The sequence below is a fragment of the Panicum virgatum genome, chromosome 9N (assembly GCF_016808335.1).
Source record: "Panicum virgatum strain AP13 chromosome 9N, P.virgatum_v5, whole genome shotgun sequence".
NCBI lineage: Eukaryota > Viridiplantae > Streptophyta > Magnoliopsida > Poales > Poaceae > Panicum > Panicum virgatum.
In genome coordinates this window covers 29,486,894-29,556,862 of record NC_053153.1, presented here as the reverse complement: position 1 = coordinate 29,556,862, position 69,969 = coordinate 29,486,894, and the positions used below count along the sequence as shown (strand labels likewise).

Below are 69,969 nucleotides of genomic sequence, written 5' to 3'. Positions count from 1 at the left end.
TAAGTGTCCCATCCACGTGCTGCACAATTCAGATCTCTAACTAAGATGACTAGAACATAATGCGCGCTTTGCGCGCCCTATCAACAGTTTTTTACGGTCTATGCAAACATAAGTATGGTGTAATTGATAAGTTACTAAAAGAATGTTTGGAATGACAAACTTATCATAATGTCTAATGCAAATATCTTAACAACATTTGTACTACTGAATATGGCATGTGCAGCCCGTAGGTTTTGTCAAGCTATATATTATATTTCATGATCAGCATTAGTAGCTACCAAATATTTAAGGAGGTAGCTTAGAATACTAATCCAAATAAGACTTGAGTACCAAGATACTAAAGAGAGGGTAGGAGATAACACTTTTTGCAGCCATGAGGTATCCAAAAGAGAGGTAATTGATGCTGAGCGTCATGTTACAAAATGGCTGAATAAAAAGCATGAAGCAACAAGTCTGCTCAAGTAGGGCGAGGTGTGGCTGCAACTGTGTAAATACAAAATGAGTTGATCTTCTTCCTTTTAAGCATCAGTGTTGGACTGTAAATATAGTTATTGAGAAGAACTGTTAGTTGTTGTAGAACTTATTAATACCAACTGAAGACATCTACAATGTAGATAATATTTGTCAGATGTTAAGCATGTTTGGTTGAGGATGTGTTGTTGACCTAAAAAGGTGCATTAATCGGAATGTATGTCACATGTGGCTACTACTTCAGACGTGTACTTATAATTTGTGAGGCATATAAAAAATAGCAAAAATTATGTATGAAGAAAATGATATGAAAACAAACATAAGCTTCATCAATAAAGATTTTTTGGAGTAGCATAAAACCAGGATAAAAATATTATTTTTTCTGGAATGAATCATCAAAATATGAAAACATGGCTAGAAGGGCAAAAGGCTGAGAGCCCCTCAGGCCTCAGCACAAGCAATCAAGCAAAACCAGCATACATTGCATGACAAGTCATTTGATCATGCGTCATCTTTAGGATTTAGAAATCAATTTCTTATACAATCATAAAATATCAGTTGGTTTAGAAGATCAAGCATGTTACACCAAAACCCACTATAATCATTACCAGATTCAGACACTATTCTAATAGATTTAGAAATAAAGAGATAGCTGGGAATAAATTCTATTTCCAAAACAATTGACCCTGTGCTATCTCAAGAAATTTCTTGCAGACATAAGCTAGAAATTTCTATCTTAAAACCAGTAGATACTGCACATCAAACATCTCAATTCAAGTACATAGTGACAAAGGAGGACCACTACAAACTATAATAGCCTAGATGGATGCAGTTAGCCTACAGGAGAACCACCATGGGAAAAATGTATAAGATCAACAAATCTCAGTTAGTGAATAAGAAAGTTTTTTCTCACGTGTATCTATCGGGAAAAAAAAATGGAAGACAAAACTACGAACTCACTGCAGTCAGCTTTTTCCGTCGATGGAGACTCCTAGCTCTCAGGTCACAGACCCGATGGCTCGCTTGCGGCCCACAAGCATATCCAAGAATCACATGTCATGCAAAAAATGTAGCAGATCAGATGCACTAAAGAGCAAGGAAACCACAATAAAGGGCTGGAGCTCATGAATTACACGTTGTAAACAAAGCAAGGCGACAACCAGAGGGAAGAACGGAGGGACCTAGAGCTGTGGCTAGGGTTTCCTGCAGCAGCAAGACCGACAAGGTGAAGCAGATGGAGCGGGTAGATAAAGGAAGGGGAGGAACATATCTCGGCGATGGTAGCAAAAGTAGGGGCATGGCCAGCAGCACCGCACACTTCTTGCGGCGACGGGGATGGCACGGCCTCGAATATGGCCTCCCCCAACTGCTCCGAGAGACAGCCTCGGTATCTGCGGAGAGAGGGCGAGGGATGCACACGCGTACGGAAAGGATCGCCGCCTACAGAGCAAAGAGGGATCAGGGATAGGATGGGGGCGCACGCGCGCATAGGAGCCGCACGGCGCTGTGTCCCACTCCCAACGTCACGTGCTGTTCCACGGGATGGAACGCTCCGGTGACGAGGCTAATCCACGCATGACGCTTGATTGCTTGCTTTGTTTAGGTCCTGTAAAAATTTGAACGAAATTTACTGTAGCAATTTTCATCCAAAAATTAGAAGGCCTAAACATAATCTAATTATAAAACTTTTTGAACGGATGAGTTATAAATCGCGAGATGAATCTAATGAACCTAATTAATCTATGATTAGCGGATGGTTATTGTAGCATTACTGTTGCAAATCATGGATTAAATAGACTAATTAAATTCGCCTCGCGATTTACAACTCATGTGCGTAAAAGATTTTGTAAAAGAATTTTATTTAATACTCCTAAATAGGAAGATCCTCTTTGATGTGATAGGGTGTAAAAATTTTTAGAGAGAACTAAACAAGGCTGATAGGCTTCTTTTTTTCTCTCGTAGGCACATGTTCGAGGAGAAACTCTATCGCTAACTGTTGGGCCATGCATTTTTGAGACTCACTTTTCAGTGAGGCAGAGGTAGAGGGGCCGAGCCACGGAAACAATAGGGGCCCTGTTTAGATCTCAAAACATAAAATGCAAATTTTTTGTAAATCACTTGCATAGTGTATTAAATATAGTCAAAAATAAATCGCATTACACAAATAGACTGTAAAATCGCGAGACAAATCTAATGAGCCTAATTATGATGTGATTAGACACTAAATTGATACAGTAATGCTACAGTAAGCATGCTCTAATGATGGATTAATTAGGCTCATTAGATTTGTCTCGTAGTTTACAGATGAGATCTGTAATTAGTTGTGTGATTAATCTACATTTAATACATTAAATATTGAAGATCTCTTTCCAAAAACGTAAAATGCAAAATGTAAAGTGATCTAAACACACTCAGAAAGCAGTGGCCACCACCCTTCTTTGGCCCAGCCATCAATCACTCTTGCTCCTCCACCCAACGCGACTGACGGTGGGGCCACTAAATTTATGGTCCACTGGTTAGTGAAGTCACCAGAAATTCTGCTGCTCCCCTAGCTGACCAGCCTAGCCTGACCGCTTTCTGGACGTGGGACGTGAGTTGAGGAGCCAATACTGGAGGCAGAGCAAGCCGTACTGCATCTGGTACTGCTTCTATCACTGTTTGTGGGGCTAGGCTCATACAAGTCCCACCTTTAAGTGATTGCAAGGAGGTAAAGGATCAGCATGCGGACGAAATAGCAGCCATGCCGTGCGGCTACTGCTCCCCATCCCAGCTGACTAAGTGACCAGCACCTCTCCTGCACACATCTCGCTTCTATTTATTGAGCCATTGACAATGGACCAATACCACTGTATGGTCCACCGGCCAGCTGCTTGACTCAGCTCTATCCCAAGTGCACAGCGTAGAAACATGACCTTGATTGTTCCCTATTTTTTTCTTTGAGCGACGACAGCAGCAAAGGAAGATAGCGTGGAACGCTGCAAACGACGCCGTACCCGCAAAACGCTCTGGTGCGCCGAGGAGGCACCTGTCTTTAAGAAACCCGATATGACCACCATAGGAGAATATGCATAGCTCCAATCTATTCAATTTTGTCCAATCTTTCATGGACCCCAACATCACAACTAATACTGATTCATTTACCTAATCCCAAAGACGGATGGCAAATGAACAACAATTTTAGACAGAGCAACGTATAAATAATTTTGAGGATCAACACACAATCTAGAATTCTGATCAATTTATTCCTAATGGCATGCTTGTACAATGCAAAATTCAGTACTTCATTATAACTGCAATATCCACAAGTACAGGTAGTGCAATATCTCACAAACACACTGTGCACATACAAGGAATATTCCCCACAGTTACGATCGATAGTGTCCTTCCCATAGTTATGCTCAACAGTGTCCTAGTGCTTCCAACAGTTACAATGATACAATCAATATCTTGAGTGAATAAGTTTTCACCATTTACTATTTGTCTGGCTTTGATCGCAAAGTAGTCTGGTAATTCCAGCCTGCCACATTTACCTATTTCTTTCCCATTCTGATCTAGCTCAAATCTGAATTCAGAGACAACATTCCCTGCACCAAAGTGCTAAACAGAGAATGACCTGCTCAGCATGAGCAGGCCTTGGAGCCGTTAATCAATAGAAACATTGGGGCCATCACTGAAAATCCATTCACTGCTCACAAACATATCAAAAGCTTGATAACAGTGGCTGCCTAGCCATTTCTTTGAAGCATAATAACAATTGGCATTATTTACAGCTTGGCTCTGCTAAGCCACAACAGAGTGGCACCTCTATTTAAATTTGCCGAACCTTTGATGGACCACTACATCACAACTGGCAATGAACCTTTGATGGACCACTACATCACAACTGGCAATGATTCTGTGATTCCTTTACCTAATCCCAAAGCCAAGTGACAAATGGCCTACAATTTTTATGAGCTTTTGACAAAGCAACACATCTATAAACAAATTTGAGGATTATTCACAGGCATTCCAGAATTTCAATCAACATTCTATCAGTGCAATATCCACGATATACAGCTACATTGGACCAAAGCCTCACGCCCTAACCTATGGAATACTCTCCACAGTTACACTCAATAGTGTCTGAGGTACTCCCTAAACTATGCTTCACTAATAAAGTTGTCAGCAACTCACCATCGCACTTCCCATTTTTGTCATTCCAGACTAGCACAAACTCAAACACAGAGACAAAATTCCCAACACTGTACTAAACTGAGAACAACATCCCTAGCACTAGAAACCCACAGAGCTGCTTGATCAATAAATTAGCCGAACAGATGCTCGAAATCAATTCACTTTCAACAAACATATCAAATGTGTGATACCAGAGGCTTTTATGCCATTTCTTCAAGTGCAATAAGCGATTAGCATGATTTACAGCTCTACTCTGCCCATAAGTCCATAACCAAATGGCTTCCCCTCCCACCCAACATAAACAAAATGCCAGAACAAACCAAACTTGGACACGCGCCAGAGCTCTCGATTCCGGAACCAAGCGCTGCAGCATTACCCCTGGTATCACAGCACACGCAAGCGCCGCCCAGCAGGATCTCACTCACCAAATCTGCGATCTGATGACATCGCCGCCCCCCCAACAGCACCACAGCCTACCGCCTAGCTGCGCGGACACGCCAAACAACCGCATTAGGAAAAAACAAGTACCGGAACGGAACGTCCGCACCGGCCCCGACCGCGGGCGGGGAGCCCCAGGGTCCCGGATCCAAAGCGCCGGGCCGGACGCCTCACGGCGACGGCGAGGATGAGGAAAATGGGAGGCGGACACGGAGTGGTGAAACCCTAACCCCCAGCTCCGCTCCGCCGGGAAACCAGCCATGAGCGCAGTCGCAGCACTGTGGGGAAGAAAGCAGGAAAGCAGGGCGGGATTGAGATCCTCTGCAGTACTTTCAAAGTACTGCAGAGAGAGGTGAAAGGGGTGAGAGTCGTCCGATCTGAAATGAATAGATGGGATCGCATGATACAGTGGTGAACAGTAGATAAACAGTAAAATATGAACAGTAGTTTAAGCACTGTTTGCTACAATACTACGCTGAACACTGTAGCACAAAACTCAATTTGCTGTTCTGATTTGAGTACTGCAGAAGATCCGGTTCCAACAGGGCGGTGCCGTGCGACGCGGCGCGGCGCTACCTTCCGGGTTTCCCGCGCGAAAACCGGGTGCAATTAGGCCTCCCCGCGGGCGGGCGGGCGCGGTTAGGGATGGATTCGGATGTTTAATCGGATGTCAGATTTTTGGTCATTTTTCTTCGATTATGGACAAATAAGATATAAAATTTACTATGTAAATTCATAGCATTGTATTTAACATTGATCTTGTAAAAATTCATAAAAACTAAACCTCAAATTTATCATATATATTCTCAAATAATAGATATAAAAATTCGAATATGGATCGAATACGGATTCGAATCTTTTTTCACCTTTTTAATTGTAGGGAGCAAATAATACATAAAAAAATCTATACAAAATTTTATTCTTATGTGTAATAATATGTTTAATAATATAAAAAAAAGATTAGCATAAATTTTTAAGTATATCTATTTTAAAATATTAAATTTGTTCTAAGAATTCGGATATATAGATCCATCCCTAACCGCGGTGATGGTAGCCGGTAAGAACAACCGCAACAGAAAGCTGAGGTTAAAAAAACCCACTGCAGCAGGTCAATCTGTAGAATAGGGAGGCACCCAGATTTCTTCCCCTAGCCCCATCTCTCGCGGGTCGCTAGGGAGGCCCCTACTCGGCTCCTGCGCGCCGCAGCCGTCGACCGGGCTCGCAGCGCTGTCCCCCCTCCTCCGCGTCGCCGCCGCAGACCAGGCTCGCGGTGCCGCCCCTGCTCCTTGCGCCATGGTGGGGAGCTCGGGCCTGGAGCGAGGACGGATCCGGCGAGGAGCTCCGCGGCGACGAGGACTGCACAGAGGAAGACGACGAGGACCCGCGCATCTATTCGGTGCTGCAGGGGCTGCTGCTCTGCGCCGCCGCCAGGGGACGGGACCGGCGGCGTCCTGCTGCTCTGCGCCGCCGCCAGGGGACGGGACCGGCGGTGCCCCTGCTTCGAGCCGGCCGCCGTGGTGCGGGAGCTCCGCGCCACCGCCGCGCTTCGAGCCGGCCGCACCGCCCTTGCCCTCCGCGCTCCTCTGCCGCCCTGATGTCCATGCCGCAGCCCTGCCAGGCCGCACAAGATACAAGTCCCTTCTCCCGGAGGTCCGCCCTCGGAGGTCCGCCGCCACAGCCTGGAGGTCCGTCGCCGGAGGTCCACTCCCGAGCTCAGATCCGCCTGGCGTTGGCCCAATCTCCACGGCATGCCTCCTACGCGAGCGACGGGCCCCCTCCGCACGCTCAGGTTACTCCCCGACAAGCCGAAGCTGCAGGCCGTCACCAGCAGGGCGGGATTCTTCGTCTGATCCGGCAAGGTGAATTTTTTTTCCTCATTTTCTCAATCGCTAGAGCAAGGAGCTGTCGGTGGTCTCGTGTTTGGAGCTTCTGCTAGGTGCTATCAGGTGCTCACGCTTGGAAATTCTGCTATGGAGGGCCACCTGGATAGCTTCAGGCAAGGAGCATGGCCATGGAGCTCTTGATGGGGACAAAGGGCCTCCACCCGCGAGTCGCACTCTGCAGGTGGCCTCTGCCTGCGAGCGGCCCTGCTGCGGCGGCGCGGTGTGCTCAGCTCTTGGACGCCTGTGCCTGCGAGTGGAGATGGAGCGCTGTGACCGGATCTGGAGCTGGGCGGCGAGAGTAGCGGCGGCGAGAACAGAGCAGCAGTGCGGCGGCTGAAAACATCTAGACCCCTAATTTGTGTTTTTTAAATTAATGATAACGGTTTGTGGATTAATGATTTCATTTGAGATAATGAGCATAGGTTGATCCACGGATGAAAAGGATTTGATTGTGATCGGATGACGTTTTAGAGATGATGTGCAAAGCTCGGGCTCAAGGCAAAAGTATAACATAGGGTTTTTGCATTTTACCAGTCACAAGGTATTTAGTGGATGAAAAGTGACCGGATTTGTTGGATAGATAGCCGTACTATCAAGAGGGGTCGTGTACTCGTGCTTGACTGGTCTTTAGTGCCATTTTGCTCAAAATGTCTAGATGCATGCATGAGGGCTAACGACGTTTTGAAAAAGTTTGAAAAAGATCAAGTTTGAGAGCTGACTGCACAAGTGCGGACAGTCCGCCATTGGACATTCTTTTACAAGTTGAGAAATAAACTTAATATCATTGACTTCTTAAATGTGGCTTGAAAACTAGTACATATGGCATGTGGTTCTTAAATGCATCTGTTGTTGCATTTTTTCTGAATTTTTGAGGATTTTTTGAGCCATTTATGAGTTTTCTTGATTTTACTCGATTTATTTTTTATTTCTTGTTGTAACTCGCTCATATCATATGAGTCTTTAGAAGGTTTTCATGCAAGTTTTGAGATTTTTGGATTTTTATATGAGCAATGAACCCAAATTGAAGTTGAAATTGTGAAAATTGGCAAAATTTTGGACAGTCTGAATTTTGGTAGCGCGGACGGTCCGCGGGTAAGAGGCGGACAGTCCGCCGTTCATGGGATTTGTTCACCAGAGGCTCTGCAGAGAAGTTTCAGCTGCAAAAATTGTGTAGCGGACGATCCGCCAAGGGACTGTGGACGGTCCGCGGGTCACCGGTGCAACTGGTTAGCATCGGATACACCGACAGTTTGTTCTCTGAGCAAGGCGCGGATAGTCCGCCATTGGACCGCGGACAGTCCGCTACTCGACAGTTTCACGGGGTTTTTTGAGTACGCCGGCGGACGGTCCGCCCAAGGACCACGGACGGTCCGCCCGTGCGCAGAGTTGTGGGGTCGGCCAGTCTTGACCTATAATGGGCTATCTCTTTCACCTTCCCCACCAAACCGCACACATATCACCAAAAGCTCTCTCCCTTTCTCTCTCAAGCATTCTCAAGCATGTGGGGGAGACTTCATGGTGAAGGATTTTTGGCGTGGTTCCTGAACGGTCCGAGCACATCCCCGGACTCTTCTCAAAATTTTCCATCATGTCCTCTCGGTATTTCATTGATTCCTCTCATTTCTATAGATTCAAGCGCGGGCAAGCTCTGCGCGCCGAGGAGGGTCGCGTCACCCCAATTTCTTCGGGCCCATCGGTTCTTCCCCCTTGAATCGTACGTGGCCGTCCCCACCGTTGACGACTGTGCGAGTCGTCGCTCGGTTGGCCTCCTTTGCGTGTCGCCGCTCCCGCCGGCCAGCCCTGCAGCTTTCCCACGAAAGTCGCCCATTCCCACCCTGTGTCCTGCAGCTTTCCCGCGTATCTGTTCTCTCCGTGAATGCGCATTTCTATCTCGTTCGTCCTCTTGCCGCCCCACGGACGGCCGGCGCTGAGGCCATGGCCACGAGCCACCCCCCTCCCCGGTCTCTCTCTCCCTGAGCTCCGGCGGCGGCGCCTACCCGGCACGGCAGATCCGGCGGCCTCGAGATCGGCTCATGGCGGCGGCGGCCCGACGGCTGGCGCGGAGGCCATAGCCACGAGCCGCTCAACCCCCCTCCCCGTCTCTCTCTCTCCCTGAGCTCGGCGGCGGCGCTTGCCTAGCGCACCAGATCCGGTGGCCTCGAGCTCGGCCCATGGCGGCGGCGGCCCGATCCGCGTGGGGCTACGGCGGTGGTGGAGGAGACCCGTGGAGCTCGGCGTGGGGAGGCGGTATGCGGCGCTTCGTGTCGCCGTCGGAGTCAGCCTATGCTCGCTCGTCGGCACACCGGCCTTCTCCGCGCGACGGCGGCAGCGTCTCCCTCGAGCTCGGCGGGGGCGGTGGCGTCTCCCCGGCCTCGTCGACCTGCAGAGGGAGGTGATCAAGACCCACGACGCCGTCGTCTCCGACCGACCCCTCTACATCACCGCGAACATCCTCTCCTACGGCGGAGGAGGAGAGCATGGCTGGCCGCAGATGGGAACAAGCGCCGGGGAGACCTTCTTCCTGCTCCACAGACCGGGAGGCCTTCTTCCTGCTCCACAGGCCTTCCTGGCAAACGTTCTTCGTCTTCTGCAACGACGGCAGATCTCGGCCGCACTGGTGTGTTCTTCCGCGTTTCTTTACCTCCTTCTGGGTCTCCTTCACTTTGTCCCTCTTCCCAAGCAGGGAAGTTGCTCTTTCCCACTCCCAGATTCTACATCGACTGCTGGATCTAACAGGCTGCTCATATGGTCCTGTGTATTCTTGTTCATCTGCTTTGTTCTACGCGGTCAGGTATTTTCCCACAAGCAATTTCCTTCCTTTTCGTTGCCTCGTTCCCGGTTAATGCAGATTTGATTTCTTAACTTTTCAGTTTCATTGGAACCTGCGGAAATAGCAGCAAGAAGGATGCCGCTTGGATTATCTACAGCTCTGATTTTGGTATACCCCAGATTCCGTCTCTGAATTTGGCTCCGGGCAGTTAACTGACATATTTTTGAACTGGGCAAAGTTTTTCATACCAGATACCTGTAATTTTGACATACTACCAGGTCCTCCAAACCTCCAGCCCTCCCCCTTCCCCTAAGCCAGCCAATGTGTATTTCTCCCCTATAATTCAATGCATTCATAGGTTGCTCTAGCATAGACAGTACATCCTATCATCACTGAATAAAACCAGATTCTTGCTTCGTGTTTCAGTTAATTAATGCTATTTTTTATCTAACACAATTTGAATGCAAGTGGTGGTATATCCTGCCAGGCTACTATAGCTGGCAAGACAACACACTGGGGATGCTCTGCCGATTGAAATGGACTGGTCGACCAGTCCATTCCAATCGGCAGAGCATCTCCTCTCCTCTGCCTTCTTTCTTTATCCTTAGCCAAAGTTATTACATTTTGCTCGGCAATTTTTTATCTCTTCAGAGGTTCCCCATCTTCCATTTCGCCGACCTTTTATTTTCTCAATGCTTTTATCTCAGATCTGTATTTCCTTTTAGGATAGATGAAGCAGGGTAACAACTGCGTTTTCAGTGAACTAATACTAGCAGGTTTTACCTATTATATGGATAAGAGCAAACATATATGGACGGTGGCTTCCCGTAGGTGAGGTTTGCAAAGCCTGGTTCACCAACGCTCTTTGACTGATTCTACAGGCAGGGTGGATCATCACCAAGCAGGTAAATTCTATTTCGGATTCTTATCTATTGGCAGGGCTCTAGAAAATACAGTAACAATGAGGTCATTTTTCTTGTGCAGAATTTTGGAAAGCTGAACTAAGCAATTGGGAGGCGCAGCAATAATGATAAGCTCGATCAATAGGTAAACTAGACAAAACATTGTTCAGTAGTTCTCAAACATGCTCGAAAAATGAGCTCACAACTATATTTCATACAGTTGCTGCTCTGAATCTATGTTTCGAAAAATGAGCTCACAACATAAGGGTGGAGGTTTTTCTAAAACTATTATGCAAAAAGTAAATATGAATTGTTTGATCGAAGTAAATATGTAATGTTATGCCTGATTTCAATCTGACTTTTGTTCTTAAGGCACTAGAGTAATAAAGTTAATCAGTTGGTTTTTTTGTCAGGTCTGTTGAGGGTTGATTCAACCATAGTTTCTGTCAATAGTTTAGTTGTTTATTGATAAAATCAGTATGCATTGATTCTTGCATCGTCATTAGTATATTCTGTTCTTGTTCAGCATCTCAAATTTTTTATCCCAAATTGATATGCAGTGTATTTATAATGCTCTGTTCCATCATCTACTTTGGATAATTCAGAAAACAATCCCCTATTCTTGCAGATTCATGATAAATCTCTATGTTTAGTGTGATTTGGAGCTACTTTTTTTATGCTACATACCATGTAGTGCCTTGTATCCTATGGATGTGCTATTGTGTTTTGCTATCTGGAGGTGATGCGACTTTGCTTCCTAGATTGGACAATTTTGCTATCCTCTTATGATTTTGTGGTCTCTTTTGGCAGGTGGCGAACATGCTCCAAGCTCATGTGCAGGTTTACATATTTTCTAATTTTGAAATTGGATATTGTAATTTGTAAGTATGTTCTGACGAGCTCATGTGCAGCTTTACCTATTTTATATGCATGGACTGATGAGCTTCTTATTGTTGCTATCTGATGAAATTCTATTGTGCCTTGTTCAGGAAAGTGGCTTCTTCGCCCTGTTGGAGCAGATTTTACTCTTTATTATTCAACCAGAATAGGTAAGCTAGAATGATCGCTAGCTGATGGCAGCTCTTTCCAAAAATGGTTATGCTGCTCCCGCTATTGATTTATGTATTATTGCTCAGTGGGACCTGTTTCCTTGGTGCCACGGGTGATGCTTGTTGGCATGTGATGCAGATTACTTTCATAACGTTTTTTTTTTGGGTTTAGCCAGTGTGCATGTCCGAACAATTCTCTTGTCTTGTGGATCGTATGTATGTCCTGCCATGGAAGCCTTCTTGTCCCCATGATGACCTTGCACATATCTTGCAGTTATGTTTGCCCTGTCGATGATCTGGACTAAATAAATGATATTCCAATGCATGCTGTATTAACTACCGCACCAATCCAGTGAACTAGCTGCTTAGTACTGTTATTTTGTTATCTTTGTGTCCCGCTTTTGCGCGGCCGCAATCCAGATTTCATTGAAGTCGTAAAGAACAGAGAACAGGTGGCTATCACTCTTATCTGATATGCATTCTGGTGTGTGGAGTTTTTAAGTAAAAATATTCAGTTTGTTACCTTTTTATTGCTCTTGATTTCCTCTTACAAGATTCATCCCTTTGTTCATATTTAGGGAAGAGGAGGATCACCAGTTTTGGCCCCCGTGTGTATAAGAACTACGATCCTCGTGCTAAAGTCATCCGGAATTAGGCAGAGGAGGTTTTCCCAATTGTGGGTCGGGATCCACTTATTGAGGTTAGTTTCATCTGTTTTAACCGTAGTTCTTATCTCAATTTTAATTTGTTATTTTTTGGTTTTATCTCAATTTTAATTTGTTATTTTTTGGTTTACTTTCCTTGCAATGTGGACCAATGAAGTCATTTTTCCCTTACCGTAAAAGAGGTGCTAAATGATTGTTATCTTGTTATGTGTGGCTTCTGATATGCTGCAATTTGGGTCTTCCTTTTTTTCATAATATAAAGTTAACCCTGCAAAGCTGAGCACGATGGAGTGAAATTTGCTTGCATCTGGATCTCAGTGGTCTAATATCTTGAGATTTTGTTACCTGTACCCCTCTAAGTTCCTTCATTTGGTGGTGGTGTTGCTAGCCCATATGGTGATGGTTTCAAATTGAATAGCCAATTCAAAACAGTTTGTTGTTCGCAAATGATATTTGGTGCGCTCTCTTATGCAGTCGTCTGTCATGCCTTGCACTCCCATGCATACCCGCTATGGTGGCTATGTGCTACACTCATCAAGAACACGAAGCTCTGCCTGACAACGGGCACGCTGATCTGGACCATTACGTTCATATGCACTCTGCCCAACAATGCAAATTCCATCAGAAGACTAGCCACAAACTACGTCCTGTACCAGCTCCTTCCTCCGGCTATGCTCACCCTTGCCGGCGCAATCAAACTCACCCTCGACTTCGCTAAGCGCCATGTGGTGGCTGCCTGCTCCTACATCAGACGTTGTGCCCTCAAGAACTTGACCAGCGGTAATAGGCCCGCATGGTCGTCCTTGTCATCACAGGTTCGTTCTCTTTGCCTTCTTTTACTTTTGATCGCTGAAAGTGGCTAACACATTCTGCTCATTTCAATTTTGGTGCCTGTTTCCTAATCGATGCAGATTCCGATTCATGCGCGGCAAAGAGGCCTCCTCCGCAGGCTTCGGCAACAAGAAGGCTGCAGCTTTTGAAGCCATGCCCTGCAACACAATGCAGGCTAAATAGCTTATCGTTTCTGCAGCGGTGTGCGCTCGCCTGTGAGCCGTTTCCATTGACTATTTCCTGTGTATTTCGGCAGTTCTTAGCGTTGTTTCCAAAATTTATGTAACGGACAAGTCTATCCCGTCCAATTAAAACCACTGCCGAATTCGCCGCATCCCTTTCTTTTGCAAGATTTCAATCCAGCGTTATTCGCCGCGCGCCAATGGCGCACCTCATACACTAGTTATATTTATGGATTTCATCATGAAAGAGACTAAGGTTTGGGGTGCTCCGATCTATTTTTGAGTTATGGATTTGTGAAACCAATTGGGGGAACTTGTTCCTAGTGATGAGGAGATGCTATGTTTAAAATTTGGTTGGTTGATTTGAATCAAAACTCAAATTGTGGGTGAATCAAGTTTTAGGACGATTTTGTGCTTTCTGCCCATGAACAGATCCATCGCGGACAGTCCGCGCTAGGTTGGCGGACGGTTCGTGGTTTTACAGATTCAACACAAAGGATGCGGACAGTCTGCGGTATTTTCGCGGACGGTCCGCCAGTACATAGGGTTGCTGAATTTTGTTATTTTGTGATGATTTGATGTGTTACTATTCTTATACTTGAACAATTATGTCTTATGGTTAATTCTTGATATCATACCACTTCGGAAGATACAGAAGGCCACTGCTTCTAAAATCAAGAAGACCTGTCATCCAAAAGGCAAAGAGAGTGATGATTCTGATGATGTGGACTACGCTCCAAATCTCAGTGACTTAAATGCAGTATCTACAGTGGGTGGTGTTGGTGATGAATCTTTAGAGAAAGATGCTGAGGGAGTTGAGGATGATGTTACAGATCTGATGGGGCTAGATCTTTCTAGCAGATAGTGGACAGCTGAGAGTTATGCAAATGCAAGATCAGTGAATCAGCTCAATATGTCTCGGGACATCAATATTCTCCACTTCAAAACTGAGGTACAAAAAGATGCTTATTTTAGTCATCTAGTTAAGAAAATTGTGTTCAAATATCAGACCATTAATCTAGGCTATATGAGATCACAACAAGTCATATCTGATCTAGTGGATAGATTTGAGCAAATGGGGTTAGCAAATTTTCTGCAGTATAGGTGTGATTGGAATGAAACAGTTATCCGTCAGTTCTATACCACCCTTGAAATAAACATGGTAGAATTTAGTGGACAACTGGCAAGAGAACTTATTATGCTACCTTTACTCAGTTTGCCGCTGCAAATCAATTGGACTATGATTTTATTACAAATGATCAAAGTGTGAATGTTGTATTGGAAAACACACTTGATGAGAATGACTACCCCATATACTATGAGTCTGCAAATGTTGGTATTGCTAGGAGTTTGGGGGGCATTCAGGGTCTTAAGCATCATTCTTCTATCATAAACTGGATTGCTAGAGTCACATTCATACCAAAGAGTGGCAACAATGACAAGATTAGAGGCCTTTATTGGAATGTGATTTCTCATGTGATGAATGGCAACAGAATCAATGTCATTGCTCTTATTATGGATCAGCTGGCAGATCTGAGGCTCAACCTTGAGATGAACTTATACTTTGCACCTTATATTATGTCTATCATCAAGACCAAGACTAGTTTCAGAGGGATATGTGACACTCCTTTCAGGCCGTTCAAGAATGACACTGCTTTTCTCTTGAGGCCCTTGACTCCCTTTCCAGGAGGTGATATGGATAAGGAAGCACATGTGCAAGATGATGCTGGTGACAGTGATGATGCTCATATGGGTGCAGCTGCAGCACAGCATGCCATGCCACCTACACAGCCTCCAGTGCAGCAGCAGCAGTGGGCTCCTCCAGCTGGCTATTTTGATCTATATTTTGCATCCATGCAGCAGAGCATGTCTTTTCAGATTGCCGGGTTGGCCAGCCAGATGCAGAGTCGGATGCACCTTAGCTTCCAGAACATGCAGCATCAGATGTTCCAGCCCATGATGGCTCAGATGCAGAGGGTTCAGGAGAGTCTTCACTCTGACATAGCAGCCCTGGACTCACGCTTTGAAGATATGCCTTCTTCTGAGCAGTTTGAGCAGCTTGAGCAGAGGCAGCAGCAGCTAGAGCAGATATTTGACACTTTCAGTGCTACCTTCACTGGGTTCTCTGACCACTTCTACTCAGTCTTCCCGGCTCCAGTGCCACCTCCAGAGTTTTACCCGCACCAGCCGTTCTACCCACCACCACCTCCTCCGCCGCCGATGGATTGATCTTCTTGACAATTGATGCCAAAGGGGGGAGATGGATCTTGGAGTGATGCTTGGATCTAGGGGGAGCTCATGGATTTCACTTAGAGATTCTATTTGATTTGGCTTCCGCTTGCTACTCGTGTGTATTTGTGTTGAACTCTATTGGCTTGTGATTTGTGATTTGAACTTGAATTTGATTTGTAATGTGATGAACTATGTTGGCTTGTGATGCTTTTATTATTTATGTTCATCTTGTGTCTTATTGAGGTTGCGCTAATCTTGTCAAGTTCATATTATGTATATATCTTGTATATTGTATGTCGCGATTTTCACTTGTAGGGGGAACTCCGTCAAAAATTTTAAAATTCATATATATGTACTCTTGGTATTCATTCAAATTTATAAGCGCATATCAAGGGGGAGTTCTCTCTACTTATCGAACCTTGGTGAATTTATTCATATCATATTCTGAAATTTTCAAAAAAAAATGAGTAAGTTCTTCCAAAGTTTAATTCCAAATCTACCTTATGGCTTGTGTATAAAGTTGACTTGAATCCTTTCATCACTCCATAATTTAGTGTTGTCATCCATTACCAAAAAGGAGGAGATTGAAAGCATCTAGGCCCTAATTCGAGTTTTAGTAATTAATGATAACGGTTTGTGGATTAATGATTTCATTTGAGATAATGAGCATAGATTGATCTATGGATAAAAAGGATTTGATTGTGATCGGATGACGTTTTGGAATGATGTGCAAAGTTTGAGCTCAAGGCAAATGTATAACATAGGGCTTTTGCATTTTACCGGTCACAAGGTGTTTAGTGGATGAAAAGTGACCGAATTTGTTGGATAGATAGCCGTACTATCAAGAGGGGTCGTGTACTCGTGCTTGACGGGTCTTTAGTGCCATTTTGCTCAAAATGTCTAGATGCATGCATGAGGGCTAACGACATTTTGAAAAAGTTTGATTGATCAAGTTTGAGAGCTGACTGCACAAGTGCGGACAGTCCGCTCCTGGGGTGCGGACAGTCCGCCCCTGTACCAGAGAGCATGTTTGGCTCTGGTGGAAATTAAAATTGGATGGCGGACAGTCCGGTCCAGGTGGGCGGACGGTCCGCCACTAAAATCAAATTTGTACCATAGACTTGTGGCGTCTCTGGTGGGAAAGTGAGTTGAACGGGGGACGGTCCGCCCCTGTGGTGCGGACGGTCCGCCGCTCATTTCAAGTTTTGTACCAGAGAGGTTGTTTCTCTGGTTGGGCTAAAGGTTTGAACGGCGGACGGTCCGCCCCTGGGGCGCGGACGGTCCGCCGGTCATTTTCAAAGTTATACCAGAGACGATGTTTGTCTCTGGTGGGTCAGTTCTTTTAACCGCGGACGGTCCGCCCCTAGGGAGCGGACGGTCCGCCAGGGCTGTAACTGTTAGTTCTGACACACAATAATTGTACTCTGACTCACTGGTTTATAACGGCGGACAGTCCGGTTTTTGAACCGCGGACGGTCTGCGATTCCACAGAAAAGAGTGTAACGGCTAGTTTTTGAGGGGATGTCTATATATACCCAATGCCCGGCCATTGGGAGGTTCTCTTGACCATTTGGATCACTTTCTTGACACATTAGAGCTGAGCCACCCTTCTCTCACACACTATTGCTTAGAGATTGCATATTTGAGAGTGTGAGAGAATCCTAGTGCATTGCATCAAGAGTTTGAGCTTTGTGGCACTAGGGAAACTTCAAACAACCGTCATCGACTTGTTACTCTTGGGAGTTGCCACTCCCTAGATGGCTTGGAGAAGAGGATTTCATGGAGCTCCTTCAAGGAGATTGTTGTGGAGCCCCGATTCCGGTTGTGAGAGGTCTTGTGCTCACCTCACCGGAGTGGTGAAGAGCAACTCTAGTGGAATCGAGGTGTGGAGCTGTTCTTTGATTCAAGCCGGCTCAAGATCAAGAGATTCTTGATAGATGAGCGATTGATTCTTGGAATCCACCTCAACGTGGATTAGGGGTGACCGGCAAGTCATCGATAACACGAGATAAATTCTTGTGTCAAGCTCGGTTACTTCTCTTGCTCACTTTAATTCTTGCATTTACTTTGAGCAATTTACTTTATTAAAGCTTGTGTTGTGCCTTGTCACCCTAGGTTGCAAACCCAAACTAGAGATAGTGTAGTATGACATAGGGCTTTACTTTGTTACTAATTAAATTTCTCTAGTGTTTGTGGTTTTAGTTTTTAAACTGTCTATTCACCCCCCCTCTAGTCGGTGTTCTTGATCCTACAGCGGCGCGGCGAGCAGAGGAAGAGAGAAGTCGTGAGATAGAAGCAGATGAGGGGTGCGGGGAATAAAATGATCTGACAATGACATGTGGGCCCTATATAATCATTGACAAGTAGGAGTTGGGAAGTAGGGGCTACTGCTGGAGTTGAGTGTAAAATTGAAAGTCCCTAAAAGTAGGAGTCCCTACTTGACAAATTAAAGATCTTGAGTAGGAACCATTGCTGGAGTTGCTTTAAGCATGGCAACACGCTTGGATCAGGTGGAGTGTTGTACCCAAAACTAAAGTCTGAATTTAAAATTCGAACCCGTCTCAAACACCGATTTTTGTGAAAATCTATTTTAAAATCGAAACCTGCGGATATCCAAAATCCAATTAAATACTCGACACCCGTTTCATATGGCAACATTGTAAGAGTAATAAGTATTTTCTATAAACATATACATAATATATATAACATTCATATGTATAAAGAAGAGGTAATTAATAGTAAATAATTTTCTAATCAACTTAGAATAAATTTAATAATCTAAGTAAACAAAGTTATTATTAAGTATAATATAAAATATGAGTTTTTATTCCAAACGATTATCTGTTTGGTATCCGCGGGTGTAAAATCGAACCTGAAACCGATCCCGAATAGTTTCAGGCCCTGAACTCGAATCCCGTGGGTAAGAAATTATTCTAAGAAATTATCCCCGAACTCAATACCGCTAGAGCCGAAACCTGCGAATATCCAATCCAAAACCGAACCATTACCATCCTTAGTAGCCGAACACCTCATGCAAAAAGCGGTGGGTGGGATAGTATTTTAGGCCCTAATTAGATTCAACTATTAAGATGTAATGTTTCTGTAAACCATCTATATAGGTGATGAGATTGCATAAAATATTAACATAACGAACAAATCATAATGTACAACGAATAAAATATTACACATCGCCAACATTCGATTGTATAGGATAAATAATAAAAATAAATATCATGAATAAATAAATTAACATCACGGAATAATTTAATCTACACAGCGAACAAATAATTTGGCGTTGCGAATAAATTAGTTATATGCAGACAAATAATTTTACATGAAGAAAATACATCTATATCGTAAAAAAAAGTGTGGTCTTCTGCGAAACATGGAAGGAAAAAGAAAAAAAATCTATTTTACTAGGAATAGAAAGGAATCTATGAAGAGTAAATATATATTGGAAAGGAGAACGAGAAAGAGAGGAAATAGAAAAGGAAAGAAAAGAAAATAGAAAGGGAAAAGATCCCACGGCGTGGAAAAAAGTTAAAAATGAAAAATATTAGAATACGCTCACTCGAAAGAAGAACAAAAACGTCAGGACTATGATTGAAGAAGAAAATAATTTAATAGTGTGGGTATGTGCTAACATTGTAGAGAAAATCAAGTGCAGCCTATGTTGGAATATGTTGGGCTGTAAGCATAAATCATCCTAGTAGGCCGGCTAACTCCATTTGGGCCGTAATCAGAATAGAGGAGCAGCGCATGGGCAACAATGTAACGCGCGCGATGAATAGCTGTTCCGCCCCCGGCCGGGACAGCGGGGACACCTCATCACGCTCGTACCCTGCGAGCGGAGGGTAACCGCGTTGAGCGGCCGCAACGGAGGGGATGTAACTACCTAGCCCTAAGCATTCTGTTCTAACCGAATTGATTGGTTCGGTTCTTCGATTTTTGTGCAACTTCGGTTCTCAAGAATCAGAAACCAATTAGTTCTTTTTAAGAATGGGAACTAAGGAAATTTGGTTTTAGTTAATTCGGTGTGGTTCCGGTTATAACTGAACTAACCGAGTTTGTAGCCGGCACAGTTGATCCGTAGCTGATGCGCCCTCCGTCGCTTAGTCCTGCTGGCCACCGTCGTCGATCCACCACCGCTGTGTCCTCCCGCAGCCGCACGCTACTGCCGCCACCATGGGACCATCCCGCGGTCCTCGATTCGTCGCTGCCGCACCTTCCTGCGGTCATCGATCCTCCGCCACTGCTCCTTCTCACGGTCGTCAGCTCATCCCATCGGGAGGAATAGAGGGAGGCGAGGCTGCATCGGGTTAGAGGGAGATGGCCGGGACGGACATAGCATGGGCAGGGGGACTGGGGCCTTGGGGTGCTGGTGCACGGCCGTGCGGGCTGAGAGCTAGGTGCGGACGACTTTAGGGCCGGTGTCCGGCGGCGGGGTCGGCGAGGAGCCGAGTAGGTGGGCTTGGGACTCGAGACGGAGTGGGTAGGGGCTCGGGGCAGGGGCGGGGGGTTGGGATTGGGAGGTGGCCATGTGGGGTTGGAGGATGGGTGGAGTCCCTAGGTTTTGTTAGAATGTTAATGGGCTGTTGGGCTACTCATGGGTTGAATGAGCTACCAGGGATCATGGGCTGAATGTAGGATGAGGTCGGTTCCTTGTTAACCGGCTTAGGAACCAGGAATCGAAGAGGAACCTAAAATCTCGGTTTCGGCTTGGTTCGGCTTCGGTTCTCGTTTTTCGGTTCGGTCCTTGGTTCTCGATTATATTTGCCCAGACCTACAGCTACCAAGCTACTAGAGCCCACCGCCGATGAAGTTGGGGTTGCTATTGCGGTGGGTTTGGGTGGTTTCCAGCATAACAGAGCTCGAGGAGCATCTTGGCGCGGTGCTGCGTTCGGGCAAATTGAGAGTTTTTAGGTGCCGGTCCGCGGTATTAACTTTAAAAAAAAAGGCTTATATACTGTCATGTTGGACTTTTTTATGTGTCCACAAATAAATATGGCGATATAGTTGATTTCATTTTCAAACTCTCAAAGAACCTCAATTACCCTTGAACAGGCAAAACAATCTTTTCAGTCCTCAGATAGTCAACCTCAATTTAATCTTTTGTTCTATATATTTTGCCAGGTTAGCATGCCTTGTAGAATCTGATCATTAAGGATTTAAAAATAAATCAGAATTTATATGAATTATTATACAAAAAGTTTGATGTAGAATAAAATTAAAATTGCTTGCATTTTTACTGGAACGGAGTACTCAAGTAATTAAGTAAAAAAGCATATTCTTTTAAGGGATCGAGTCGATCATATTTAGTTTAAGAAAGCGAGTCGATCCTATTTGAGGAACAAATTTATTATATATGAACAAAAGTCCCTTTTCATAGAAGCTATGGTTTTATTGTGTTGTGTCATCATTAAATATGTGTGAATCAATATATGTTGTTGGAACTTACAATAAAAAAATTAGGAACCCATGGGCTGAAAAAGTTTTTTGGTATGAGTGGCATGGAAGAGCCGGTCGAAGAGCAATGACACTGACTTTCTATAATAGAGCATTTATGTTTGACAAATATAGAATTTTATGTAGGCATGACATCAATAAGCTATGGCGTGACGGTAGTATAGAGCTTCTTGTGCACCTTCTTGTACGGTTGTACCTGATGCATGAACATGGCCAACAATTAGAGGTAAAAAAGGGTATTGTACAAACTATAGTTGACTGGATGTTGATATGGTACGCTAATGTGGCGAGATAAATAGAACAAGGATTAAATTGGGCTGCGTGGAAAATTCGAAGACTGGGAAGTCGTTTCTGATAGTTTATATAGAAGAATGATCTTGGTTGAAACTTTGAGAACAGAAACGACTATTACGTCATTCGATACTAGCTAGCTCTCGCATGAAATCCAATATTTTAGTACAATGATAATATAGCAGTGTAGCACTGATCCGATCATCTAATAGGTATGATAGATTTGATTGATGTTGGACTCAATGTTGGCGATTCGTGTTTCTAATGAGTCACGATTCGAACCTCTACAACTGTTACACCGCTCCTCTGTTAGTTATCAATCAAGCATATTTTGATTGACGTTATCATGTAGATTTTTCTCTGCAAACGAATCGAAGAATACAAGCAAAAACATATAAATACGGAATCCAAAATTACAGATATATATGAAATAGATCTAAGTAAAGGATTCGAACTCTCAATTTGAAAGTACGAATCGACAGAGTCGAAAAGTACACCCTAGATCATAGCAGTTATAATAAATCAATCTCTATTTTTCAATGGAAAACAAGAATTAAACAAAATTCGAGTTTCAACGGTAGGTCACGGCTATTGAGTTTATATCAAAAGGGACAATCTAGTATTTGGGCAATCAAGGGAAACGCCCACAATATAGGCTTAAAGCCCGACATGATACATATACTCGTTTTTTTAAAAAAAAAGCTATGCGAAATGACCATTAATGCCCTTATCTATATTCTCCTCCCCCTGCCTCCTTAGAGCATCTCCAGCAACAGCTCCTATTTCTAGTCCCTACTTTTCTGAGCAGGGGGTTCCTCCTATTTTTAGGGGCTATAATTTTTTGTTTCAACTCCAGCAACAGTCCCTACATTTGAGCCCCTACTCTCCTATGACACGTAAGACCCACCTATCAGAGTCTCATCCATATTCTTTATCTTTTTCTTTCTCTCCCAAAGCATCGCCCCCTCCCTGTGCTCCTCTCTCTCGTCTCTCTCTCTCCCCAACATATATCTCTCGCGACAAAGCAAGGGCGGCGCCGTCGGCCAGGCCTGCGCCGTCGGCCAGGCCTGCATCGACGGCGTGGAGGAGCAGGGGCAGCACCGCCAGGCCGGCCTGCGGCGGTGGCGCGGAGGAGTGGGGTGATGCCACTGCCACGGTTCGGAGGAGTAGGAGCACGGGGTGCACCACTGCGCCACAAGATCCGGTTGTGGAGCTCCATCTCCTCCACTCGCAGGCGGCGGAGCTCGGGGTCGGCGACGTGGGCGCTGGAGCTCGGGGCGGGCGGTGGGGATGCTGCAGCTTGGAGCCGGTGCCACGGGCGCCAGAGCTCGGGGACGGCCGCGGGGGCGCTGGAGCGCGGGGACGGCCGCGGGGGCGCCGGAGCCCAGGGCCGGCGGCTCAGTCGCCGCAGCTCGAGGCCGGCGGTGCAAGCGTATGAGGTCGGGCTGGTAGCTTGGGGAAGCAGTGTGGGCGCCGGAGTGCCAGAGCTCGGTCGCAAGGCGAGGGAGAGTCAAAGGTGAACAGTAGAAATGAAAAAAGTAGGGGTCTCCCCACCCACCTGTGGAAGAAGGGGTCGAAGGGGTAGATTTGGGGTCCTCCCTACTTTAGAGTCCTAAGTAGAGGCTCTGCTGGAGTAGATTTTTTTCCCTCGGTCCCTATTATTTGAGTAGGGGCTTAAATAGGGGCTTTGCTGGAGTTGCTAGAGCAAATCCAGCAAACCCTCTATTAAGCCCCTTACCCCAAATTGAGAGGGTGAGGTTCAAAAAACTAACTCCAGCAGACCCTCTACTAGAGCCCCTAAAATAAAAAGGCCTTCAAATTCCCCCCTTCACCCCAGACCTGGGGCTGGGGGGTCTCTAAGGAGCCCTCCATCTATGGGTCCCACACACAACAACTTCTTCTTTCTCCCTCCAGGCGCGTTCTCCGCTCCTTCTCTCGAGCGACTCCTCTGTCCGTGTGTGCTCTCCGCGCCGCCGCCCACGCCCTCCGCCCCGAGCCCCTCCCGCCACTCGAGCTTGTCGCGCCCCCTCCACCCGAGCTCGTCCCGCCACCGCACGCGCTCGCTGCACCCCCGCCCACGCCCTCCGCCCAAGCTCGCCCCGCCGTCGCGCGAGCTCGCCACGCCGCCGCCCACTCCCTGATCTTGACCAAGGCTGGGAGTAGTGACGAGGGAGAGGAGGAAGAAAGGAGAGGGAGGCCTCACCTGTCAGCTAAGAAAATAAAAGTAGAAACTAATGTGTGGGTCCCACCTGTGACAATGAAAGTAGGTGCGACAAGTGTAATAACCTGGCCTAGGAAAATGGCTAAGATCCACTCTATACGTTGAATAAATCACACCTTGCGCTTTTGTCCTCGCTTCACGCAAAATGTTGCAACTGGAGTTAACTAGCTTCCTCAAGCCACCTATTTAAGCTGGTCTAGCTCCTCTTGCCTAACCAATATGGGACTAAAGTTACTCTCCCTAGCACCTTACACACACATGTGCACAAGACCTATTTTGGCCAACATTCCTTTGGGCTGAGCTGTTATAGCGAGTAGAGGCTATTGGCCTTGTTTGATTCGCGATCACTATTTTTTAGCGTACGCAAGTCGAGAAAAGAACGTTGCATACATGAAGTTCAGAACGAAGTCTATTTGCAAAACTTTTTTTTACGGATCAGTGTAACTTTTTGTGACGAATCTAATGACAGTAATTAATTAATGATTGGCTACAGTGATGCTACAGTACCATTCTCTAATTACGCGGTCAAAGACCTCATTAGATTCTTCAGAATTCCTAGCGCAAGAATTCTGGAGTTGGTTTTGTAAACTAACTTAGTATGATACTCATAATTAATGTCAAAATTAGCTACAATTCCTAGTGCTACCTAGCGTTAGGGAACCAAACAAAGAGTTGAACACAAAATCAGACCCTAAGAAGTTAGGGCTAGCCCCTACTCAAGAAAGTAGGAGCTGAAGTTGGGACTTGGAAATGCTCACGCCTGGCTCCGGCGATCCTCGGCAGCTGCCCCTCTACTCCAGCTCCGGCGATCCATCCCCGGCCGCGCTGCACAGGATGGTGCTCGCCATAGGGGGCCGCGCGTCGCAAGGGAGAGGGCGATCGGCACGAGGGCCTCGTCCCTCCGCGCGGCGCGGCACCCAGAGCTACGTCGCTCGGGGGCAGGTGGGTGGCCCATTGGCAGTGGCACGAGGTTGATATCTATGGGCCTATGGCATCCTTGTCCGGAGGACTGCGATGAATTTCACGATAAAATCAGGGGATCCACAGTTAAACAAAGGATATATGCGAAAAGATCCCTCATCCAACCAATGGTGGTTTTGACCACGACCTTCATCTCCGGCGCCAAATTCCGCTGCCACTCCATTGCGGCTGTGAATTTACTCCCCGTCTCGGCCTTTCCTTCCCCCGCTCGTGCTCTGCCCCGTGGTCCGCTGCTGCGGCAAAGGTCAGTTCTTTGGGGAAAAAATCGTGTCTCTCTTTCTCTCTCCTTTTTGTCCCTCTGCATATTCTCAGAGTTGGGTTAGATTAGTTGCGTTCTTAGATTGATGTCTGTTTAAGTGGTTCTTGGTGTGGTAGCAACAGAGTTTTCTTTTTCACGTTTTTCATTAAGAGGAAGAGCCACCCGACTTTTCGACTGCGATACCAGCGAATTTGTTTAAGCATTATCGATTACTGGTAGTGATTTGGTTTCTGATGATGGAAGCAATCAGAGCTATGTATGAAGTTTTAAGCATATATAATGGATTGGTCGATGCTTTTAGGATTCAGTTTTCTACTCACTTGTCGCTTCATTCGGCGTTTACTGTATAGTGGACAGGAGCAGAAGGAATCTTGTGCATGATTGCTGAATAATTAGTCGTGCTAAGGCATTGACTCCTATTGGGCAGAAATGAGTCCTGCATGATACTGACAGGGTAAATGACAAGTGCTGCAAATCAACCCCACATGATGCATGACTGATTTGTCGTATAAATATACAATATTTGAGTAGTCATTGAAGAATCGTGCACTTGCCCCTTATCAGTTTTGTCATGTGGGTGATGCTGATCCAATTTCTTTGACTACACAGAATTAGCAAGGTCTCACTGCACTCAATAGCTATGGCTACCGCACAAGCCTCAGAAGCAGCTGCTGACGAAGGATTGCCTTTAGGGATGGATGGAACCATGGTCGATGAGTATGCCTCCCAGTCAAAGTTGCTGCAAGAATTCGTTAAGATCCCCAGTTTTGGCAAGGCTTGGATCTTCAACTCCAAGGATGGTATACATTGTTGTTGCTACCTCTTTTATTTTCTGAAATTTGGGTTTCTTATTGTGTCGTTTGGGGATCTGCAGAAAACACATCCAGAGCAGTGGTTTCAATCAGCCAATCAGATCTTTTGGGCAATAAGAGGAGAAAGTTCCTTTTGAATTCTCACATTTCAAAGAGTGCCTCAAAGTCCGTCAATTTCCAGTGGTCTCCCTTCCCGACTGAAATAAGTGGAGTGTCAGCAGTTATTCCATCACCTTCTGGAGAAAAACTTCTTCTAGTACGCAATTCTGAGGATGATTCCCCTACAAAACTAGAGATTTGGGGGCCATGCCAATTAGAGAATGAGATACATATTGCAAAATCTGTTCATGGATCACTCTATACTGATGAATGGTAAATTCCAGAATAATTTTCTTTTATTTTTCGGGTAGACGAAGACAGGAAGGGAGTTATGCATTTCTTTGCTATACCATTGCAACTTTGGCTTGTGCTAAATGCTGCTTTGATGCAGGTTTGAAGGGATATCATGGAACAAGGATGAAACTTTCATAGCTTATGTTGCTGAGGAGCCGCCTCAACCAAAGCCAGTGTTCAATGATTATGGATTCAACAAGGAAGGATCATCTGAAAAGGACTGCAAGAGCTGGAAGGGACAAGGGGATTGGGAGGAAACCTGGGGAGAAACCTATTCGAAGAAAAGAATACCTGCACTGTTTGTTGTCAACATATCCAGGTACATTATTGTCCACCCTGAATAGAGTTTACAAATATTGTGTTTTTCATGAGGAATAGTATGCGTCTTGGCGTCTTGCAGTGGCCAAGTTCGACCTGTGAAGGGAATACCTAGATCATTAAGTGTTGGCCAAGTGATTTGGGCCCCATCATCTTCATGTGGATTGGTTTTTGTTGCATGGTCATCTGACAATGGTTTCCAAGAGACTCCAAGGAAGCTTGGTATTAAATACTGCTACAACAGGCCTTGTGCTCTGTATGCTGCTCCTGATCCTTTCAGAGAAGAAACTGAGAAACCATCAGCCGAGTAAGAATATCTTCCCCCCTTGACCTCAGGATAATTACCGAAACAAAATTTTCAATAAAAAACAAATAATGGCAATACACACATTTTTCTTCATGAAAATCCAAATTATAAAGTGATAAACGCTGAACATATGGTACACAACATGTTTCATAAGGTATATGTTGTTTTATTTTCTGATGTTATGTCTCTATTGTTGGCATAGGGGCAATAAGGGTGAAACTACTACTATGATCAAATTAACAGCACACCTGAGCAGTGCCTTTTTCCCACGGTTCAGGTAGGAATACTTCATTTGTTTTGTTCAGATCCACACTTCGGCTTAGGTTAATCGCCACAACTAGATTAATGGGAGTGACATCTACACTGTTTTGTTATTTTTTGCTAAACTATGACTATTATTTTGTATTACGTTTGACTACACTGTCATCTGCATGCTTACTGGTTGGAAGTTAAACATATTTGTTCCCCTCTATGTCATGAGCACCGTTCATAGTCTGGTGTACTTTTCTGTGTTCTATAAAAAATCTTAACTGAAACTGTCAGAACCCACCTATTTGGTTTAATTTGAAAGTTAGGAGGTGTTGTTTCCCTCATTTTCAAAGCTCTGGACGCAGTATGAATCTCGCATCTTTCTGCATGAACTAAGTTTATTATACAGCTATACTAAAAGAAACTATGTCTGATTATATTCAGTTTTTTATGCATGCCTGCTAACATGATATTGCATTGTGAAATAATGGAAGTTTTTATTTTATAGTCCGGATGGGAAGTATCTTGTGTTTGTCTCAGCGAAGAGTGCTGTAGATAGTGGAGCACACAATGCCACAAATTCAATGCATAGAATTGAGTGGCCTACAGATGGGAAACTGGATGGAAGCCTTGGTATCGTTGATGTGGTATGAGATGTTTTTTAACTATAACTTTCATGTATTCAGGTCCATGGTTTGGAATTTATCTCGGGCTGTTTAGTGCTGTATCAATTTCATGGTAGACGTTTTACTCACATCACTTTTGAGTAAGCAGTGCTAGATGAATTCTTGTATTGGGCTTATTGAAGTGTGGAATATGATAACTAGAGGGCAAAAGAAGTGTCCAAATAATTCTTTATTTCTTATGGTTACTTTCAATGATGGATATTGTCTGATATCATATGCTTTATATTTTCAATTTAATATTCTGAGAAAATTTGGACTATTATGTAGGTGCCCATTGTGATGTGCCCCAAAGATAACTGTTTCCCTGGGCTGTACTGCTTTGGATTACTCAGGGATCCATGGCTTACTGATGGACCGACTATGATTCTATCTTCTGTTTGGGGTAGTAGGGAAGTAATACTTTCTGTAAATGTCGTGAGGTGATTGCAAACATCTGTTTGTTCACTGACAGACTGATATACGTAACATCAATTGTTATTTAATTGTAAATTATATTTTTGGCAGTTGTGAAGTTTTAAGAGTTAGTCCCCAGGATTCAGATTATTCGTGGAATGTTCTTGCACTTGACAAGAATAACATTCTTGCAGGTAACCCCATTCTCGTGTATTATAACTGAATAATTACATAGTTCTATCACTTTGTGAGATAACTATCCATGTTTGTCTGCTTTTTTCATCTTTTCCAGTTTCCAGTAGCCTTATTACACTCCCTCAAATATACTATGGAATCATGGTTTCTCAGACTGAAAGCCATTGGGAGTGGCAGGAAGTTTCAACTCCTTTTCCAAAGCCATCTGATGAGGTTTTGCAAAACAAAGCACTGAATGTTAATTGTTATTCAGAAAATATGTTTTATGGTCTGCAGTGGGTAGTTAACAAATAGTGATGTATCTTTGACAGATAAGCTCCATATTAGCAGAGCATAAGTTCAGCATAATCAAAATCCCAATTAGCAACCCTTCCGACAAACTAGCGCTTGGTATGAAAACAACTCAAGCGTACTTATTCCTGTTACAGATTAATATTATCAGCATCGATTTCCTAATTAGATTTTTCTTTCTGAAGTTAGTTTCTCCCTTTATGAACTATTTAAGCATTCACCATTAGGCTCTGTTCTTTTATTGAAATCAGTACATTGCCACCGTAGGAAGCTGGCACTTGCTCTGCAGATTTTTTTAAGGCACCCAAACATCTAGATTTAAAATTTATAATATCTGACCTTCAGTGTATATGTTCAGTTACACAAAAGTCGTGCTAATGGATTCATGTTTGAAAGTATTTTAACATGGTTATGATTTTGCAGTCTTTGTTAAAAACATATATTGTAAAAGAAATTTACTGTCAAAAATCAGTGGAGGGTAGTAATTGTGATATAATGTATTTATTATATTAAATCAAGGCAGGCGGGCATGCCCGAAACTAGTCTATATAAAGACATCTCTTATATCTTATGATTATATAATATTGCACCATCCTACTCTACTTTGTCATGCTGCCTATTTTGAAATATATTTTAAAAGAACTCTGCCACTATATTGAAATCCTTTGATACTTCTTCGCCGATTAATAGGAAGAATTTCTGCAGAATTTTTACTAAACATATATGCTTTTGTATCTGTTCAGGGGCTAAGCTGCCTTTTGAGGCTATGTTTGTGTCACATAAGGATTCTGCAAGTAATCCAACAATTGTTGTTCTTCATGGTGGACCACACTCAGTTTACCCATCAAGTTATTCAAAATCCTTGGCTTTTCTTTTTTCGCAGGGATATAATCTTCTTGTCGTGAATTACAGGTAAATTATCTCGCTAGTACTTTGTCTGTTCTAAATATGTACAATTTGATCATTATCTCTTTTATGGGTTTGTTTCTTAATATTTCCATGGGACATGCACACTTTTGACACTATGATGTATGTGCTCTTTTTGGTTGCTTAGGGGTTCATTAGGCTTTGGGGAAGAAGCACTGCAATCCCTTCCTGGAAATATTGGTTCTCAGGTGCAGTGTAATTGGTTCTTTTCCCATGTTTAAAGATCATTCTTGCAAAATGCCAAAATTTATCATGAACCATGTTTCTCTATGCAAACATGCAAGCAGGATGTCAATGATGTATTGACAGCTTTGGACTTTGTTATAAAGAGAGGACTAATAGATCCATCTAGAGTCGCTGTAGTTGGAGGTTCACATGGAGGTTTCTTGACAACTCATTTGATCGGCCAGGTTCTTTGATTACCCTTGTTCCTTTGTATTATTTATTATGCAGTTACTATTGTGTCTAGAGTTCATATTTGCAATCAAGATGATTATTAGCCTTTGGCATTTGAACATCAGTAGCTTAAATGTAATGCCTAGTTTCGAGAAATGTATTACAAACCTACAATTTTGCAAGCAAGATGTATTCTAAAGAAGTATCCATGACAATGAAGCTGGGCATTACTAATAATGATCATTTAACTAAATTACTACAAGTCTACCACTGGCAGTGGCTTCTGTAATTGAATTTGTTGGTGTATATTGAGCTCATGTATAGTGGCCCATCTAGAGGCCCATGTATAGTAACTATATATCCCACCCTTCTAGGGTTTGGAGGAATACAAGCCATTATTCTCTCCTACATGGTATCATTTGCTTAGGTCCCTTCTCCTCCCATGGCAGCCGCCGCCGGCGCCATGGCCGGCCGGCCGCCAGCGCCGCCGCTCTCCTCCTTCCTTCCCCTTTCCTCTGCTCCCGGTTCCCCTGCCCCTGGCGCCTGGATCCAGGGCGTCCAGGGCGCCGCCGGCTCGGCGCGGCCTCCCTACGCCGCGTCCCTCGTCGCCCCCTGCTCCTGGGGTCGCGAGCGGGGCCGCCGCCGCTGCCCCCGCCACGGGCGCCCCCGCGGGCCCTGATGACGCGGCCGGCGCCACCTTCCCCCTATGTTCCCCTGCCCCTGACGCCGCGATCCAGGGCGCTGCCGACTCGGCCCGGCCTGGATCTGGTGGTGGTCCGGCCCCCTCCGCCGCCCTCCCGGCCGAATTGGCCCTGCACGGCGCCGCTCCGAGGGTGCGGGCCTGGACCCTGTTGCCCGCCCCGGCCTCCTCTGCCGTCGGAGGTGCGGGCGCGGGTGGTGCGCGCGCTCCTGACCGGCCTCTCGCGTGGCTGGAGCAGCACTCCACTTTCCTCCCGGCGCCCGTCGTGCTGGCTGCTGCCGTCGGCGGACCAACTCCCGGCCCTGCACCCCGCACGGGGGCCTCTGGCGCCGCCGCCCGCTGCCCCCCTGTAGCCGGTGCTGCAAGCGGCGGCGGCGGCGCTGCACCTGGCGCGGCTGTGGCCCCTGGTGATGGATAAGTCTTTGTGCTGGATGGATAAGGCATAGAGTCCTTGCAAGGACCAGGGCATATATTCCTTTAGCATATTTCAGTTTGCTAGGACAGCATCTTGCTAGGACAGTCAGTTTGCTAGGACAGCATCTAGCTTTAGTTCTTTTGACTAGCATCTTAGCATCTTTTGCTGCAGCAAGCTTTGGCTGCCTGCCTTGGCTGCCTATAAGTATGTATCCCCAGCCCCTTGGGTTGGCATGGCTTTGAGTTTGTGAATATGAGAAAACCAGAAAATTGCCCCAAGTTCATTGTCATCCTCTCAGCTCAATGAGAGTTAGAATTGAGCTTCTAACATCTGGTATCCGAGCCGTACTTTCCTGTAGGTTGGATATCTCTTGCTCCTCCCCTTCCCAAGCCTCTGTAGCAGCCCAACCACCACCACCAGCAGCAGCAGCAACTGCACCAGCTGCTGCTGCTGCAGTTGCTGGAGCAGCTACTGCTGCTGCTGCTGTTGCTAGTGCAGCTGCTGCACCAGCAGCTTCTTCCCCGTTCCCTTCCCCCTCTCCACGCAACAGCCCCTTGGAGGCGCGCCATGTCCGACGCACCGTCTCAGCGCTCGGTCGCCTCGAGCGCACGGCGCCAGCGAGACGCCGAGCTCGCCGCGGCAGAGGAGCGCAGGCGAGCGACGGCTCAAGCCGCTGCAGCAGCGGCGAGGGCGGCCAGGCTAGCTGCAGCGGAGCTGGCAGCGGCCAGGGCGGAGGTGGAAGCAGAGGAGGCGGAGGATGCGGCGCGTGCGGCGGAGGTCGAGGTTGAGACCTTGCGTGGCAGCCTCAGCGGCTCCATCGCCGGCGACGCCACCGCCGACGAGGACCTTGAGGAGTTGGAGAGGGAGAGAGCGCGGGAGCGGACCACGCGGTGGGCAGCAGCCCACCCCGGCGGCGATGGCCTGGACGGCGGCGCGCCCGGCGGCGGTCCAGGGGCCCGCGCGCCCGGCGGTGGCCTGGACGGCGGCGCGCCCGGCGATGGTCCAGGGGCCCGCGCGCCCGGCGGCTGCCTGGACGGCGGCGCGCCTGGCGGTGCGCCCGGCGACGGTCCAATGGGCCGCGCACCCGGCGGAGGAGGCCGCGCCCCTGGCGGCGGCGCGCAGGGCGGAGGCGGCGCCCCTGGCGGCGGCGGCCGCGCCCCTGGCGGCGGCGCGCGGCGGCGCCCCCGGCTACCACGGCCTCCAGGCGGTGGTCAGGGACGTCGGTCCCGGCGGTGGGTGGCCCACCCTCACCAAGACCAACTACGTCGAGTGGGCCGCAGTCATGGAGGTGAAGCTCCAGGTGCGGCACATGTGGGAGGCAGTCCGGTACGGCGACGTCGGCTACGATGAGGATCGACGGGCGCTAGATGCTCTCATCGCAGCAGCCCCGTCCGAGATGCAGTTCACGCTTTCCAAGAAGCGAACTGCCAAGGAGGCCTGGGACTCCATCGCTGCGGCACGTATCGGCAGCGACCGCGCCCGCAAGACCACTCTCCAGGCACTTCGCAAGGAGTGGGAGAACCTGGCCTTCAAGCCAGGTGAGGATGTTGATGACTTCTCCCTCCGTCTCAACACTCTGCTGCAGAAGGTGGTGCAGTTCGGCGACGACACCTACGACGAGGAGAGAGCCGTCGAGAAGCTCTTCCGCTGCGTCCCCGAGAGGTACAGACAGACCGCTCGCTCGATCGAGTCTCTGCTGGACCTCTCCACCATGACGATCGAGGAGGCGATAGGTCGCCTCAAGGTCGTCGACAACGACGAGCCACAGCCTCCCTCGGGAGGCATCTCCATCGGTGGGAAGCTCCACCTCACTCAGGAGCAGTGGGAGGCTCGGCGCGGTGACAGGAGGAGGGGGGAGCCCTCTTCCTCGACAGGTGGCCGCAAGCGCGGCAAGCCGCGAAAGGGGCGCGGAGGTGCCCAAGCCGGGGCACGAGGGCGCGCCGAGGGTGGCGCCCGCGGAGATGCTCAGGGCAGCGCCGCTGACAGGCCCAAGGCGGCACGAGACGACGCCTGCCACAACTGTGGCAGGCTCGGCCACTGGGCCAGGGACTGTCCCGCAGCGGAGGCGTGGGGGCCAAGCCCACGTCGCGGAGGCCCAGCCGGATGACGAGCCGGCTCTGTTCCTACTCCACGGGGACATGGAGCCGCACCCGACGGCACCGCCTGTCACCGCTCTACTCCACCTCGACGAGCCGCGTGCCCGAGTTCTCCTCGGCAACGGCTCCGACGACGACAGGGTCGATGGCTGGTACCTCGACTCCGGCGCCACGCACCACATGACCGGGCGGCGGGAGTTCTTCTCCGACCTGGACGTCGACGTAGGTGGCTCCGTCAGGTTCGGGGACTCCTCCACCGTGGAGATCAAGGGCGTGGGCTCCGTGATCTTCACCGCCAAGTCCGGAGAGCACCGGATGCTCACCGGAGTCTACTACATCCCGGCGCTGCGGAACTCCATCATCAGTCTTGGGCAGCTCGATGAGAGCGGCTCCCGTGTGGTGATCGACAGCGGGGTCCTCCGCATCTGGGACCACCGTCGCCAGCTTCTCGCCAGGGTGGTTCGAGGGAAGAACCGCCTCTACATCCTCCATGTCGGGGTGGCCCAACCTCTTTGTCTTGCAGCTCGCAGGGACGACGAGGCATGGCAGTGGCACGAGCGCTTTGGGCACCTCCACTTTGAGGCCCTGAAGCGGCTCGGCGCCAAGGAGATGGTGCGAGGCCTCCCGTGCCTCGACCACGTGGAGCAGCTCTGCGACGTCTGCGTGCTGACGAAGCAGAGGCGGCACTCCTTCCCCCAGCAGGCGAGCTTTCGAGCCAAGGAGCGGCTCGAGCTCGTACACGGGGACTTGTGTGGCCCGGTGACACCGGTCACACCAGGAGGACGGCGCTACTTCCTGCTGCTCGTCGACGACCTCTCCCGCTTCATGTGGGTGATGATCCTCGGCAGCAAGGGAGAGGCTGCGGACGCCATCAGGCGTGCTCAGGCTGCTGCGGAGGCGGAGAGCGGCCGCAAGTTGCGCGTGCTGCGCACCGACAACGGCGGCGAGTTCACGGCGGCCGAGTTCGCGGCGTACTGCGTGGATGAGGGCATCCAGCGCCACTACTCCGCGCCGTACAGCCCGCAGCAGAACGGCGTCGTCGAGCGGCGCAACCAGACGGTTGTGGGGATGGCCCGGGCCCTCCTCAAGCAGAGGGGGATGCCGGCTGTCTTCTGGGGAGAGGCGGTGGTGACGGCCGTCTACATCCTCAACCGCTCGCCCACCAAGGCACTCGACGGCATGACGCCGTATGAGGCTTGGCATGGGCGCAAGCCGGCGGTCTCCCACCTGCGGGTCTTCGGCTGCCTCGCATTCGCCAAGGAGCTTGGCCACATCGGCAAGCTCGACGACAGGAGCACTCCGGGAGTGTTCATCGGCTACGCGGCGGGTTCGAAGGCCTACCGCATTCTCGACCCGGAGACACAGCGTGTGCGCACGGCGCGCGACGTTGTGTTCGACGAAGGGCGAGGATGGGCGTGGGACAAGGCGGTGGACGACGGCTCGGCTCCGACGTACGACGACTTCACCGTCGAGTACGTCCACTTCGAGGGAGCTGGGGGAGTAGGCAGCTCTTCCTCGCCGAGCGTGCCTACCCCGGTCCCCGAGCCTCCACCGACTCCGGCGCCCGCCACACCGGCGGCACCACGCCCTTCCGCTACGACTCCGGCTGCGCCGAGTTCCTCGGCTGCACCACCACAGCCGGCGACGCCGCGCACTCCAGTACCGATAGCTACTCCTCCGGGCCCGTCTACTTCGACACCTGCTCGCGCTGAGCACAGTCCGGTGGAGTTCGCTACTCCGCTCTCTCACGACGAGGAGCGCGTCGACGCGTACCATGACGGCGAGCCGTTGCGGTACCGTACGATGGAGGACCTTCTCGGTGACCAGCCGGTGCCGGGACTGGTGCCTCACGACCTGGAGGCGCAGTTGCACCTCGCGTGCGACGATGGCGAACCTCGGTCTTTCGCAGAGGCCGAGGGACACGCGGCCTGGCGTGCCGCGATGCAGTCGGAGATGGACGCGGTTGAGAAGAACCGCACTTGGGAGCTTGCTGATCTCCCTCGCGGTCACCGCGCGATCACCCTTAAGTGGGTGTTCAAGCTGAAGAGGGATGAGGCCGGCACCGTCGTCAAGCACAAGGCTCGCCTGGTGGCACGAGGTTTCGTGCAGCAGGAGGGAGTCGACTTCGACGATGCCTTCGCTCCCGTGGCACGGATGGAGTCCGTGCGACTCCTCCTTGCGCTAGCTGCCCAGGAGGGCTGGCGTGTCTATCACATGGACGTCAAGTCGGCGTTTCTCAACGGCGACTTGAAGGAGGAGGTCTACGTGCACCAGCCGCCGGGGTTTGCGATCCCCGGCAAGGAGGGTAAGGTGCTACGTCTGCGCAAGGCCCTCTATGGCTTGCGGCAGGCCCCGAGGGCGTGGAACGCCAAGCTGGACTCCACGCTCAAGGGGATGGGCTTCGAGCAAAGCCCGCACGAGGCGGCCATCTACCGGCGGGGCAAAGGAGGCAATGCCCTGCTGGTGGGTGTCTACGTCGACGACTTGGTGATCACCGGCACCAAGGATGCGGAGGTGGCAGTGTTCAAGGAGGAGATGAAGGCCACCTTCCAGATGAGCGACTTGGGGCCTCTCTCCTTCTACCTGGGGATCGAGGTGCACCAGGACGACTCCGGGATCACACTTCGACAGACCGCCTACGCCAAGCGCGTCGTCGAGCTCGCTGGGCTCACCGACTGCAACCCAGCCCTCACTCCGATGGAGGAGAGGCTGAAGCTGAGCCGTGACAGCACGGCGGAGGAGGTGGACGCTACTCAGTACCGGCGTCTTGTGGGGAGCCTCCGCTACCTCGCCCACACACGGCCGGACTTGGCGTTCTCCGTCGGCTACGTCAGTCGGTTCATGCAGCGACCGACGACGGAGCACCAGCAGGCCGTGAAGAGGATCATCCGCTATGTTGCGGGGACTCTCGACCACGGTCTCCACTACCCGAGGTGCCCTGGGGCGGCACACTTCGTCGGGTACAGCGACAGCGACCACGCCGGCGACATCGACACCAGCAAGAGTACGAGCGGGATCCTCTTCTTCCTTGGCGAGTGCCTCGTTAGCTGGCAGTCGGTCAAGCAGCAGGTGGTGGCCTTGTCCAGCTGCGAGGCCGAGTACATAGCGGCCTCCACTGCGTCGACTCAGGCGCTCTGGCTCGCTCGACTGCTGGGTGATCTACTCGGCAGAGACATTGGAGCGGTGGAGCTCAGGGTGGACAGCAAGTCCGCCCTGGCCTTGGCGAAGAACCCCGTTTTCCATGAACGGAGCAAGCACATCCGGGTGAGGTACCACTTCATCCGAGGCTGCTTGGAGGACGGGAGCATCAAGGCAAGCTACATCAACACCAAGGACCAGCTTGCAGACCTGCTCACCAAGCCCCTTGGGAGGATCAAGTTCCTTGAGCTCTGCTCCAGGACCGGGATGGTCCAATCCTCCCACACGACGACGCACAAGACTTAGGGGGAGAATGATGGATAAGTCTTTGTGCTGGATGGATAAGGCATAGAGTCCTTGCAAGGACCAGGGCATATATTCCTTTAGCATATTTCAGTTTGCTAGGACAGCATCTTGCTAGGACAGTCAGTTTGCTAGGACAACATCTAGCTTTAGTTCTTTTGACTAGCATCTTAGCATCTTTTGCTGCAGCAAGCTTTGGCTGCCTGCCTTGGCTGCCTATAAGTATGTATCCCCAGCCCCTTGGGTTGGCATGGCTTTGAGTTTGTGAATATGAGAAAACCAGAAAATTGCCCCAAGTTCATTGTCATCCTCTCAGCTCAATGAGAGTTAGAATTGAGCTTCTAACACCTGGACGCCGCCCCTGCTCCTGCGACTGCCGCGGCCCCTGCCGCTGCGGCTTGGCGTGCCCTGCGACGCGCTTGCTGCCATCGAGCAGACCGCTGCAGTTCGCTGCACGAGTCCAGAGTTTACGGATGCCGCGCGGGCGCACGCCGCACAGGCCGCCGTCGCGCCCGCCGTGCTCGCCCCTGCTGCTAGACTTCCTGTGCACGCGCCCACGCCTGCGACGGCCGCGGTGCCCGCACCCCTGCATCGCCCGACCCCCTCCTTGGCGCTCCTCTCACCGGCCAGACCGGGGGTGGGGGAGGCCGAATGCGTCGTCGGTGGAGTGGACCTGGTGGTGGTGCTCGGGGCACTCCGGACCCGACTCCGGCTCCCACTCCTGCTCCTGGCCCTGGAGGTACGCCCTGGCCATTCTTCAGCGCCCCATGGCCAGGGCGCATCCCGATGTGGCCGGTTCAGGGTCAGGGGGGCTCGTCCTCAGCCCCAGCCGGCGGCCATGCTCGCCGCAGCTGCCCCCCTGTCCGCGCCGTTCTGGACTCCACCCGCTCCACCCAACCAGCAGCCGACCTGGCCTGGGGGTGGGACCACGCCGCACTGGCGCCGTCCTTCAGCGCCATGTGGAGCGGACGCCGCCGGTCAGCACTAAGTGGATCGCCGACTCGGGTGCCTCCTTCCACACCACCCCACATGCCGGTATCCTCTCTTCTGTCCGACTCCCACACCCCTCTTGTCCTTCTTCCATCATGGTTGGTGACGGGTCTTGCCTTCCTGTCACCGCTGTGGGTTTTGCTCCTGGCTCCTTTCGTCTTCCCAATGTCCTTGTTGCTCATCAGATGGTTCATAACCTTCTTTCCATTCGTCAGTTTACAGCTGACAATTCTTGTTCCATCGAGTTTGATTCTTCTGGCCTCACTGTAAAGGATTCGGCCTCCCGACGCCCGCTACTCCGGTGTGACGGCACGGGGCCCCTTTACACCCTTCGCCTTCCTTCCTCCGCTGCACCACTCTCGTCTTCTTCGCTCTGGCCGTCTTGGTCTACCGCTTTTTCCGCGACGCCGTCTTCCACCACCTGGCACCGCCGTCTTGGTCACCCTGGCCGCGACGTTCTGGTTCAGCTCAGTCGTAGTACCGATGTCCCTGGTACTAGGGCTCCTGCTGATCCCCTCTGCCATGCGTGATAGCTCGGTCGTCATGTTCGGCTCCCTTTTTCTTCTTCGCATGCGATGCATGCATTTGATCTTGTTCATTGTGACCTGTGGACCTCTCCTGTTCTCAGTCTTTCTGGCTACAAATACTATCTGGTGGTGATCGATGATTTCTCGCACTACTCTTGGATGTTTCCTTTGCGTGCCAAGTCCGAGACCTTCCCCACCCTCCTCCACTTCTTCGCCTGGGTGTCCACTCAGTTCGGCCTCACCATTAAGGCCGTCTAGTGCGACAACGGGCGAGAGTTCGATAACTCCACCTCCCATTCCTTCTTCCTCTCTTGGGGTGTTCAGCTGCGTATGTCTTGTCCGTATACCTCTCCTCAAAACGGCAAGGCTGAGCGGATGATTCGCACGACGAACGATGTCGTGCACACCCTTCTGATCCAGGCCTCTCTCCCCCCGCGCTTCTGGGCTGAGTGCCTCCACACCACCACCCACTTGCTTAACCGCCTTCCGTCCACTGCTTCTCCTGCTCCCACTCCACACCACGCTCTTTTCGGTACCCCTCCTCGCTACGACCACATTCGGGTCTTCGGGTGTGCGTGTTACCCTAACACCTCTGCCACTGCTCCTCACAAGCTGGCGCCCCGCTCGACTCGGTGTGTGTTCCTTGGTTACTCCCCTGACCACAAGGGGTACCGATGCTTTGACCTCACCACTCGCCGCGTCCTGATCTCCCGACACGTCGTCTTTGACGAGTCAGATTTCCCCTACTCCACCTCCTCCACACCTTCTCCTGACCCCGAGCTGGGTTCCCTCTTTCCGACTGACCCGGTGGTTCAGCCACCTTTTCCTGTCTGTCCTTTTCCTGCAGGTTTTCCCGGCACACCGGCACCGCTTCCGGTGATTGCTGCGCCATGCGCGGCCCCGGTGCCCGCGGTCGCGCCACGCGCGGCCCCTGGACCTCCGGTCGTGCCGCGCGCGGACCCGGTGTCTCCTGCTGCGCCACACGCAGCCCCGGTGCCTCCCCCTGCACCTGCGCGGTACGCTCAGCCGGTGCAGGTGTACCGGCGTCGTCCGGCGCTAACTCCGGCGCCGCCGCGGTAGGCTCAGCCGGTGCAGGTGTACCGGCGTCGTTCGGCGCCGGCACCGGTGCCGACTCTGGCTCTGGAGGCTCCTCCGACGCCTACACCGGATCCGTCGTCGCCGCCGCCGCCGCCTCCGCCGACTCGCTCTCGATTCGAGCCGGAGGTGTACCATCCGCCAGTCGTCCACCGGGATCCTCGGCATATCCATCCCATGGTGACTCGGCGGATGGCGTCTCAGGCCGCGACTCTCTCCGCCACCGAGGGAGAGCCGCGGGTCTCTCCGGTATCCTCCTCTGTCCGTGACGCCCTAGCGGATCCTCACTGGCGTCGCGCGATGGAAGAGGGGTACGCGGCTTTCCTTGCCAACCAGACGTGGGACCTCGTGCCGCGTCCGTCTGGTTGCAATGTGGTGACCGGCAAGTGGATCTGGACGCACAAGCGTCGGGCTGACGGCACACTGGAGCGCTGCCAGGCTCGCTGGGTTCTCCGGGGGTTCACCCAGCGGCTTGGTGTGGACTACGATGAGACCTTCAGTCCAGTGGTGAAGCCCGCTACGGTGCACACAGTCCTCTCGCTCGCACTCTCTCACTCCTGGCCTGTGCACCAGATGGATGTGAAGAATGCATTTCTTCACGGCACTCTGTCAGAGACAGTGTACTGCTCTCAACCAGCGGGATTTGTGGACTCGAGTCGTCCGGATATGGTCTGCCGGCTCAACAAGTCCCTCTATGGTCTGAAGCAGGCTCCTCGGGCTTGGTACTCTTTATTCGCCATGTTCTTGCTCACTTTGGGATTCACCGAGGCCAATGCTGATACTTCTCTGTTCATCTACCGCCGTGGGGATAAGACTGCCTACCTGCTGCTCTATGTTGATGACATTGTGCGCACCGCCTTCAGTCAGCAGTTGCTTGAGCGCGTCATCTCCTCTCTGCAGTAGGAGTTTGCTTTGAAGGATCTTGGTCAGCTCCACCACTTCTTGGGCGTTACTGTTGAGACTCGCCTATTTGGCCTGTTCCTTCACCAGCGGCAGTATGCACTCGACATTCTGGAGTGGGCTGGGATGACTGATTGCAAGCCATGCTCCACTCCTGTCGACACTAAGGCGAAGCTGTCTGCTGATCTAGGTGATCCCATGGCTGATCCTATTGCCTACCGGAGCCTTGCCGGTGCCTTGCAGTACCTGACCTTCACCCGGCCGGATCTCACCTATGCCGTTCAGTAGGTATGTCTTCACATGCATGATCCCCGGGAGTCTCACCTTGCTGCGCTGAAGCGTCTCCTCCGCTACGTCCGTGGCACTGTCGGCTTTGGTTTGGTTCTTCACCGCTCTCCCACCTCTGAGCTGGTGGTCTACACCGACGCTGACTGGGCTGGTTGCCCGGACACTCACCGTTCCACTTCCGGCTACGCCGTCTTTTTGGGCGGCAGCCTGGTCTCCTGGTCGTCCAAGCGGCAGCCGGTTGTCTCCCGCTCCAGTGCTGAGGCAGAGTACCGGGCTGTCGCTAATGGCGTGACGGAGGCGTCCTGGCTCCGACAGCTCTTGGCGGAGCTCCACAGCCCGCTCGCCAAGAGCACGCTCGTCTACTGCGACAACGTCAGCGCCGTGTATCTCTCCACCAACCCCGTTCAACATCAGCGGACGAAGCACATGGAGATTGACCTGCACTTCATGCGCGACAGGGTCGCAATCGGCGATGTTCAGGTACTCCATGTCCCGATCACCTCCTAGTTTGCTGACATCTTCACTAAGGGACTACCCTCCTCGACCTTCTCGGAGTTTCGCTCCAGCCTTAACATAGCAGGTGGCTAGTTGTGGCTGCGGGGGGAGGGGGGGTATTTGCCCTTTGTACTTTCTTCTTATCCAGTCTTAAACACCGTTGCGTCGGTAGTTCAGACTGTGGGGGGGGTGTTAGCTTTCTTGTTGTCCAGTCTTGTACACCGCTGCGCCGGTAGTCCAGACTGCGGGGGGTGTTGGTGTATATTGAGCCCATGTATAGTGGCCCATCTAGAGGCCCATGTAGAGGAACTATATATCCCACCCTTTTAGGGTTTGGAGGAATACATGCCATTATTCTCTCCTATAGAATTTACAATAAACAAATCAGTATATCATTTCAAATTACTTTATGGAAATGATACTTGATACCTAGCTGTAAAATGGTAAGTTCAGGCGTACGTCCCAGAGAAATATTCTTATTCAGTTTGTTATGGCCAAAGGGGGCCATGAGTAAACACTAAACTTCAGTTCTCATATGGCAACAAAGACACTAAATTAAGTGACTTTTGAGCTTAGTTTCGAAACTTGTCCCCTCTCGAATCGTGTTGAAGCTCCACCACTGCTGTGATGTATATGTTGGTATCCAGAAAACTAGAGCTTGAACCACCGCTTTCCATGAGAAATTGAAATGTGATGGCACAATAGTTTGATATGCTTTTACTATCTCATGATTATAAAGTTGCTTGACAATATTCATACATGACTATCTTGCTACTAAATTTTTAGGAGTTGAATCTTGATGTATTGCTACCTTGCCGAAATTAGTACCGCCTCCAAGGATTGCTTAATTTCTTTTATGCTGTTCCTATTCTAGAATATGAAGAGCTCAAGATCATAGTCATGTACATCACTTGACATGATTTATGTATCAAGTTTCTGGGATATAACACATTGTTGATGTGTACAAATTTGATTGACTGCAGGCTCCTGATACATTTGTTGCAGCAGCTGCTCGAAATCCAGTATGTAACTTACAACTGATGGTGGGTACCACTGACATCCCTGATTGGTGCTTTGTCGAGATTTATGGAAAAGATGGAAAAAAGTACTTCTCTGAGTCTCCTTCAGTAGATGATCTTTGTCAATTCCACCAGAAGTCACCAATATCACACATTTCGAAGGTATATGTGTGGATTCTGCATTTTTATACAAGAACAGTTTCTTATATCTATGCTTGAGAGAAGATTAGAGTTCCCACATGCAAATGGAAGATACTCTGTGGATTCTGTGAGTAGTCATTTGCTTAATAAATTTATCAATCTGCAGGTCAAAACACCTACGCTCTTTCTCCTTGGAGCGCTAGATCTCAGGGTTCCTGTTTCTAATGGCCTGCAGGTATCTCCTTGTGCTTCTGTACTTATGTATGGCTGGGTGAAAGGTCTCTTCCATATTTCCAGTTTCTCAAAATATTTATCAGTGGGATTCCTTTTACTGTTTTTTTTCTTGAACGCAGAGGAATAAGAAATTGGTTAGGTTACAGGATTCCAATTACTGTCTGACAATTTAGGATTTTTTTTCCTCATATTGTTAGTTGTATAAGCTTCTTCTATATGGCTTCATATTTTTTTCTCTGTATATGCTTTGTTTTGTGCTTATACTTGTTGCAATTTTCACAGTATGCAAGGGCTTTGAAGGAGAGGGGAATCGAATCCAAAACTATTGTCTTCCCAGAAGATATCCATGGAATTGACAAGTTAGTTACTTTTTAGTTTTAGTTTTTATTCCATGATTACCACACAGATGTCTTACAAACTACAACATTTGAGGTCTGACTAAATCACTCCCTTCATGGTGCAGGCCTCAGTCTGATTTCGAAAGCTTCCTCAACATAGGGGTTTGGTTCAAGAAGCACATGAGCAAATAAACATTAGTGCTCAACGACTACATTCGTGATAGATGTACCTTTTCATTTTCACTAAATGATTGTAACAGGTATAAAGCATGTGACAGATAGTTGCCCAATCCAATGTTGCCAAGATGGAATAATTCTTTAAGACATTGAAGGTCGTGTCTGTTGTAGTGTGGATTCTGGAATACCGAACTTCTAACAGCTAATTTAGATAATATGCTTCTAATAATTATTTTACAAATGATGCTTGTGTTAATGTGAAAAGGCGGTTGCATTTGAATTGGAATGAGAAAATAATCGCATGTCCCAGCTTGCTGTACTGCTGTTTGAGCTTCCTGGCAGCTTCTTAGCGTGAAAAGCTAGAAGTTCAAACAAGCAGCAAACTTCTAGTTTAGCTTTTGGAAAGTTGGAAGTTTAGAAAAACTGAGTTTATATGGAAAGCTGCATAGCTCAGTTTTATGAGTTTTTCGTAGCTTTTTTAGCTCAGAAAGCTAAACAGTCTTCTAAAAGATATGTTAGATTTTCAGAACTAAAAAGCTAGCAGCAGTTTTTCAGAAAAGCTCAAAATCTGCAGCTCAAACAAAAAGACCCTAAAGACTAATGGAAAATGGTGTACCTGTCCTATCTACTTGTCAGTATATAAATCTCTAGCTCAAAGTCGCATCAGTAGTCCCATGAACTTGCCTTTTTACCTCCAGACATGACATATTCAAGTTGGTAAAAGTCTATATCACCCCTTAACCTATGAGGAGTGGACTACATAACCCCCAACCTATGAAACGGTTTGTATCACCCCTGAACTTTCCAAAACCGGTCACATTATCCTCTAAAGCAGTTTTGAAAAATCATAGTAAATCAAGAAAAATCATAAAATGAAAAATTCAATTGTGTTAGACTCCAAATGAGTAGATCTACATAGTAAACATATAATATGGTATGCTTTAGTACATGTTTTTTACAGCTATGAAGAAAAGCATATATCTACAGCTACAGTAAAAATATACTAAAGCATACCATATTATATGTTCACTGTGTAAATCTACTCATTTGGAGTCTAACACAATTGGATTTTCTATTTTATGATTTTTCTGTGATTTACTGTGATTTTTCAAAACTGCTTTAGGGGGTTTGACCGATTTTACAAAGTTCAGGGAATAATATAAACCGTTTCATAGGTTGGGGGATTATGTATTCCACCCCCATAGGTGAGGGGGTGATATAGACTTTTTTCATTCAAGTTTAACACGATATATTACCAGATAAAGTTGCACCAATAATGTGAACAAACGGACAAGAAGAAAAGGTTGGAAGGGCATCTTATGCATTCTTTAGTGGTGCTGAATGCAGATCTGACGCTACCTTCTTCTATTCCTCTTCGTCTTTCCTCTGCTGTGCACATGGTCGTTAAGCTTGATTCTTCTTGGTTATTTCTTTTTAGCTAGTATCTTATTTAAGACCTTGGTGACAAGCTGGCACAAAATTAACAAGTTTTGGTGCCATCTCATCAACTGCTATGATAGGAGTCTTTCCGAAGGAGTCGTCCCATGCATGGTAAGAACTTTCTCTTCGCTGATCTCTCCCCGAAAGGTTGATATGAATTCTTGTATATGTTTGGTGTTTTGATGTTACGGACTTGCTTTAACTTTGCCGTTCAAGAGTGGCTTCCTTCTGTACTGGCTTGGCCTGCTCATCTGCTTACTCTAGTTCAAGATGAGTTCATGCCTATTGCGATCAGTTTCACCTAGCGAGTATAAATAGTTGGTCTCTAAGTTCAGCAAACTTTTGTGCTCATGCCGTATAGGTGAAATCGAAAGATCAAGTGCAATACAGGAAGCTGTATTTAGGTAGTCTCACTCAGACAATGTCATCTTGGATATTTCAGACTTTCATGACTTTCCTCGAATTCTTTGTACATTGAAAATGCCATTTTTTTTAATTTAATTCCTCAAGAAGTGGGATTAGTGTCTGTTTTTGAAATTAAATTAGACCAGAGGCTTAACACTGCAAACCACTTCAAAGCGACTACTGTGGAAAGTTGAAGTTGTAACCAAAGAAGAGTTGAGGTTGAGGTGAATATATAGGTAATATTGAGTAGTGCGCTTGATGGATTTATCCATATATTGAATGCACCCTCTTATTGACAGCAAAAGTAACTTGAGCCCTCCTGCAACATGCATGACATATTATGCTTCTCTTTGTGAAATTGCAGACTTAACTTATCCTACTAAATTGCGTCCCTCCAGTCAGTAGTCATAAAAGTCTCCAAGTCTTCAGAGAGAATCCACTCAGAATGGATTTGACAACATCTGAAGAATATGCTTCCCAATCCAAGTTACTGCAAGAATTCACCAAAGTCCCAAGCATTGACAGTGCTTGGGTTCTCAAAAATAACAACGGTATGGTCAGAGTCTTCTTGTTACACTTCCTTTGTCCATAATCATCATGTATACTTCTCTCGAAATTCTATCAAGCTGGCAATACAAAGGTGCTTCCTTTATGACTGCAGATGGCATATCCACAGCAATGTTCTCCATTAGCCAGCCAGACCTACTGGCGAACAGAACCAGAAAATACAGTATGTACTGTCATATTAAGGGGGCTGGTACCAACTCTAGGGATTTCCAGTGGTCTCCTTTCCCCACTGAAATGACTGGAGTGTCTGTCATCGTCCCATCCCCTTCGGGGTCGAAGCTTCTTATAGTGCGAAACGGAGAGAAAGGTTGCCCTACTAAGCTTGAAATTGTTGATCAATCACATGTGGAGAAGGAGATACATGTAGGTCAGTCTATGCATGGTCCGCTTTATACCGATGAATGGTGAGGAAGAACTGATTAAAACATAGCGATTGATACATATACACTTTCTTTCCATGACTACAGTGACATGACAGAACGGCACTGTTCTTGTTGCTGCAGGTTTCATGGTATTTCCTGGAATCAAGAAGAGACCTTGATAGCATACATTGCTGAAGCTCCACCCCAACCAAGACCAGTTTTCAGTGATTCTGGATATAGAAAGGGAGACTCTTCTGATGAAGACTGTAATACCTGGAAAGGACAAGGGGATTGGGAAGAGGACTGGGGTGAAAGATACTCCAAAAAAGGGAGACCCTCATTGTTTGTTCTTGACATTGCCAGGCCTGTACCCTGCCTACTAATAATCAGCACAACAATTTGTAGACGCTAGTCCCTAGATCCAACAGTATGACTTAGACTTATTAAGCCTAAAACCCGCTGTTGTATGCAGTGGAGAAGTGCGAGCGGCTGAAGGCATTGCAACATCATTGAGTGTTGGCCAAGTTGTTTGGGTTCCCCCTTCTTCAAGTGGCAGTCAAACGTATTTGGTTTTCGTTGGATGGTTAGAGCACAACGGGTTTCATAACACTGCTAGAAAACTTGGTATCAAGTACTGTTCTAACAGGCCATGTGCTCTTTATGCAATTGCTAGCCCTTTCGAAAGACCAGAGACTGAAAATAAACCAGTTTGGTAAGTACCCACCTTTGGATAACAAATCTGTAGTTTACAATTTGTACAGATACAGACTACTCTAATACATTGTCACTTATGTGACTGATGAAATAGAAATAGAATATTTGACTCTACCCTTGCTAGTTCCGTAGTTGGCATCATTACCAAGTAGTGTTTTTTTTTGAGTGGCATTACCAGGTAGTGTTGCTTGTAATGTGTTATGTTCCTGTACCAGCGATGGTAAATCAGACTCCGCTGCATCAGCACACAACTTAACAGCAAGCATCAGTAGTGCTTTCTTTCCACGTTTCAGGTATGTTAGTATAGTATTCATGCACATTTCGATATTGGAGCCCCTAAACTTTCTCTGAAAGTACAAATCACTGTGAGCAGCCAGGATGGAAAAATCCTACTCTTCCTTTCTGCAAAACAGGCTGTAAATAGTGGAGCACATAATGCAACGGATTCTCTGCATAAGATCAACTGGCTTTCTGATTGGAAAATGGATAAACAACTTGATGTTACTGAAGTGGTATGCCCATCTGTTTATCTTGCTTTGTTTTTCACCGTGTTCTTCAGCCTATTCAGCTTTTGAACTGTTCCAGGTGCCTATTGTAATGTGCCCTGAAGATGGTTGTTTCCTGGGTCTTTACTGCTCATCCATTCTATCCAATCCTTGGCTTTCTGATGGATGCACGATGATACTAACATCTGCTTGGAGGAGTACCGAAGTGATATTATCAATAAATGTTTTAAGGTAAATCAAAGGTTGCTGGCATATTCTTGTTCCAGAACTTGAAAGATCACCTCGATACTCTAATTTGTCCCATTCTGCAGTGGAAAAGTAACAAGAATTACTCCAGAAGACTCGCATTACTCATGGAGTGCTCTTGCGATAGACGGTGACAATGTTCTTGCTGGTAATTGTAGTTGTAAACTCGTATTAAACTCATGCAGCTAATTGATTCTAATATTGAAACATTGTGCTTCTCATTTGCTTGCCATATAGTGTCAAGTAGTCCCATCGACCCTCCTCATATCAGGTATGGACGCCAAGTGACACCAGAGGGTCAAACACGCAGATGGACTTGGGATGAAGTTGATAGTCCGTTGAGGACAGCCAGAGATAGGGTTAGTTTTCAGTTGATGTGAAGTTAAAGTAGCACATATAGTTTTTTGTGGAAGCTAAAGTAGCATATAATTTTGCCTTGAGGGCTTTTAAAAGAGCAATAGTCTCCATAAATTCTTTCTCACATTGCCTTCCATTGCAGGTTAAGTCCTTGTTGTCGCATCACAGTGTCACTATACTTCAAATTCCTGTCGCTAACCCCTCTGATGACCTCTCTGATGGTATAATCCTGAAAACTCGAGGTTTTGTATGCTAGGCTGTGACATTTTTATCCAGGTAGCACTTTCCTGTTCCATAGGTGGCAAACTTCCATTTGAGGCCATTTTTGTGTCCTGCAAGGACAGTTCGCACAGTCCAACTGTTGTAGTCCTTCATGGTGGCCCACACTCAGTGTCTGTGTCAAGCTACGTGAAATCATCAGCCTTTCTTGCTTCACTTGGATTCAATCTGCTAATTGTAAATTATCGGTATGTTCCTTGGAACTTCTCCGCTCCTCTTCAGTTATGCATGTCATCATCTCACCGTTATCTGAAAACAAAAAAGAGGTACACCGGGTTATGGAGAGGAGGCTTTACAATCGCTTCCTGGAAAAGTAGGATCTCAGGTACGCACTCCAGTTAAATTCAGGGCATTTGCTCTTTATGACTTTTTTTCTTTCTTCCAAGTCTCTTAACTATCCTAAGCAGGACGTCCGAGACTGTCTTACAGCCATAGATCACGTCATCAACGAAAAGCTAATAGATGCTTCCAAAGTAGCTGTTGTTGGGATTTCACATGGTGGATTCTTGACAACTCATCTGATAGGCCAGGTTGGCATCCTAATCGATTTCAGAGTCATTGCAGTTGCTCTTTCTGTTCTTGTTCCTAGTACAGTTTGCAATTTGGATGCAGGCTCCAGACAGATTTGTTGCGGGAGCTGCTCGGAATCCTGTGTGCAACCTGGCGCTGATGATTGGCACCACTGACATCCCAGACTGGTGTTACATGGTGGCCTGCGGAACTGAAGCGAAGAAATATGCCTCCGAATCCCCTTCACCCGACCATCTTCGCCTCTTCTATGAGAAATCGCCGATTGCTCATGTCTCAAAAGTATGTTTTCCTGTCCCAACTTTCAGGTCAATTACTGTACCATTTTTTGCTGGTATGGTTCATGAAACTTTGCTGATTGTGCAGGTGAAAGCGCCCCTTCTTATGCTTCTTGGAGGAGCTGATCTTCGAGTACCCGTTTCTAATGGCCTACAGGTACAAGAATTATTGACAGATTTTGCTGGATTTATCAACATTCTACAACAAATGAATCTCAATTTTCATGCAATGCAGTTTAGCTAGAAATATTTCTACAATGAAAGAATTGCATGTCCATATTTTCCACACTTATTTGTCTGTGCACCCCGGCCGGCCCTATCTGCTTGGTTTCGCTGATGCCTCTTGAGTCTTGTCTACCTGTTTGGTTTCTGATGATTTCAGTACGCAAGGGCCCTCAGAGAAAGGGGTGGCCAGGTCAAAATTATGATGTTCCCAGAGGACATACACGAAATCATCATGTAAGCTAATTGAAAACCAAGCTAATTTCTGTTCTTTCATCTCATATCGTGAGACGTGTTTGACCATCACTTTCGCCTTTTGAATTGGGTTGTGTTCTTTGCAGACCACGGTCCAATTTTGAAAGTTTCCTCAACATTGGAGTTTGGTTCATGACACATCTAAAATAGGTGCAGATGCGGCCGCGTGAAGCAGTGTGGTGATACATTCGGTTGAAGAGCTAGGCTTGGGGAGGCCTCAAACTTTCTCATGAAACAAGCAGATTCGGACTGGCCTCGTACGTGAATCTGGTTTCAGTTTTAGAGAGAATAAGCCGAAAGAAGAGAAGCCGAACAGAGTGAAATGAATTAAACTCCTCCATTAATATTGTTAGCTATTCAGTCATGATGCTTTAATTCATGACTCAGACATATTGTACTCAGTTTTCATCCAGTCCTTTTTTATAAGGATTTTCATCCAGTTCTTAGGAGGAAAAAAAATTATGATTAAATTATATTGAACGACACCTCTTTAAGGAAGGTAAACACTTATTCTTAGGTGCTGGAAAATGAAGAATTGATGATGACATGATATTCTTCAAGAACTTATCTCCTCACTCTATTATTGTATGAATACAATCAGTAAACCCCCAGGTTAAGCCCCAACATATGTAAAATCATGATTAATCCTACGGGTTACATGCTAAACTAACAGTTCAGCACTGTACGTCACAATAAGGGAGGCAACGACTATAACAGATACAGAACAATTTTACAACAAGCAAATGTGTCCAGTCAACCCGCACCAGTCTAGCTCTTGGTTGAGGCTTGTGCAAGCTGCGACGCAATTTTGCCCGAGAAGAAATTCTCGAGTCTGCATGACCAAAAAGGAATAAAATCAATATAGTTACATGTTGGGCTCCAAAACCAAGTTGTAAGATTTTCCAGCCCTGTCAGCTGGTATCAAATAATATCAGCAAGATCTAAGCTAAATTTTATGCCACTGAAAACATATGGGTATGGCTGATTATGTTAGGTTAAATAATGGGAATATGATAAAACAGTCAGTGGGGGCTTCCCCCCAGTGTTACATGGACATGGGTGCGGGTGTCGGTGTCCGACTCGGGTGCGGGTGTCCGATTCGTTAGAATTTTTGGGGACACGGCAAATAACACTTGGAATCCGACACGGGTGTCGGAATCCGACACGGGTGCGGGGTATCCGACTCGGCAAAAAAATTAAGACACGGGTGTCCGGGTAACACAGCTTCCCCCGCTGTATAGCTTTCAAAAGAAAATATGATAAAACAGTCAGCTAGGAAATCCCTAAAAACATATGGGGCATGCTTGGTTATTGGCCCCAAACAGGCCAAGCCAACTTTATGCCTCGCCCAGCCATTTCGGCTCTCAATTGGTTCAGGGCCAAAGTCACCAAACAAAATTTGGCAGCGCAAATGCAGAATACACACGCACACAGGGAAGGAGGGAGGGATAGACGGCAGTTTCAGGATGGTGGAATTGCTGGCCACATTTTGGCTTGGCCGCTTGGCAGCCATGAGCTGACGTGTGATGCGTCAGCCTGCTATTACACCCATGGGCTATGCTTTGGATTATCACATCCTAAACAACAATATTTGCTAAACTGTTCATTTGATTACAAATCTGTTTGAACCAATTTGTTCGTTTTAACTACAGACCAAGATCTAGTTTGGTTATATTTTGACACTTTTTTTTTTGGCATGTAGGACCCACTTGTTATGCTTGCAATTTTGTCAAAATTTGTCATGGCTACAATCTAAACACACTTTCTTCTCAACTTTGGGAGGATACTAACTTTGGCTTGGCTATAAACCAAACAATAATTTTTGTACCAAATCTTGTAATGCTCTTTGGCTATGGCTAAAATTTGGCTTGCCTCAATAGGGGCCCTAAACCAAACATGCCCATGGGCAACCCGACTCCCAACTTGCTGGCTGGAACATACATGTCCCTAGTTGAGAGAACAAAGGACATACAGAGAACTCACCGTGTGGCACATTTGTAGTAGATAGTATCAGGAGAGTTGTAGGTTCTTGCATTGTTGAACATTCTCTTCATGTCGGCAACAAACATCTCTAAGGTCACATAATATTGTTCCGACTCGACTCTTCTTGACATTGTCCTCAAATCTGCAGATAGGCATGTGTCTTAAACACCAGTTCACTTAAATAGCATGTGACTTTGCTTGATAAAGGCAGGATAGGAAAAGAACTATAGCCCTTGTACATCAAACTAACCTATAGGATCTTTGATAATGTCATAATAGTCTGGAACATCACGTGAATCCACAGGATCTTTGAACGGCCAAGCATCAGGATGTTCATTCATACTCTGCAACATGAGGAGTCCATATTGGAATTAAAATATATACTAGCAAATATGCACGTGTGTTGCTACAGGAAGCCATATAAATATGTTGATTAGCATATAAAAATGTATATAGTATACACCATATGTATTTTGTAATAACATAGTACGTGTCAGTCGAGGACTTCAGTCTTTTCCTATTTTACTCGCCAAGCGCTAATTCTAATGGTTTCAGACTCTTATCTCAACATACGGTCACTCGGATTCCGATTAGGACTCCGATTGACAGACCAAGGAATTATTGCTTGCTTTAGTAATAGTATACATAAGTTGCACAAGTCTATGGTCGGTAAATCAAGGTACATATCTACAGTTTATTCAATGCAACCAATCAGTATGAACTACTAAGTAACTTGCAACATCTGCTAAGATTTGTGCAGATAAAAGACTTGCCTTCAACAATATCCGCATAACGTTAGTAAGCTGTTGTCTGTAAGTATTATAATCGGGGGAGAATGCTGAACGTGATTTAGAATGGCCCCACTGATCAGGTGTCCACCCAGCTTCCCCTGCACCACATTAATGGCTCAGATCGGACTTGCATCATTACTAAAATAATAAGGAAAGGCAGAATTGGTTGCTAACAATGGACAGCTTTTTTCTAAAACAGATGTTGTGTGCTTAACAGTCAGCAGTATGACTGCTGTTATTTGTTTTCAAAATAAACTAACACTAATGCAATCATATGCTTGGATGACCTTTTGAATATATCAGCTCCAGATAATTCAACATGCAGCATGTTTATAAGTATACTCGAACTAACAGATTAAGAGCATCCAAGTTAGTCCCAACCATCAAAACCTGACTGTAGAGGGCCAACAATGTAAAACAAGTTTGCATAGAACTGACTTACTCAGACCAGGGATGTCTTCTGGTTTCATCAGTCTTCTTGGAATACTGGCTTCTTTCTACAAAGAAAGAAATATAATTCCTTAACATGTTTGACCACCTGGCTAATCAAAAGTCTGCCTAGCAGGGCAAGGCACAGCATATGTAACACAAACAATATCTTACTAATCTTCACTGCAGATTCATGCTATCTAGCATAAATGCAAAGAGAACAAAAAGATATCTTTCGAGAAGTGACATTACCTAATAAGAAGCATGGTGCAGGCAAGCCTCATTCATAATGAGGCATACCTGTGATTTTCTAAAAAAATAGTTCATATGGAGCTGATAAACAAATTATTCCTACAAGTCATTCCCTCTACATGTTCGAGAAATAAGTCATTCCCTCTACAGAAGAACTACCAAATCTCTGTATACCTAGTACCCTAGCAGTTTTCCCCCACCAACTTCGTCCAAAGCATGAAAATAAAGAAAGGACCCCAAATACTAGAGCCTGGGAGAGAAAAGGCTAACCTTCTGAAAATCAATTCCTGAATAAACAATATGGCAGTTAGAAAGCTCTCTTATCTTCTCATCAATGGCCTACACGAAATTAATACAGTGAAGTGTCAAAAAATGATGGATTCATTGTAAATCATGAACTGGCTGCATCATGTTCATGTTTGGACCAGCCTTTTGCCTGTTACTTTACCTGCCTTTGACGCCGAATCATCGTTGCCAGATCAACGTATGGCAGCTTTGGGTCAATTTTACACTCCATCAATATTCCTCCATCATAGTCTTTAATGTACCTAGAACCAGAAAAGTGTATAAACATTGGCTAGGTAAACCCTAAAATAAACTTTGATCACATGAAGCAACTTGATTGAAGAAAAAGACATGGTGCAGAAAGGGTTTACCCTTGCCATCTTTCTTTGTCCAATGTGATCTCCTTTGTGAAACCCTACAGATTGACAATTAGGAATTCAGAAAGAAAGGCAAACCATTTTCTTTCATATGGTTTTACGCTAAGTAACAAAAACAATGTTGTTGACATTATATCTAAGAGAATTAATTTATAAATAAAAGAGAAATCGCTTGCAGATAAATTGATATGCTAAAGTTCAAATTTGATGTAATGATTATCAGAAAATGGCACAATGTTGAATACAAAGAACCTTCAATCCAACCATCAATACTCAACAACCTTCTAAAGCATCCAGATGTCTGAATTATATCTATTTTTTAGGTTAAGGCGTATGTCATACATGCTGTTTCAGAAGTTCTTCAGTTAATAACAAGCGCAAACAAGAAATTGAAAGAAATATTTATATACAAGTAAAAGGTCAGACAACCATACCTGCTTTACAAAATAGCCTACAGCATTGTTATCAGCATAGGTTAAGAAATGTGTGAGCCCATCAGTGTCTCGTGCATGTTGCTTCAAATGATTCATTAACCGTGTCCCATAGCCTTTAACTTGCTCATCAGCTGTAATAGCACAAAATGCTATTTCTCCAAACCTCTGGCTATGATTTCCAAAAGACAAATTAGCATAATAGTTTTTTTTCTGTACAATTAGGAGACTATAGTATGCAACAACAAACCTCTGCAACATGGTGCAAATCATTACTAAATACTAATAGAAGAAAAAAATGCAGGATAAGCAAAAGCATACACATATCTCCATCCTAAATTCTAACTTGGCAGCTGTTTTAAGATCATCAGTAAGTGCATTCCATGAATCAGACGATTTTACAATGCAGTATCTTAATTACAAACCAATATTAGCTCGTGCCAGTTGCCATTTGCTTTCAGTTGTAAAGAATTATTGGATCTTCAAATAAAAAAGAGAAATAGCACATATCAAACATGAAGTATTGACCATTAAGCACAATATACATGCAATACCAACATAAGAAAATGCTAGCACTAAAGTGGCAGCAGTACCTTGCATAAGGGCGATAAGTAATGCCTCCCACGACAATATTGTTCCTGATAACCATCATTGACTTGTGAGTTCTGCAGAACACGACACAAGAAGTTACTACCACTGAAGAAATTTTTATCTTATTCCCATTTCATCCCCCAAAAGAAAAAAGACACAAAGATTATATGTGTCGATTCTAAACCATAGACACATTACATTGGGTATTACCTATCCATGACGAGGCGCACAATATATTCTTTGGGCATATTAGGAAGCTGCCGGGCGAAGATATTCTTCAAGCCTACCAACCTGGGAAAAACATAGAAGTTAATAAAACTAAAGATGTGCAGCCAAAGCCAAACAGAGTTCTGAGAAGTGCTACACACACCATATCATGTGTTCATCAATACCATCATTAGAATAACAGAGAAACTTCAGCCTTCCCGAGTCTTCCTGAAGAACAAATTCAACAATCTCAGTCACATTCCAACCAATACTATCAGAGGGCAGGCAAAAGCAAAACCAAGTTTTTTTTTTTAAAAAAAAAAGAAGGCTTGACCTCGCGCTTGAGGCCCTCCTCGCGGGCGCTGTACGCACCGCTGGTCTGGAGGTTATCAGTGAACAGCCCCTTGGGGTCCTCCTTGCCGTCGCCGGCGGCGGTAGAGCCGGGTTCAGGCTTCGGTCCCGCCCCCGCCGCAACGGCAGCAGCTGCCGCTGCGGCAGACACGGAAGAGGAATCCGGCTTCGGGGGCCGACCGGAGGCGGAGCCCCCACCCGGCGCGCCGTCGAGGCGCGCGGCAGTGAACGTGTGCAGCGAGTCGTCATCGTCATCGTCAGAGTGGGAGGAGGATGGGGATGACGGGCGGGAAGGAGAGGAAGGGGCCGATGAGGGGGACGACGGCGCAGTGGTGTCGTCGTCCTCGTCGGCGGTGGCGTCGGAGAGAGACGACGGCGGGAGCTTCCGCTTGCGGTGGGAGGCCCCGCCGCCGGAGGTGGCACCGGAGTGGGACGGGGACGGCGCCGCGAGGCCGTCCATGCGGGGGACGGGAGGCAGGAGGTTCTAGAAGGTTCGGTGGGTTAGGGTTTTGGTGGAGATCTGGAAGCGGGAAGCTTCCGAGGCCTTTCCGCTTTTCGTGGTGACTGGCTGGCTGGCGACGAAGAGGAGAGAAGAACGCTTCCGAGTCTAGTTGTCTCACTGGCATGTGGGACCGCAAAGTATGGGCCTGCTCACTGTCTTATGGGCCCATCTATTTTCGGCCTTCTACCAAGAGGTTTTACTAACTCCATTCTAAATTATATACTTTAATAAAAAAAACTCCATTCCAAATTATATACTTTAATAAGAAACTCCATTCCAAATTTTTTGTCATCCTATTTTTGTCCAGGTGCATAGCACTAGGTATATAAAAAACTAGATTCTACTATGCACCTCGATCTACATTATTCCCTATAAAAACTAACTATATATGTATTATATTTATATGTAAAAACCTACTCCCTCATTCAACAATATAGATTGTTTTAGATTCGCCAAAGGATGTCGGGTCAGTTGGTTACGGCAGTCCGGCGGCACCCCGCAGGTTGTGGGTTCGATTCCTGGTCGGGGCGAATTTCCGCCTACGGGTAAAAAAATCCCCTCGCCTGCCCCATGTCCAAAGCACTGTGGTGCCCGGCCTAACTCACAAGGCGACGGCCCCCCGCGTACGGGTGGGGTAGGGGTTCGGAGATTTTCTTGGCCTGATGTGAGAAAGTCATTCTACCTCTCAAACAATGCCGTGGGGGCAGTCTTACCCCCGCAGGTCAAGTTTTTTAGATCGTTTTAGATTCTTAAATTTTGCTATGCATATAAATATACATTATATCTAGGCACATTGTTTTGCTGATTCTTTTTTGTTTGTGTTTACCAGGGGCATCAGGACCACTTTGATGTTTAGAACTTGCACGCATACTTACAAAGTTATCCTAAATCCTGGAATGCTATACTTACGTGAACTCTTGTGCATGTGCAGTATTTCCGGAGAAGTTGAAACGATGTTAGACATTCCTGTATGATGCTTTTAGGATTAGTCCCAAACTATCATCTATCGTACGTCTGTACTACATAGTATAAATATCTCATTCGTATTTTGTATATGTTAGCATAATTGAGTTGTTTTGAAAGATATTTATATCAGTGATGATAATACAACTTATGAGGATTCTATGTCGGAGCATGCTTTAAGTTTCAGTTTCTTTGAGGCGTCGAGAGGCGAGTGTTAAAGTATAAGTGAATTGTCCATCACGTGAGGGGAGTGTTAAAGTATAAGTGAATTGTACATCTCTTCATATCAGTTTAAGTTTTTGAATTGAACTAGTTAGTGCATGCAACTTAATAGTGGCACCCTTTTTGTCGTTTAAGCCAGCGAGGCCGTATACTAGAGGGAACCAGAGTTTTGCAGCCATGTAGTTTGCTCCTCAGCTTTCATATGACGATGCAACAAAAAACAGCAAGGCCTTTAGGCCCGAGAAAGTGGCGTATAGACTAGACCAGCTTTCATAAAGGATGGCAAGAGATTTGCCGAGACATTTTATTAGAAGAAGAATTCTGAAGAAAGAAAGAAAAACTAAAACGCTGTACCAGCAGCTTTCACATAATGAATCTGCTCATTATGTAGTGGATGCAACCGTTCCGAGGGCCCTCTTCAGGTAAGTGTTCCTTCTACATCAGATTTCCACTGAAGGCATATCTTCTCAGATCTCTACAGAAACACATTTTTTGTTTCAATAATGTTGTCATGTCCTTTGCAGTGTATTGTTTTCCATGTTCAGTCAAAGTTGGTAGCCTGAAGCCAGAATATCCATCCAAATAAGCAGGCCTAACTCTTTAGACCGCACCTGCTCTTGGTTCATGGGCGATCCTTTGACACAGTCTAACATACCAGCTGCCCTTTCGTTTTGTCCTGTCACTATAACAAATAATAACAGGGAAAGCGAAGGTTAGCCCCACATGGCCACACCCAAGAAAATGACTAAATCAAACTTTTTCCTTGGTACCTTTCCTAAATTACAAGACAAGATAGTGATGCATGTATTTGACCTCTGAAGTGAACGGAAACTTGGGTTGTGTTGTACCTAGCCTCTGACTGCATCTTGTGGATGTGGCACAGCAAGATTCAGTCATTTTACTGAGCTGTTGCCAGATCTTTAGTAAACATCAGCTCCGAGACTTCTTCGCTACCAGCTGCAGGATTTGTTCTCGCCTAACATTCACTCCATAGAAGCTTCCGTGGTGTATGTCTCTCTTTCTCCATTTTTCCGCTAACATTACCACTTCCTCCGTATCATCATCCATTGACTACTGCATGTGTATGCGCCTATCATGGGTCAACAATTGAGATCACTTTCTGCTTCCTCCAATCGAGAAGTTGACATCTCTGTGCTCTGGGCCGTGTTTGGTTAAGGCTGTAAAAATTTTCGCGAAATCTTTTTGGCCCTTTGACCACTAATTTAGAGTATCAAATGAAGTCTAATTACAAAACCACCTCCACAACCCCCCGTGTAAATCGCGAGACGAATCTAATGAGGCCTTTGACCGCGTGATTAGAGGATGGTTAATGTAGCATCACTGTAACAAATCATCAATTAATTACCGTCATTAGATTCATCTCAAAAAGTTACATCCGTCCCTGAAAAGATTTTGCAAATAGACTTCATTTAGTACTCCATGCGAACGTTCGTCTTTTTGTGTAAACTTGATTTGACAGTTTACCAAACACAGCCCTAGCCTTATCTCCGATCCTACGTGGCTACATTTCAGACTAGCTAGGGATATGGAATAGTCATCCATTCAACTTTCAACAACGACGTTTAATTTTCTGTTTGAAAAATAATAAATGTACTTATCTCCGCTGACATTTTCCAGCTGCAACACATATTATAAGTACTAGTACATGTTTTTGCAGCTGTACCTTCTCCAACACAACAAACCCGTGCGAACCATTTCTCAACTACACATCATGGTACAAATGGCCTCCTCGAAGCTCCTCGCAGTAGCTTTCCTCTCTTCTCTTCTGGCCCTCCATGCCCCAATGGCGACCACCGCGGCAAACTCCAACCTCTTCAGAGACTACATCGGGGCCATCTTCAACGGCGTCAAGTTCACCGACGTGCCCATCAACCCCGGCGTCCGGTTCGACTTCATCCTCGCCTTCGTCATCGACTACACCACCGCCACGGAGCCGCCCACCCCGACCGACGGCCGGTTCAACATCTTCTGGCAGAGCACGGTGCTGAGCGCCCCCGCGGTGGCCGCCATCAAGCAGAGCAACCCCAACGTGCGGGTCGCCGTCAGCCTCGGCGGCGCCACCGTGAACAGCCGGCCGGTGTTCTTCAACATCACCTCCGTCGACTCGTGGGTCCAGAACGCCGTCGCCTCCCTGACCGGCATAGTCCAGCAGTACGGCCTGGACGGCATCGACATCGACTACGAGCAGTTCCAGGTCGACCCGGCCACCTTCGCCGAGTGCGTCGGCCGCCTGGTGACGGCGCTCAAGAGCAGCGGCGTGATCAAGTTGGCGTCCATCGCGCCGTTCGACAACGCCGACGTGCAGCGCCACTACCAGGCGCTGTGGGCGGGCTACGGGAGCGTCATCGACTACGTCAACTTCCAGTTCTACGCGTACAGCGCCAGCACGACCGAGGCGCAGTACGTGAGCCACTTCGACGACCAGATCGCCAACTACCCCGGAGGGAACATCCTGGCGAGCTTCACCACGGCGCCGACGACCACCTCCGTGCCGATCAACACGTCGCTCAACGCCTGCCGGACGCTGCAGTCGCAGGGGAAGCTCTACGGTATCTTCATCTGGGCCGCGGATCACTCCAGGAGCCAAGGGTTCAGGTTCGACACGCAGGCGCAGGCGCTGCTCGCCAACGCCCCTAGCTCCTAGCTATCTTGCTTCACTGTGTTCCAGTTTGATTTTTCCTCAGGGGTTCATATATAATGTGTGGAACAAAATTTCGTACGTAGACTAATATTGTTGTGGAGCGAGAATGGAAAATATAATTTCAATTTTAATGCAGCTATGCTTTATTATTTAAATAAAATGCTAACAGAGCTCTCTGAATTTAGCTGAATAAACTGTTGTAGTTCGTATGCTTTGTTTACTCTGCCTTTTCTTTTCCTATTGTAATGCAGTTGTGCTTTGAGAATCATTTGCGTTTTTTTGCTACGCCCAGACTAATTTGAATAATTTAAAACCAAATTCTATTATTTGGTACTATTCCGCCGGTGGATGTGGATGTTGAAGCTTTCTCTTCTAAGATGACTCTGCATTATTTTTGGGCTGCTATTTAATTTATAGTGGTTCAAAGCTCTACAACTATATCTATGTCCGATTGTACCTCGTGGAACTTGGATTAAGTGTCATTTTTGCTATAGCAGCTTGGAAGCTTCAGTTCCTCCCTGTTATATATGGTTCTTGTAAAATAAATTGCTGCCATTGGGATGTTGTGTTTGTTTTGTAAAATTGTGTTTTATTGAATTTTATGGCGAATATTTGATTATATACGATAAATAGTGGAGAATAAATATCACGGACAAATGAGTTAATATGCCCAAAAAAATTAATCTACAAAGTGAATAAATAATTTATCAATGCGAACAAATTAGTTACATGCAGATAAATAATTTTGTATGAAGCACAAATGCATCCAACTGTCAAATAAATTATTCTTATATTCAAATAGAATATGTACACAGCTGGACAAGTTAGTATATAACTAAATTATTTTACACACCACTAATGAATCTAGAATGCAAACAAAAAATTGGTATACAGTAAGCATGAGCTATAGTTAAATACGTACACATAGCTTCATTTTAGATTTCATCAAAAATAATTCTAATAACATTTAATTATATAAGCAATATGATGGATAGCACAAATCACAAAAAATGGACAAACTACAATCCAAATAATATCTAGACATGATTTTGAAATGAGACAAAGCAACATTAAATTCATCTCGCGATTTATAATCCATCCGTGCAAAAAAATTTATAAATAGATTTTATTTAATACTCCATGCATGTGTCCAAACATTCGATGTGACATTTTTTGGTGTAAAATTTTGGGATCTAGGTTTAGATCATGAAAAGGTTTGGATTTTGGTACTGTAGCACGTTTCATTATTATTTGACAATTAATGTCCAATCATGGACTAATTCGGCTCAAAAGATTCGTCTCATCTAAATTTGTGTAATTAGTTTTTTTTAACTGCATTTAATACTTAATGCATGTGTCCGAAGATTTGATGTGATGGAAACTGTAGAAACTTGTTTGTCAACTGAATCTGTAGTAGTTAGATCCAAAGATAGTAGCATTGAGCCACTTTTTTTTTATTAAGCTAGCATGTGTCAACTGGTCGGCTCCAGATCGAAGTCCTTTATGCTTTCGCCCCTTCTGATGGTATTTCTTTTTTCAGTAAAATGCACCACCAGTCCTCAAGCTTGATTTGAGGTGTATCCCGATTCTCAAACTTTTAAAATACACATTCAAACTTTTGGGTAAAATCTCCGTCTATAGCTAGATCACAGATTGACAGCTCGTCCCTTCGGAGCAGCTCCAGCATGCGGTTTTGAGGGGCTGCTAAGGGTTGTCAGAGAAAGATTCCCTGCTGCCACACGCTGGATCGGAGGAAGGGGTGCTCCGTAGCACCACCCTAGCACCACCGCTCTGTTTTGCACCCAGTGCTAAGGGCTGTCAGAGGGAGAGGGGGATGACTTTTTTTTATTGGATAGAGCTCCACCGCTTGGATTAAACGCTGGACTGCGTGTGACTCTAGAGCTCCTACGTGACGTGTCTAGGCGCTTTGATTTTTTCCTCACCATACGCTGCCCCTGCTCTCATGGTTCTTTCTAAGGATGGAATCGGATCGGATACGCATGGAATCGGATCCGGATAGTATTTTTTACCATATTTTAACTCGGATACGGATACAGATTCAGATGTTGTCGGATACGATGCAAAATGAATGTCTCAAATTCGGATATTTACTTGATTTGGAACATAGTTATATTCGTTTGTTTTATTCATTTTAAACATATTTCGAAGGTATCGCTAAGTTACTATACAATAAGGATTAAAATATGTAACCGTTGTAGTTAAGAAAAAGACATCTCATCAAAACATATTTATTCATAAATATTTAAATAGTTAATAATATACAACAACAATATAGCCTTTTGTCCCAAGCGAGTTGGGGTAGGGGTTGTCGGTCAAAACCCACCGGCGAGTAGCGACAGGCAACACGAAGAGCCGGGAGATCGCCGGGGCGCTGGCAGGCACTGCTCCCTCGTCAACGGCCCGCAATCCGGCACACGCCGAAGATTCCGGAGAATGTAAGGCGTGCCACCTGACCTATACCCGATCAGGAAGGTGCGAACGTGCTTGCGACGATTTGCCTGCATACACAAACACGTGGAAACATAAGTCCGAGCCGTGGTCGGCTCCCCGAGACGACTCTTGCATCGGCTTTCAAAGAGCCGATCGAGTCCCGATGTCAGATTGGATCTGTGTGTATCCGGATATTGACAAATAAAGCAAATAATTATGAGAAACTTGCTTCAATTAAATCTAACTGATCTGATCCGCGACAGTAAAAGCTTCACCGCTAGATCGGAACATCCTACACGTAACTAGGCCTAGCGAACATAACAGATAACTAAACCATAATCAGAAACAGAGGCCTAAGAACTAGCAAGAGCCGATTCCCGAAACAATCCCTATTAAGGCTAAAATAAAGCATCTATTGCATCACCGGAACATCCAATCCGTTTGCAGGGCCTAACCTAGCAGATATTGAGCTAGTCCTTATAAAATAAGGACTAACCGTAACATATTGGATCTACTAGATAGAAAAGAAGCAAGGCGTTAACTCTACGCAACTAACTCTCTGCAACGAGAATTAGCTTAAGATCAAGCATGAATGCATAGAGAGAACATGATATTCGTAGATGGTAAACAACAAGAGCATGATAGATCTACTAAAAATCATGCTACGAACATCAAGATAACTAGCATTACTCGCCATAAAAAACGCTTCAGTACAAGCAATACCAAGGTAAAAGCAAGAACAACGCTGCCCTGATCGCAAGAAACGATCAGAGCAGCATGGCGCTTACTTGGATGAAACCCTAGAATTAGGGGTGGCGGTGCGCCGAGAGTTGTTGTTGCAAAACGTGATGACGTTCTCTTCTTTACGAATAACATAAGGTACATATTTATAGTTCGGAGACTTGAGAAACAATCTAAACCTAATCGCGTCCAGAATGGACTCTAATCTAAACTCAATCTAAACTAAATTTAATGATACACGGCCCATAGGGCCCAAATGCTCACGCAGGAGCCGATTTACAAGCATTCTTATACTTCTGCTTTAAGCCCAACTCGCTTACGGCCAATTAATTAACCCTGTTAATTTATGACAATAACACATGCCCCCTGGTTTTGGCAATGATAATTCCAAAACCACTCCATCGCTCCATCTTCCCGTTAATTCTCATTTAAAACCACTGCAACCACCAAGGAAAACGCAACATTTCTGCAACTGGCTCCTCGTAGAATGTGAAACTACCGATCCATCTTCCATCTTTTTACTATTTAATCTCATCCCGAATCGGCTCTCTTCACAGCAAACTCATCTTCCTCCCAAAGCCAAGTAGCACAGAAAACCCCAATCCTCCAGCAGCCAGTAGCCATGGCGATCTCCTCCTTTTCCGGCTCCAACACCATCGGTCACTCTTCTTCTTCCCCTCCTTCTTCCCCTTCTCCTTTAGACATTTCTGCCTCCTCCCTTGACTCCATTCCAGAGAGTCGGGAGCCGATGCCGGAGTACAACCCGGCAGCGGCATACGAGGCGCTCGCTCCTCTGCATTGGGATGCAGAGGAGTTCGACTTCGGGATCGCCTCCGAAGACGACGAGCCCCAGACCGAAGGCGAAGACCTCCAACTCCTGTTCCAGGAGGAGTTGGAGAGCAACAACGAAGAAGACTCCACCTCAGATGGAGCCGATTCCTTCTCGGAAGAGGAGATCGGCTCCCCTTCCAGCGACGGCGGAAAGCCCATCCGGTTCCTCGGGTCCTCTGAGGAGGACAGCGAGGAAGAGAGCGGCGGTGGCGGCGGCTGGAGCGACGACACCGAGACCGACGGCGGCAGCAGCGCCTTCGACGGCGCCAGCGACGACAACGACGACGACGACAGCGACGGCGGAGATGCGCCGGCTCGAAGCCCCAAGCACCGTAGGTACTAGGTACCTACGAGTAGTAGGTGTAGGTAGTAGAGTAGAAGTAGGACTGTAAAGCCGAAGGAATTATCCTTTGTCAAATCGGCTTCTCGCTTGTAAAAATCCAATCTTTAATGAAGTCCTTTTCTTCATCTTGTTTGTTCGGATTATTCCCAAAAAAGCCGATGGCATCGCATCAGGCTTTACTAATGTCCAAGAGCCGACAGAATTCAAAATTGGAAGCAATCCGCATAAGAACAGAACACCACTTCCACTCTGAATCTGACTCGTAATAGACACTCCAAGTCCGAGCATAATTCGAGAACCCCGCTCCATAAATTCGAGCAAAGACTTGCAAACATCCCGAATTCAAACCAGAACCCGCATAATCAACCAAACCCTAAGTCAGCAGATCTGAACCATGGCGGACTCTGCAGCTCAGACAACGAATTCTGCGACCAATGATGCGGCAACCTGCGGCCTGAAGGTAATATTCAGCCTACCCTTTTGACATTTTTTAGCTTGTTGAGCCTCCAACAAATTAAAGTCTGAAATATGACACCACATGTAAATTTCTGAATCTCTAAACTTCATGTGTCAGACATCCTTCTGCCGCATCCTTCCAATCCCAAATCCTTTTGTCTTGGCCCACGAACTTATGAAAATCCCACATATTTAATCTCTTGTGAAGCAAATAGGATCCCTTTCGTAAGCCAAAACATCAATTTGAACCTCTGGGCCGACTGCCTAAGAGCCTGGCCTAACCCTCCTGAGAGCTGGACTGCATGGTATAGCAGAGTAGTAAAAACTTATATGCCCTTATCGCAGGAATTGAATATAGCCGATGTACTTAGCTTATCATTATCACCCCTTGACAAAGATGAGAATCTTCTGAAAACCATTGGCTATTTTTGGTCTAATGCTCTGAACTGTTTCCTCTTTGGCTACAGTCCTATGACCCCTACTCTGCTAGATGTCACCATGATCACTGGCCTAGACATAGGATATCCTAATCCTGCTGCCCGCAAAATGGCAGAAGTCCCCTTTAAACTTTCTTCCAAGGCAAACTGCACAAACTGGGGCAACTACATGAACCAGCACATGAAAACAAAAGGTCCAATGACTGAAAAGGAATACACAACCTTTTTAAATCTTTGGTTAGAACATTTCATCTTCTGTGGTCCTTCCTTAGCTCCAACTAAAAATTACCTTCGTTTGGCCTACCACCTGGCCCATGGCAACTGCACCGCCCTAGGCAAACTTTTCCTTGGAGAAACATACAGATGTCTCCACCTGATGACAACCAATTTGCTCAACCAAAGAAAACTCAGAACTGGAGGCCCTTGGTGGTTTATTCAGTTATGGGCACAACTTTACTTTCAGCATCAGATCCCAAACTTTCAAAGCCTAACCAAGAACTCATTTCTCGACGAAAACGGCAAGCTAATTAGATGCACTAGCTATGGCCAAGCCTTATTCAGCCTCCCTGGAAGCAAACTGAATCCAACAGATGCAGCAAACTGGTTCAGAGTTTTTTACAAAGGACTAGACAATCCACTCTATTTTTCATTCACTGAATCTGAATCCTTTGAGAACCCAACTGACTTTAGGCTGGATAGTTTTGCCGATGACGACAACACTCGGCATCTATACTCCCTGATGATTCGACCTAGTTTCCTCCCTGTTGGCATGAGTACTTCCAATAGAATTATCAAACCAGGCTATGAAACCTATCAACCAGTCATAGCAGCTGGGCAATTTGGCTTAGGACAAGTCCATCCCCACTTCCATATTAACCACTTGGTGGAGAGTAGAGCCGATCTGCCTGATGGTCTCACCAGCTCAAGATGCTACAGCATGTTTGACAACCTCCACATTCCAATACTAGCCGATCTGTCCTTCACTTCTTCATCAATCAGCTTTAACACATGGTGGGAAATGTGGAAAACTCACGTTTTCAGAAGAGCTTTAGGCCCTCTACTGCAGCAAATTGATCTTGAATATGCAATCCCCAAGGAAGAGGTACTGAATACGTGCTTTTATTCTTTCTAAATCCTCTATCCCTTTCTCTTGGCTAATCCTTACTCACTTTGCTTACAGCAACAAGATGGTCCAGAACCTGTAGCCAATGATGGGGAACCATTCCACTTTCTTCCAACTGCTCCTGATGTCCTCTTTTGCAAAGGATCTCTATCAATGAAGAAAGTAATAACGGCTGCTCAGCCAGACTTACTCCAGTCGGCTTCTAAACAAAGACAGACCTCTGCAAGTGCTGCCCCCCGAGTCCCAACTAAGAAAAGGAAAATGATCACGAGGCGAGTCACCAAGAAATCAGCACAAGCTTCCCCGAGTCAATCAGAGTCTAACACCAACCAGGTAACTCATCTTTCTAAAACCTCTTTTTTATTGCGTATATATGTATTTTGGTTGACTGTAATTCTATTTCCAGGACACAACTGAAGACATCCTTAACACTAGTAGTCCAGTACAACACGAGGTCATCGTTCATGAAGCTGACACTGGAGCAACTGAAACTTCCAATGCTTTGACGGATGACGAACATGCTGACATAATCGAAGCCCCTATTGTCACCTCCAAACCAACTGGATCGGCCGCACTTAATCCGATCATCAATTCTTGTTCAGAACAGGTAACTTATAAGCCGATTTAAGTCAGCTGACCACCCCATTAATGCACTTTGCTCCCAATTAATATTTATCGTATCAGCAGGGCTTCAATATTTCAGACCTGCTCTCCTTCGATCCAGCATCAATGGGTCTGAATGCACCAAATGTAGAAATGCGATCACCACAGCAGCCGATTACAATTACAAATCAGCTTCAGAATATCAAACGTTTGCTCTCTGCTCCAATTACTGCTCTAGTTGATGATTCCAGCGAAATAAAGAACATCTTCGAGCAAATAGAATCCCAACTCCCGGAGTCGCTGCAAATCAAGCTTTGGCCAGCCAGCAATCTTCCATTCTTCCGGGTAGAAGTGAATAGAGCACAACAAAGAATAGAAGCACGTTGTAAGGATCACCGGGGTGTCCGACCCTAGAGGGGGAGGGGGTGAATAGGGTCGCTAATCGCTTTTCTATCCTAGGGCTCAATCTAATTGCATAAGATAAACCTAACACGTCCTACACATGCTAGTTATGACTAAGGTTTATCTATGCTACCCTCTACTTACCCCAAAAGACTTGCAACCTATAGCCAATCCTAATCAAACTAACTAGGAAAGTAAAGGTAAGCAAGAAAGAGTAAATGCGGAAACGTAATGTGGTAAGTAAAGCTGGTAAGGGAGAGGATATGCAAACTCCCGTGAAGACACCAAGACACACGATTTAACGTGGTTCGGTTAGGACACCAAAGTCCCTCCCTACGTCCACGGCCACTTGCTCACAAAGAACAAGTGTGATGCCGAGTCTCTTCGCTTGATCACCATCTTGCCACGCCTCCAAGGCTCCCGACAAGCAAAGGCTAAGTGACGCCAAGTCACAAAGACGAGGTCACCACCACCGTCTATCTCGAAGCATCACCACGACACCGTCTTCACTATCTTGGAGCTTTAACACCAAGTAGGGGCCTCCTTCCCCGCACAAAGTGTCGTTGCCACTCCACACCAAGTCGGAGGGTCACACGACGAGTACACAAGTTGCTTGCCGCAGCAAGACTTTCTCTCAAGCTAGTTCTCTCAAGAACTAAGCCTAAACAAGCACTAAGCACTCTCACAAGTGTGCTTAAGCCTATATGATGTACAATGAAGCTCTATGGTGGTTGGAGATGATCTTTAGCTCTTGTATACTTCCTTGAACTCCAGCCCTTTTAAATGACCCGGCCTTGGGGGTATATATAGGCAGCCCAAGCAAATGTAGCCGTTGGAGAAAAGCTGCCAGAAAACTGCGTAACGCCGGTTAATCCGACGTACCCCAAAAGCCATCATCGGTTCAACCGGTGTATGTAAACTGCTACTTGAAAAACTCACCGTTAGCAAATAACCGGTGTATTGCCGGTTTAACCGATGCAATCAACCGGTGTATGTAAAATTAGCGTCGGTTTAACCGGTGATTGTAACTTCTTCATGTTCCTCCAAAACCCACCTCTCTGGACAACTGAACCGATGCAATTGACCGATGCATCGTCGGTTCAACCGGTGTATGTATTTTCTTCGGTCTTCGTTTGGCAATGCACCGACGTATGTATTTTCTTCAACGTCGGTTAATCCGGTGAGTGTATCTTCAGTTTCCAGCTTCTGGACAATTACACCGGCGTGTGTCTTTTCCTTAACATCGGTTCAACCGGTGTATTGAATTTCTTCACAGTCTCTTCGATTCTTGTCCTTCGGAACCCCCGTAGGGGTGGCCCTTCGGGCCTTGCTACGCCTCTCTTCTCTTTGTCATCACTTGAACCTAAAAGCCTGAGAAAGGTCATATTAACAATCACATTAGTCCAAGTGTTATGTGTGTCATCAATCGCCAAAATATTATATTGAAATATGGCATGTGAGGCCATTTTCGCTACACACGTCGTTCTCAAGTCTCTCTGAAATCTGACATTGCTAAAAAATGCAAGGTCCTCAACCAGAAGAAGGCAACTCTAGATATCAAAGCCGACGTGTCTGCTAACATGAACCAACTTGATCTCCTGAAGAAAGAATTGGCAGAACTCGAAGAAAAGGTCCGCACAACCAAGAAACTCATCCAGGCCGAGGAAGCTTCTATCGCAAACTCCAGGCAAGAAACCTAAGAAATAGCCGAGCAGATACAAGCAGCGTTTGCAGAGATAAGCACCTTGAGTCGACAGATAGTAACAGGCGATGACAAGGATGACGAAGCAATCATCGCACGAGCAGACGCCGTCCGCACAGAAGCCATCCATGCCATAGAAGAATTCCTGAACTAATAGATAGGCTCAAGAAACATTCAGTATTGCCTGTTAACCTGAAACTTGCAACTGTTTAAAACATCTTAAGTCGATGGTCACACATCGGCTGTCTCGCTTCTCATATATTATCTCTCTTCTTTTTTTACTGGCCAACTCAACGTGTTGGCCTCTCATGATTTTTTTACTGGCCAACTCAACGTGTTGGCCTCTCTTGATTTTTTTACTGGCCAACTCAACGTGTTGGCCTCTCATGATACAGCCAGATGGGTTTCATCGGCTTTTGTCATTCACCGTCCCACATGCTCGGGAAATATTTCTTGAGGTGTTCGCCATTGACAGCCACAGTAAACTTGACACCATCCAACTCCTCCAGCATGTATGCATTTCCTGGCAAAACCTAATCAACCTTGTACGGTCCGTGCCAAGTTGGAGACCACTTGCCATATTTTCTATCTTTGGTTCCCAATGGTAACACTGCTTCCCAAACTAGGTCTCCAACCTGGAATTATTTCGGCCTGACCTTTTTGTTGTATGCACGAGCAACTTTAGCCTTGTTTTCCTTAATTTTCTCAAGTGACCAAAGTCTCAGCTCTGTAAGATCCTCCACATTATCGCTCATCAAGGCTGCATACTGTTCGGCCGATAGATCATTCTGAAACTCAACACGTCTCGATCCAGCCGTAATTTCCCATGGTAACACAGCATCTTGGCCGTAGACCAAATGGTATGGTGATGTCTTGATAGATCCGTGACACGAAATACGATATGCCCATAAAGCCTCTGACAACACCTCATGCCAGTGCCTAGGATATCCATCGATCTTTCTTTTGATCAGCTTGATAAGGCTCTGGTTGGATGATTCAGCCTGTCCATTAGCCTGGGCATAATATGGAGATGATCTGATCAGCTTGAACCCCGTGTCATCGGCAAACTTTCTGAATTCCTCCGATATAAAGACCGATCCTCCATCGGTCGTAATGGTCTGAGGGATCCCGAACCTATGAATAATGTGCTCTTTGACGAAACTGATCACATCTCTTGATGCCACCGATTTCATGGGTACCGCTTCTACCCATTTCGTGAAATAATCTGTAATAGCTAACACCCATTGGTGGCCCTTGCTAGACGGTGGGTTAATTTGGCCGATCATATCCATGGCCCAACCCCTGAACGGCCATGGCTTAATAATATGATTCATTACTGATGCCGGTACCATCTGGATCTTGCCGAATCTCTGACATGCCGGACATCCCTTGTAATATTTGAAGCAATCTTCAAGCATGGTAGGCCAGTAATATCCCTATCGCCTAATCAGCTATTTCATCTTATGAGCCGATTGATGAGTACCGCAGGCTCCTTCATGAATCTCATGCAAGAGCCGATTCGACTCTGCAGGTCCCAGACACTTAAGCAGCAGCCCTTCCAAAGTCCTGTAGAACATGTCGTCCCCAATCAGAACATACTTTATGGCTTTGAGTCTTATCCTTCTGGGTGCCCCCCGAACCGAATCCTTCAAATATTTGAAGATATCGGCTCTCCAGTCTCCAGGTTCTAGAAACTGAACTTCCACATCAATCCCATCGGCTGTTTCCTTGTAACCGGAAGCCATATGTGCCAAATCATTGGCTTCATTGTTCAGAGTTCTGCGTATCCAGTGGAAATTAATGTACCTGAATTGTGACATCAACTCACGGCATTGCATCCAAATTGGGAAAAGATCCTTGCTATCACATTTATATTCTTCCGTGAGCTGAGAAATCACCAGTTTCGAATCCCCAAATACTTTCACTGCCTCTACACCCGCTTCCAGGAGCAATTCCATCCCTTTGCGCACAGCTTCATATTCTACTAAATTATTGGTGCATGGAGTAGCCATCCTGATGGAAAAAGAATAAGTCACCC

The 69,969-nt window shown here is 46.7% G+C and overlaps 4 protein-coding genes and 2 long non-coding RNA genes across 8 annotated transcripts; 4 read left to right on the top strand and 2 right to left on the bottom strand.

Moving 5' to 3' along the window:
- The first annotated feature begins 11,705 nt into the window (after positions 1-11,705).
- On the top strand, positions 11,706-13,540 carry LOC120692897. Its single transcript, XR_005682778.1, has 5 exons — positions 11,706-11,959; positions 12,107-12,170; positions 12,265-12,386; positions 12,826-13,166; positions 13,263-13,540. It is a non-coding gene; the product is annotated as an uncharacterized LOC120692897 (long non-coding RNA).
- Positions 13,541-24,558: 11,018 nt separating this feature from the next.
- Positions 24,559-42,917, top strand: LOC120688237 (acylamino-acid-releasing enzyme 1-like). Of its 2 annotated transcripts, XM_039970467.1 has the most exons (19): positions 24,619-24,799; positions 25,165-25,268; positions 25,424-25,614; positions 25,689-25,998; positions 26,117-26,338; positions 26,420-26,644; positions 26,847-26,921; positions 27,402-27,540; positions 27,847-27,998; positions 28,084-28,166; positions 28,265-28,380; positions 28,479-28,557; positions 29,202-29,370; positions 29,513-29,573; positions 29,673-29,795; positions 41,712-41,909; positions 42,055-42,123; positions 42,405-42,481; positions 42,586-42,917. In XM_039970467.1, exons 2-19 carry the CDS (start codon positions 25,255-25,257, stop codon positions 42,650-42,652), a joined length of 2,370 nt encoding a protein of 789 aa, XP_039826401.1. In that variant the 5' UTR covers positions 24,619-24,799; positions 25,165-25,254; the 3' UTR covers positions 42,653-42,917. The 2 variants fall into 2 exon arrangements, with proteins under 2 accessions (XP_039826400.1, XP_039826401.1); XM_039970466.1 differs by lacking the exon at positions 25,165-25,268 and having other exon boundaries at positions 24,559-24,799.
- Positions 42,918-43,943: 1,026 nt separating this feature from the next.
- LOC120693407 (acylamino-acid-releasing enzyme 2-like) lies at positions 43,944-49,324 on the top strand. Its single transcript, XM_039976832.1, has 18 exons — positions 43,944-44,188; positions 44,847-45,033; positions 45,144-45,453; positions 45,553-45,774; positions 45,884-46,123; positions 46,341-46,418; positions 46,499-46,637; positions 46,711-46,862; positions 46,943-47,025; positions 47,115-47,236; positions 47,377-47,455; positions 47,533-47,701; positions 47,778-47,838; positions 47,921-48,043; positions 48,126-48,323; positions 48,408-48,476; positions 48,702-48,778; positions 48,883-49,324. The coding sequence occupies exons 2-18, from the start codon at positions 44,928-44,930 to the stop codon at positions 48,944-48,946; spliced, it is 2,292 nt and encodes a 763-aa protein (XP_039832766.1). The 5' UTR covers positions 43,944-44,188; positions 44,847-44,927; the 3' UTR covers positions 48,947-49,324.
- On the bottom strand, positions 46,112-47,979 carry LOC120693409. The gene is made up of 2 exons (XR_005682982.1): positions 47,847-47,979; positions 46,112-47,762 (listed from the first exon to the last, which is right to left on the bottom strand). It is a non-coding gene; the product is annotated as an uncharacterized LOC120693409 (long non-coding RNA).
- On the bottom strand, positions 49,325-55,078 carry LOC120693408 (histone acetyltransferase GCN5-like). Of its 2 annotated transcripts, none has more exons than XM_039976833.1 (13): positions 54,477-55,078; positions 54,306-54,370; positions 54,146-54,226; positions 53,938-54,009; positions 53,348-53,516; positions 52,908-52,951; positions 52,700-52,799; positions 52,522-52,590; positions 52,013-52,067; positions 51,553-51,668; positions 51,030-51,123; positions 50,780-50,921; positions 49,325-49,628 (listed from the first exon to the last, which is right to left on the bottom strand). In XM_039976833.1, exons 1-13 carry the CDS (start codon positions 54,951-54,953, stop codon positions 49,565-49,567), a joined length of 1,548 nt encoding a protein of 515 aa, XP_039832767.1. In that variant the 5' UTR covers positions 54,954-55,078; the 3' UTR covers positions 49,325-49,564. The 2 variants fall into 2 exon arrangements, with proteins under 2 accessions (XP_039832767.1, XP_039832768.1); XM_039976834.1 differs by having other exon boundaries at positions 54,515-55,055.
- A 2,772-nt stretch (positions 55,079-57,850) lies between these two features.
- LOC120692833 (chitinase 2-like) lies at positions 57,851-59,056 on the top strand. The gene has a single exon (XM_039976229.1). The coding sequence runs from the start codon at positions 57,913-57,915 to the stop codon at positions 58,843-58,845; it is 933 nt and encodes a 310-aa protein (XP_039832163.1). The 5' UTR covers positions 57,851-57,912; the 3' UTR covers positions 58,846-59,056.
- Positions 59,057-69,969: the final 10,913 nt, after the last annotated feature.

What these genes read in the sequence shown, in the direction of transcription:
- LOC120693407 (XM_039976832.1), top strand. Translation starts at nt 44,928, where the DNA reads ATGGATTTGACAACATCTGAAGAATATGCTTCCCAATCCAAGTTACTG. An exon ending in GGTTCTCAAAAATAACAACG is followed by an intron (nt 45,034 to 45,143) that starts GTATGGTCAGAG and finishes TTATGACTGCAG; the next exon opens with ATGGCATATCCACAGCAATG. An exon ending in CCGTTTCTAATGGCCTACAG is followed by an intron (nt 48,477 to 48,701) that starts GTACAAGAATTA and finishes TGATGATTTCAG; the next exon opens with TACGCAAGGGCCCTCAGAGA.
- LOC120693408 (XM_039976833.1), bottom strand. Translation starts at nt 54,953, where the DNA reads ATGGACGGCCTCGCGGCGCCGTCCCCGTCCCACTCCGGTGCCACCTCC. An exon ending in TTATGCGGATATTGTTGAAG is followed by an intron (nt 51,124 to 51,552) that starts GCAAGTCTTTTA and finishes CTCATGTTGCAG; the next exon opens with AGTATGAATGAACATCCTGA. An exon ending in CATTATCAAAGATCCTATAG is followed by an intron (nt 50,922 to 51,029) that starts GTTAGTTTGATG and finishes GCCTATCTGCAG; the next exon opens with ATTTGAGGACAATGTCAAGA.
- LOC120692833 (XM_039976229.1), top strand. Translation starts at nt 57,913, where the DNA reads ATGGTACAAATGGCCTCCTCGAAGCTCCTCGCAGTAGCTTTCCTCTCT.
- LOC120688237 (XM_039970466.1), top strand. Translation starts at nt 24,663, where the DNA reads ATGGTGGTTTTGACCACGACCTTCATCTCCGGCGCCAAATTCCGCTGC. An exon ending in GCCTTGGTATCGTTGATGTG is followed by an intron (nt 27,541 to 27,846) that starts GTATGAGATGTT and finishes ACTATTATGTAG; the next exon opens with GTGCCCATTGTGATGTGCCC. An exon ending in CAACTCATTTGATCGGCCAG is followed by an intron (nt 29,796 to 41,711) that starts GTTCTTTGATTA and finishes GATTGACTGCAG; the next exon opens with GCTCCTGATACATTTGTTGC.